Below are 64,274 nucleotides of genomic sequence, written 5' to 3'. Positions count from 1 at the left end.
AGTATTCCTACCATAGTATACATTATAGTATTATAGGCCCGAATCAAAAGTAGTTCACTATGTAGGGAATACGCCATTTGGGACACAACCATGTTTCCTCTCCCTCTCCCTTGCTCTACTCCCAGCACTATCACACAGCACACTGGCCTGACCTTATCACAAGACGGAGAGCCCTATTCAATCACCAGCGCTAACCAGCCCTGTGGAAAAGGTCACCATAACACTGTGCTTCTGCAGCTCCAGGGAGGGAAGACATGTTTTAACTGAGTTATGTGGAGGACATGGGTACAAACATTCTTGTAGTGCCCAGGAGAGTGATGTTTTAAGTCAGGCTGGGACGTGGTTAGAAATTCTGATGGAAAAGGGCACTGGGATTTAAATACCGTAGGTAAGTGATTCAACAACTATACGTCGTTCCTCTCTTCGTATCTCTGTAGACTAGAGCCTCCCCCACTCTCCCCTCTCTTTAGAACATAATTCTCTCTACTCCCTCTCTTTCTTTCTAGAGATGCCTGCCTTCCTTCTCTGTAGATCTTCCTACACATTTCTGTCTCTGCAGACACTCCCTCCCTCTCTCTCTCCTCTTCTCCCTCCCTCCCTCCCTCCCTCCCTCCCTCCCTCCCTCCCTCCCTCCCTCCCTCCCTCCCTCCCTCCCTCCCTCCCTCCCTCCCTCCTCTGTCTCTCTATCTCTTCTACCCCCCTCTGTGTGTGTACTAGTCTCAGTAGAGCTGTTCTGTTTAAGTGAATTGCAGCATATGGCTCATCCCTTATTTAAGCCCACAGCTCTACCTCCTACAGACACTGTCTTAATTCCTGTTGGATCACACTTCTGAGCTGCTAATGACGCCAAGGTGTTTTCCGTCACGAACAGCCAATTATACACACATATTCCATGAAGACTGTCTAAGACACGCTTGCTGACAGTGATTGGCACACACACACACACACACACACACACACACACACACACACACACACACACACACACACACACGGTAGAACACACATTTAAACTACAGAAACACACCAACATGGAGGATACACACCCATCTTAGTTCAATGACAGACTGGTGGGTGGCTGTACTCTATCATGCTGTGTCAAGCACTCAATAAGATGATAGGTGGCCATGACCTTGCCTGTCTTAGGCACGCTCGCTGACAGTGATTGACACACACACACACACGCACATCCACACACACACATGCAAACACTGTGTGTCTGTGATATTCTTGTGTAGAGCAGGGTTTGCGTTTGGCAGAACTGAGAAGGTTACTGGTTTAGGGACTAACACAGATAACACAGTCTCTCTGTGAGGGTGGACGATGCGCTAGCCAACAGATATGTTCCTAAACTATCCCTGCCTGCGTGCGTGTGCGTCTGTGTCCGGCCAGGTCACCCGTGATACAAGTCAGTATTCGACGTCTGAGGACGTCGGGAGATGATGTAGAGATGATGTAGAAACCGGCCTCTAGGGGCAACAGTGAGTGCTGTTACCTTCAAGTAGGTTTCTGTTTTGCTAGGACGCTGTGGATGGGCCTAAGGATCTGCCTCTGATTCCAAAGGTTGCAAGTTTGAATCCAGCGATATAAAGTTGTTTTTGAGATTTTCGTTTTAAGCCTATCCCAAAGTTAATGCCTAAACTTAACCTTAACACTTTGAAATTTGATGTTTGAGAAACATGGATGAATGTCTAATTCTGACGTGAGACTGTGAGAGCTAGCTGCTGTGTCTGTGTGTGTCTGTGTGTGTGAGTGTGTGTGTGTGTATGTGTGTGTGTGTGTGTGTGTGTGTGTGTGTGTGTGTGTGTGTGTGTGTGTGTTTGTGTGTGTGTGTGTGAGAGTGAGTAGTAGGTGTGTAGGAACAGCCAATGTGCTGCAGGCTATAGATGATATATAAAGCTGATAAACTATTAGTTCCCTATACGAGTTCCACTCTCGTCTCCCTAAGGACCACTACAGCTCAGAACAGAGAGAAAAGGCCACTACACTGCACACTCACACATTGCACACGCACAGACAAAATCGTATACAGAAATGCATAAACTACACACACATACACTAATATTAACAGGACACAGACACATCCATAGTGAACAGTAAACAACACATACAGCAAGACAAAATGTACATACACACAAACACACGCACACACGCACACACACACACACACACACACACACACACACACACACACACACACACACACACACACACACACACACACACACACACACACACACACACACACACACACACACACACACACACACACACAGCACACAGCACACAGCACACAGTACAAAGCCACATGTCTCCTATCCCAAAACCATATATAGATCTAGCGTTTCAGTGACAGTGTGTTTAGCTCTATTCAACCCTATTGCCTATAAAGTTGACCAGAGCCCTATGAGCCCTCGTCAAAAGTAATGTACTAAATAGGGAAAAGGGTGTGATTTGGAAAGCAGCCAGTGTGTTTAGAGCTAGTGTTTCTGTGACAGTGACTGTGTCCCAAATGGCACCCTATTCCCTATATGGAGTGCCCTTGAAAGCTGGTCAAAAGTAGTGTAATACATAGGGAATAGGGTGCCATTTCGGACTCAGCCAGTGTGTTTAAATATAGTATCTCTGCGAGTGTGTTTGTTCACCTCTCTGTCTCTACCCTTCTAATCCCTCCTGTGGGATAACTACCCAAAGATGAAATCTCACAAAACACCTCTGTTTACTCTAGACCCAGCTAGCCAAGTGTTTGATCACTTGATACGAAACACTTACCAAAAACACAAACAACCTGACATTTCACTCCTATCCTATCCTACTCATATCCCACTGTATTTAGTTATCAAACCCTTGTCAAAAGCCTATCAAAGGAAGACAAGTGTCTTCACTTTGACAAACAAACAACTTAAAGTGATGCTAGGGTTAGGTTTTGTATAATTTCAGCCAGTAGATTTGAAAGTAGCGCTCACTAGCCAAAATAGGTCCCCGAAAATTGCAAAAAATAATAATACTGTCATGAGCCTCTCACTCCACCGGGTTACCACCTTAATTTTCTTCCACTCTGCTCACCACTCTCTCTACTCAGCCTAACTAGCTCCACCTGTCCCTGCTCTGCTCTGCTCTAATTACTCTGCCAGCTGCGCTGCATTACCCACTACCTCTCCCAGTATTTAAGGCCCTGTCTTTCAGCTCTCCGGTGTCAGATCGTCTGCAAAGCTCACACCCGGAACCTGTTTGCTCGCGCTTCTGGCTCACCCTGGTTTTGTGACCCCGGACCTGCCTGATTTTTGGATACTCTTCTGCCCCAGGAGATCCAGACCTGCTTCTGCCATAACGACTCCTGACTACTCTTCAATCCCGGTAACTCTGACCAGCCTTCTGCCTTGCTACTACGTATTTTGGATTTCCCTTGAACTGTACTGCTGCCTTGTTTCATTCCGCCCTGTTGTGTCTGTGTCTCCCCCCCCCAGGACTTCTGGACCACCCACCACCGGCTTCATAGGACGCATCGCTGCCACTGGGGGGGGCACAGACCCAGCACATTGGACGGGATCCCTGTTACCCCTGGAGCCTTCATTCACTCCCTACTTCCCTTTTCCCTTAAGTTTTAATAAACTTTCTGGTGTGACGCAATTGTGGTCCTCTGGTCGTCTGTCTGAACCGTGACAGTACGATCTGACCATTATGGACTCAGCGCACACTTTCCCCGACATGGAAACCGATGAGCATGAGCAGCAGTTCCAGCAGCAGCAACAACAACTCGCCATGATCATTCAACTCCTCACCAACCTTACCCCAGCCAGTCTGCCCACCAGCCCTGCCCCCGAGTTACCTGCCCCGGTCATTGCAGCCGCTGCTCCGGAACCCAAGATTGGAAACCCCGAGCGGTTCAACGGCGACTCAACCCAGGTCCGGCCATTCCTGACTAGCTGCCGACTTCAGTTCTCCTTGCAGCCAAGGACCTTCGCCACGGAGGGGGCTAAAGTTGGGTATGCCATCACTCACCTGACGGGCCGAGCTCGACTCTGGGGAACAGCAGAGTTCGAACGTCAAACCCCCGCATGTGCAACCTTCGACCTGTTTGCTGAGGAGATGCTGAAGGTGTTTGACCTGGATTCACCAACCGCAGAGGCGTCTCGTGAACTGTTCAGTATTCGACAAGGCAGACGTACAGTCGCAGACCATTCCATCGACTTCCGAACCCTGGCTAGACGAAGTTCTTGGAACACACCATCGTTGGTGGACGCGTTCTTCCATAGTTTGGCTGACTATATCAAGGACGAGTTGGTCTCCCATGAACTGCCTTCCACTCTTGATGAAGCCATCGCACTGACTGTCAGGATCGACAGAAGGATACAGACCCGTCGTCGTGAGAGGGGGCGCCAAGGTCCACCTACTACCGGCATTCGGAGAGATCCGACTGGGCTCCTGTCATCTACTGCCACTCACCCAGGTCAGTTTGATCAGTCTGAGCCTATGGAGATTGGGCGAGCCTCTCTCACTCCTGCAGAGCGCCAGCGCCGCTTCACCTCAAACCTCTGCCTCTATTGTGGAGGTGATGGACATCGTGTGGTAACCTGCCCTTTAAAGGGCCGAAGCTCACCGGGCATAGGGGGAGTCCGGTTGAGTTCAATGACCATCCAGTCCTCCGACCGCAAACCCCTGCTGCAAGTTCACCTCCGCCTCTCTGACTCAACTCACACCCTGGCTGCTCTGGTGGATTCTGGCGCCGAAGCCAACATAATGGACATCAAGCTGGCACGCCAACTGGGACTGGAGAACCTCCGTTTGACACCTCCTATTCCTGCCCGGGCACTGGACGGACACTTACTCGGATCGGTCACTCATGTCACGGCCCCGGTCTCGATGGGTCTGTCCGGAAACCATCAAGAAACTATCCAGTTTCACCTGCTCCCCTCTCCAGGCCAACCCCTCATCCTGGGTTACCCATGGCTCCGCCGGCACAACCCTCAGCTCGACTGGGTGACCGGGGTGATCAGGGAGTGGGGAGAGGACTGCCACCGAACCTGCCTGCTTGCTGCCGCACTACCCCCTCGGCCAGTACCTACTAACTCCGCTCCTGACCTCTCCAATGTCCCAGAATGCTACCATGGTCTCAGAGAGGTGTTTAACAAAGCAAGAGCCACATCTCTGCCCCCTCACCGACCGTACGACTGTGCCATCGACCTCCTCCCTGGAACAGCCCCTCCAAAGGGTCGTCTTTATTCATTGTCTGCTCCTGAAAGAAAGTCCATGGAGGACTACATCAATGGCTCTCTGTCCGCAGGATTAATCCGTTCATCTTCATCTCCTGCTGGTGCTGGCTTCTTCTTTGTGGGGAAGAAGGACGGATCTCTTCGCCCCTGCATCGACTACAGGGGACTCAACGACATCACAGTGAAAAACCGTTACCCTCTGCCTCTGCTCACCTCTGCTTTTGAGTTGCTCCAGGGAGCCACTGTTTTTACCAAGTTGGATCTCAGAAACGCTTACCACCTAGTGCGGATCCGGGAGGGAGATGAATGGAAAACCGCATTCAATACACCAACAGGCCACTACGAGTATCTGGTTATGCCTTTTGGCCTCACCAATGCTCCTGCTGTGTTCCAGGCTCTAGTGAATGATGTACTGCGGGACATGTTAAACAAGTTTGTCTTCGTTTACCTGGATGACATCCTAATCTACTCCAGAAACCTGTCTGAACACACCCGCCATGTCCAGCAAGTCCTTCATCGTCTTCTGGAGAATTCCCTCTACGCCAAGGCAGAGAAATGTGAGTTTCACGTCAAGACAGTGGCCTTCCTGGGGTACATAGTGGCAGAGGGAAGTATCCAAATGGATCCTGCCAAAGTATCAGCAGTCACTTCATGGCCAGTTCCGGAGAACAGAAAGAAGCTGCAACAGTTTCTGGGGTTTGCTAACTTCTACAGAAAGTTTATCCGGAACTACAGTACCGTTGCTGCCCCTCTCACTGCTCTAACCAGCACCAAGCAACCCTTCACCTGGACCCCAGCAGCCGACAAAGCCTTCAGTACCCTCAAGGTGAGGTTCACCTCCGCTCCCATCCTCCAGATGCCTGATGTGGACCGGCAATTCATTGTGGAGGTGGACGCCTCGGATGTGGGAGTTGGTGCTGTGATTTCTCAGTGGGCTGCGGAGGATAGGAAGCTCCATCCCTGTGCCTTTTTCTCACGTCGGTTGTCCCCCTCTGAGTGCAATTACGACATAGGGAACCGTGAGCTGCTGGCTGTGAAGCTTGCCTTGGAGGAGTGGCGTCACTGGCTGGAGGGGTCCACCATTCCATTTCTCGTTTGGACCGATCATAAGAACTTGGAGTACATCCGCACGGCCAAACGGTTGAACTCCAGGCAGTCCCGCTGGGCCCTGTTCTTCACCAGGTTTAATTTCACTCTGTCATACCGGCCTGGATCACGCAACACCAAGCCAGACGCCCTCTCCCGTCAATTCCAGAAGGATGACACCCCCTCCAAGGACCCTGTGTCGATTCTGCCAAGTCCCTGCATCGTTGCAGCTCTGACCTGGGCTGTTGAGGAACAGGTGCTGGAGGCTCTCCGTAACCAGCCAGGTCCCAGCACTTGCCCAGCTGACCGCCTTTTTGTCCCCGAAGACCTGAGGTCCCAGGTCGTTCAGTGGGGACATGACTCCCGCCTAGCTTGTCACCCTGGCTCCACCCGCACTTACAACCTGCTCGCCCAGAGGTTCTGGTGGCCCTCTCTGAGAAGGGATGTACGGGAATTCGTCCAAGCCTGCCCCATCTGCAACCAACACAAGTCGTCCTGCCAGCCCCCAGCCGGATTTCTGCAGCCCCTGCCTGTGCCCAGACGTCCCTGGTCTCACATCGCCCTTGACTTTGTCACGGGGCTGCCCCCTTCAAGTGGCATGACCGTCATTCTCACCATTGTTGACCGTTTCAGCAAGATGGCACACTTCATTCCCCTCCCCAAGCTCCCAACCGCCAAGGAGACCGCCCAGGTGGTCCTGGAACACGTCTTCCGGATCCACGGACTGCCTAAGGATGTAGTTTCTGACCGTGGTCCACAATTCTCCTCCGCTTTTTGGAAGGAGTTCTGTCACCTGCTGGGAGCCACAGTCAGTCTGACTTCCGGATTCCATCCCCAATCCAATGGGCAGTCAGAGCGGGCTAATCAGGAGCTCGAGAAGGCACTGCGATGCATGACTTCACGCAACCCCCACTCCTGGTCGCAGCAATTGACATGGGTGGAGTACGCACACAATTCTCTGACCTGCTCTGCCATCGGTATGTCCCCTTTCCAATGTGTTTATGGATACCAGCCTCCTCTATTTGCCAGCCAGGAAGAGGAGGTTACTTGCCCATCTGCACTTGCTTTTGCCCGTCGATGTCGCCGCACCTGGTCACAAGCCCGAGCCACACTCCTCAGATCCGTTGCCAGCTACACTACCGGGGCCAACCGTCGGAGAATTCCTGCTCCCACCTACCATGTTGGTCAAAGGGTGTGGTTGTCATCGAAGAACCTGCCACTCAGGGTGGAGTCGCAGAAGCTGGCACCTCGGTTCATTGGCCCATTCCCTATCATAAGAGTGATTAGCCCAACTGCTGTCCGGCTCCAACTGCCTAATTCCCTGAGGGTGCACCCCACTTTCCATGTGTCTAAGATTAAGCCCATCCATGAGAGTCCGCTGGTCCCTGCTGCGCCTTGTCCTCCTCCTCCACGGCTCGTCGATGGTGGTCTGGTTTACACCGTCCGCCGCCTGCTTCGGTCCAGACGGAGGGGTAGGGGTCTCCAGTACCTCATTGACTGGGAGGGCTATGGACCTGAGGAAAGGACCTGGGTGCCAGCTAGTCGGATTGTGGATAGGACTCTCATCACCGCTTTCCACCAACGGCATCCTGATCAACCTGCAATCCGTAGGGGCCGCCCCAGAGGGGTCCCTAACCGTCCTGCCCGCTCGGCTTCCTGTCCTGTGCCTGATCCTGTCTCGGGACCTGTCCCATCTCCCGACCACGGCCCTCCGGCTTCCTCCGAGGATGAGGACGTTCACTCGGACCGTTCGGAGGAGTTCTAGCCCTCCTCCGGCTCCCCTCCTCCCGCCCGGCGTGGTGTTGCTCTTGGGACTTCTGGGGCCGTCCCTTGGGGGGGGGGTTCTGTCATGAGCCTCTCACTCCACCGGGTTACCACCTTAATTTTCTTCCACTCTGCTCACCACTCTCTCTACTCAGCCTAACTAGCTCCACCTGTCCCTGCTCTGCTCTGCTCTAATTACTCTGCCAGCTGCGCTGCATTACCCACTACCTCTCCCAGTATTTAAGGCCCTGTCTTTCAGCTCTCCGGTGTCAGATCGTCTGCAAAGCTCACACCCGGAACCTGTTTGCTCGCGCTTCTGGCTCACCCTGGTTTTGTGACCCCGGACCTGCCTGATTTTTGGATACTCTTCTGCCCCAGGAGATCCAGACCTGCTTCTGCCATAACGACTCCTGACTACTCTTCAATCCCGGTAACTCTGACCAGCCTTCTGCCTTGCTACTACGTATTTTGGATTTCCCTTGAACTGTACTGCTGCCTTGTTTCATTCCGCCCTGTTGTGTCTGTGTCTCCCCCCCCCAGGACTTCTGGACCACCCACCACCGGCTTCATAGGACGCATCGCTGCCACTGGGGGGGGCACAGACCCAGCACATTGGACGGGATCCCTGTTACCCCTGGAGCCTTCATTCACTCCCTACTTCCCTTTTCCCTTAAGTTTTAATAAACTTTCTGGTGTGACGCAATTGTGGTCCTCTGGTCGTCTGTCTGAACCGTGACAAATACAAATAAAATCCTGCAATTCGTATGATATGCTACAAATTCCATATAGTCCAATATTTTACGAATCCCGTTCAACCTTTTTAATATTAAATTCCATTCTATCCTCATCATATGCCATTGAATTTGGATATCAAATCCTTATCAAAAGCCTATTACAGGAAGACACGTCTTTTACATTATATAACAAACCTAACACTTCACTCCCCTCCTATCCTAATCATATCCCAATGTATTTGGATATTAAATCCTTATCAAAAGCCTATCAAAGGAAGAAAAGTGTCTTACCTCTGAAAATTAACAATTTAGCATTCTAGTATGGCTAACAGCAGAGCAACGTGTCTTTGACACTCTCACAGTGACAGATTGGTTTGTTCATTTAAATGTGCGGATGAGCATGTCTATAGTTTATGAACTACTGAGTGTAGTGCTGAGAGTTGTCTGTTAGATTTGCTTTGGGACAGATAAGTCTATGCTTACTGTGACACAGGGATCCACAACCTGGTAATCCGTCTGTATAACTATACAGTGAGGAAAAAAGTATTTGATCCCCTGCTGATTTTGTACGTTTGCCCACTGACAAAGAAATGATCAGTCTATAATTTTAATGGTAGGTTTATTTGAAAAAGTGAGAGACAGAATAACAACAAATAAAATCCAGAAAAACACATGTCAAAAAAGTTATACATTGATTTGCATTTTAATGAGGGAAATAAGTATTTGACCCCCTCTCAATCAGAAAGATTTCTGGCTCCCAGGTGTCTTTTATACAGGTAATGAGCTGAGATTAGGAGCACACTCTTAAAGGGAGTGCGTAATCTCAGCTTGTTACCTGTATAAAGGACACCTGTCCACAGAAGCAATCAATCAATCAGATTCCAAACTCTCCACCATGACCAAGACCAAAGAGCTCTCCAAGGATGTCAGGGACAAGATTGTAGACCTACACAAGGCTGGAATGGGCTACAGACCATCGCCAAGCAGGTTGGTGAGAAGGTGACAACAGTTGGTACGATTATTCACAAATGGAAGAAACACAAAATAATTGTCAATATCCCTCGGCCTGGGGCTCCATGTAAGATCTCACCTCGTGGAGTTGCAATGATCATGAGAACGGTGAGGAATCAGCCCAGAACTACACGGGAGGATCTTGTCAATGATCTCAAGGCAGATGGGACCATAGTCACCAAGAAAACAATTGGTAACACACTACGCCGTGAAGGACTGAAATCCTGCAGCGCCCTCAAGGTCCCCCTGCTCAAGAAAGCACATATACAGGCCCGTCTGTAGTTTGCCAATGAACATCTGAATGATTCAGAGGAGAACTGGGTGAAAGTGTTGTGGTCAGATGAGACCAAAATCAAGCTCTTTGGCATCAACTCAACTCGCCGTGTTTGGAGGAGGAGGAATGCTGCCTATGACCCCAAGAACACCATCACCACCGTCAAACATGGAGGTGGAAACATTATGCTTTGGGGGTGTTTTTCTGCTAAGGGGACAGGACAACTTCACCGCATCAAAGGGACGATGGACGGGGCCATGTACCGTCAAATCTTGGGTGAGAACCTCCTTCCCTCAGCGGGGCATTGAAAACGGGTTGTGGATGAGTATTCAAGCATTACAATGACCCAAAACACACGGCCAAGGCAATAAAGGAGTGGCTCAAGAAGAAGCACATTAAGGTCCTGGAGTGGCCTAGCCAGTCTCCAGACCTTAATCCCATAGAAAATATGTGGAGGGAGCTGAAGGTTCGAGTTGCCAAACGTCAGCCTCGAAACCTTAATGACTTGGAGAAGATCTGCAAAGAGGAGTGGAACAAAATCCCTCCTGAGATGTGTGCAAACCTGGTGGCCAACTACAAGAAATGTCTGACCTCTGTGATTGCCAACAAGGGTTTTGCCACCAAGTACTAAGTCATGTTTTGCAGAGGGGTCAAATACGTATTTCCCTCATTAAAATGCAAATCAATTTATAACATTTTTGACATGCGTTTTTCTGGATTATTTTGTTGTTATTCTGTCTCTCACTGTTAAAATAAACCTACCATTAAAATTATAGACTGATCATGTCTTGTCAGTGGGCAAACGTTCAAAATCAGCAGGGGATCAAATACTTTTTTCCCTCACTTTATATACCTCCTTATATATGTCCAAGACATGCTCTTATTCTCTCATTCTTCCCTCTTCAATTCTCTCTCTCAATCTCTCTCCTTATTTCTCCTTTTTTATTATGAACTTTTATTTAATCAGGGAAGCTCAATTGAGACCAGGGTCTCATCTTCAATGGTGCCCTGAGGACATAAAATAAAATATAAAACTACAAGATATAAGATAAAATAACAAGATACAATAACACGTACATTACATTAGAATGTCACAAACATCCCAGCCATCATAAACAAATTATTAAAGTCAATCAATGAACACAATTGCACACCTCGGTGAACTCATTTATCATCAGGGTTTTAAACTGCCCTAGTGGCACAAGGGAATGCAAATGTCATTCATTTTGTAAGGGATTCCAAAAATGTGGAGCGTGTGGGGGAAAATTAGAGAATTGTCTATTGTTATTTGTTAGTGTTTGTTTTACTGCGACCACAGCATGTGACACATTCCGTGTTTTTACTATCTGTAGGAACTCAGCAGATAGGTAAGTCGGAAGCTTGTATAGTAGAGCTTTGTAAACAAAAAGGAAGTAATGAAGTGATTTATGGGACTTTAATGTGGATAAGCCAACCTTTTGATACAGGATGCAGTGATGCGTATTAAAACTATCCCCTGTGATAGCGAAGGGCGCTATGGTAAAAGGCATCCAAAGGTTTAAGAGTAGTGGCTGCTCCATTCCAATAAAAGGTGTCACCATTGTCAAGAACTGGCAGGAAAGTTGACTGCACAATCTGCCTCCTGCTGTATTGGGAGAGTCATGATCTATTCCTATAAAATAAGCCTACTTTAAATCTCTGCTTCTTAACTAGCTCGTCCATATGTTTTTTAAACGTAAAATTATTATAAATCTAAAAGCCCAGATATTCATAGGCGGGAACCTGCTCGATGAAAGAACCATCCAATGCATAAATGTGTAAGCCATCTGAAATATTTCTATGGAAATTAGAAAACAGCGTACATTTAGTTTTTCATTTGTAATCAACAAGGACTTTCTGCAAGGTGAAAATCAGATTGCAGCTCCAACATAGCCTGGTCAGCCCTAGGGGCAATAGTGTATACATAACAGTGTCATCTGCATACAGATGAATGTTACAGGTTTTTGCAGATAGACCAATATTATTTATGTAAATATTAAAGAAGACAGGTCCCAAAATGACCCCTGCGGGCCACCTTTATTAATATCTGACAGATATGCAAGATTCCTGGACGAGGCCCATTTCAGACAACCTTTGAATGAGTAGGGGATGGTCGACAGTGTTTCAGGAGGGGGTCGCAGTTCCGGAGCGACCCACTAGATGTCATCCTCCGACAACCTTAGGCACCTCCTCACTCACAGTCTGGACTAATCATTATATTATTGGTGTCACCTGTGTCTACCTGTTCACCTGTGTATTTATGCCCTCACTTCCCTGTGTTCCCTTGCTCAGTTTTCTCTGCTAGTTTCTCTATGTCCAGCAATACTATGCAGTGTTTGATCGGAGACCTATGAACAGGTACTTGAGAAGTATTCTCCCCATTTCGTTATTTGTTTCAGTCTTAGGTAGTATTTCATATTTTGGCTGTCAGACGGTTTTTGGAGACTTATTTGCTCCGCCTTTCTTTTATCGTGATAAGTCCGTTATTTTGTATTCTGGCTTCAGGACCACCAGTAAAGATCCTTGTTTCACCATCTCTGCCTACTGCCTACTGTATACCCTGCACCACACCTGGGTCACACCTCACACCAACCCTTACACAACAGTATCAAAGACCTTGGATAGATCTATAAATATGGCATCACATTGATTCCTATGATCTAAGCAATTACATATATAATTTAAGACAAGCGTAGCTGCTGAAAGAGTGCTATGTCCAGGTGTAAAAACAGACTGGCGCCGTCATTCACATCGACGGGACTGTACTGGAGCAGGTCAAAAGCTTGAAGTTCCTCAGTGTCCACATCACTAAGGACCAATCATGGTCCAAACACACCAACACAGTCACGAAGAGGGCATGACAATGCCTATTCTCCCTCAGCAGGCTGAAAAGATTTGGCATGGGACCTCAGATCCTCAGAAGGTTCTGCAGCTGCACTATCGAGAGCATCCTGACTGGTTGCATCACCGCTTGGTATGGCAACTGCTCGGCATCTGACCACAATGTGCTGCAGAGGGTAGTGCGTACGGCCCAGCACATCACTGGGCCTGAGCTTCCTGCCATCCAGGACCTCTATACCAGGCGGTGTCAGAAGAAGCGGTACCGGAGCACTAAGTCTGGGACCAAAAGGCTCCTTAACAGCTTCTACCCCCAAGCCATAAGACTGCTGAACAGTTCATCAAATGGCTACCCAGACTATTTCTATTGACCCCCTTATTTTATTATTATTTATTTCAAATAATTGCACTGACTCTCTTGCACAGGCTCGATGTATACTCACTGGACTCTAACCACACATTCACACATATTATACTGACACTCCAACACACACACACACACACACACACACACACACAAAACACACACACACATGCATATTGCCGCCACACACACACACACAGTCAATTTAAATTAATTCATTAGGCCATAATCTATGGATTTCACGACTGGGAATACAGTAATGCATTTGTTGGTCACAGATACCTTTAAAAAATGGGCCTCACAATGGGCCTTAGGATCTCGTCACGGTATCTTTGTACATTCAAATTTCCATCGATAAAATGCAATTGTGTTTGTTGTCTGTAGCTTATACCTGTCCATTCCATAACCCCACCACCACCATGGGTTGCTCTGTTCACAACGTTGACATCAGCAAACCCCTCGCCCACATAACGCTATACACGTGGTCTGCAGTTGTGAGGCCAGTTGGACATACTTCCAAATTCTCTAAAACGACGTTGGAGGTGGCTTATGGTAGAGAAATGAACATTAAAAACAACCGCTCTGGTGGACATGCCAATTGCACACTTTGTGTTGTGTGACATTTTAGAGTGAGTGGCCTTTTTTTCACCACTCTCAGATACACAATTCATAAAGTATGTTAACTTTGCTTTTCTAACCAGAGTAAGACATCTATTTCTCAAATGTCCGAAGGACTGCCAGTCAGAGGTATAATCAGTCAATCTAGCCTTAGCCCAAGCTAAGTTTCTTACATTAAATATTTCAGACAATGAATGTGTGAACCATGGGTTAGATCTGTATTTTACCCTTAATCTCTTATATGGGGCATGCTTATCTGCAGCAGAGTTAAACAGAGAAGTTAAACATTTACGGGGCCTTATCCGAATCAGAGATAGAGGACACACCCTCCCAATCATGCAACCCCAGGTCATACAGGAAATGTTGCTCATTGAAAGTTCTGAATGTGTCTTTGTAATAATGCGTGGATACAATTTTGGTAGCTTAGTATCTGTAATGCAGGCAATTGGACAATGGTCACTGTGGTCACTGTGGTCCTCTGTAGCTCAGCTGGTAGAGCATGGCGCTTGTAACGCCAAGGTAGTGGGTTCGATCCCCGGGACCACCCATACACAAAAAAAATGTATGCACGCATGACTGTAAGTCGCTTTGGATAAAAGCGTCTGCTAAATGGCATATTATTACTGAGCTCGTTAGCAAAGATTCCATTGGCTGTATACTTATGAGGTGCATTTGTCAGAATGCTATCCAAAATAGTTGATTTTTCAGGGTGGTTTAGTTATCAGTAGAGTTACATTTTGTTCAGTACAAATATCTTTCAGTCTATCTCATACTGGAATCAACCAATCCAGCTTAAGTGCATCCAATATTAATAATTCAGATTTAGCATAGTTAGACATCAAGTCAGACAATTTTCTAAGAGCAATTGGGAGGGTCGAGGGAGTGTGATAAACTCCCACTAACATAACCCTGCCTTACACAGGAAGCGGCACAGGTCCTAATCCAGGCACTTGTCATCTCCCGTCTGGATTACTGCAACTCGCTGTTGGCTGGGCTCCCTGCCTGTGCCATTAAACCCCTACAACTCATCCAGAATGCCGCAGCCCGTCTGGTGTTCAACCTTCCCAAGTTCTCTCACGTCACCCCCCTCCTCCGCACACTCCACTGGCTTCCAGTTGAAGCTCGCATCCGTTACAAGACCATGGTGCTTGCCTATGGAGCAGTGAGGGGAACGGCACCTCCGTACCTTCAGGCTCTGATCAGTCCCTACACCCAAACGAGGGCATTGCGTTCATCCACCTCTGGCCTGCTGGCTCCCCTTCCTCTGCGGAAGCATAGTTCCCGCTCAGCCCAGTCAAAACTGTTCGCTGCTCTGGCACCCCAATGGTGGAACAAGCTCCCTCACGACGCCAGGACAGCGGAGGCACTCACCACCTTCCGGAGACATTTGAAACCCCACCTCTTTATGGAATACCTGGGATAGGATGAAGTAATCCTTCTGCCCCCCCCCCAAAAAAAAAAATAAAAAAAATAATAATGATTTTTTTTTTTTTTTTTTTTATTGTAAAGTGGTTAACCCACTGGCTATAGGGTGAATGCACCAATTTGTAAGTCGCTCTGGATAAGAGCGTCTGCTAAATGACTTAAATGTTAAATGTTATAAGTTTGGCATTATTACCAAGGCCCACATTTAAGACTATAAATTCAAATTGCTTGGGGACAGAGATGGTAATACACACAGCAACATTCAAGTTGTCCTTTATGATTATGGTGACACCCCAATCTGCCAGCTCTGTCATTATGTCCATTCAAAGACATTATGTCCATTCAAAGACACATCATAGTCTGGCACAGACTTTTTTAACCAAGTCTCAGTAATGATCAAAATGTATGCGTTAGTTTGAGGAGCCAGTTAAAATGTTGTCTGGACCTATGGCAGTCTCTATGGGGGTGCCACAGGGTTCAATTCTTGGGCCGACTCTTTTCTCCGTGTATATCAATGATGTTGCTCTTGCTGCTGGTGACTCTCAGATCCACCTCTACGCAGACGACACCATTTTGTATACATCTGGCCATTCATTGGACACTGTGTTAACAAACCTCCAAACGAGCTTCAATGCCATACAACACTCCTTCAGTAGCCTCCAACTGCTTTTAAACACTAGTAAAACTAAATGCATGCTCTTCAATCGAACGCTGCTGGCACCCGCCCACCCGACTAGAATCACTACTCTCGACGGGTCTGACCTAGAGTATGTGGACAACTACAAATACCTAGGTGTCTGGTTAGACTGTAAACTCTCCTTCCAGACTCACATTAAGCATATCCAATCCAAAGTTAAATCTAGAATCAGCTTCCTATTTCGCAACAAAGCCTCCTTCACTCATGCTGCCAAACATTCCCTCGTAAAACTGACTATCCTACCGATCCTTGACTTCAGCGATGTCATTTACAAAATAGCCTCCAACACTCTACTCAGCAAATTGGATGTAGTCTATCACAGTGCCATCCGTTTTGTCACCAAAGCCCCATATACTACCCACCACTGTGACCTGTACGCTCTTTTTGGCTGGTCCTCACTACATATTCGTCGCCAAACCCACTGGCTCCAGGCCATCTATAAATCACTGCTAGGCAAATCCCCGCCTTATCTTAGCTCATTGGTCACCATAGCAACACCCACCCATAGTATGTGTTCCAGCAGGTATATCTCACTGGTCATCCCCAAAGCCAACACCTCCTTCGGCCGCCATTCCTTCCAGTTCTCTGCTGCCAATGACTGGAACGAATTGCAAAAATGTCTGAAGCTGGAGACTCTTATCTCCCTCACTAACTTTAAGCATATGTTGTCAGAGCACCTTACCGATCACTGCACCTGTACACAGCCCATCTGAAATTAGCCCACCCAACTACCTCATCCCCATATTGTTATTTATTTTGCTCATTTGCACCCCAGTATCTCTATTTGCACATCATCTCTTGCACATCTATCATTCCAGTGTTAATACTAATTGTAATTATTTTGCACTATGGCCTATTTATTGCCTTACCTCCATAACTTGCAACATTTGCACACAGTGTATATATATATTTTTTTTCTGTTGTATTTTTGACTTTATGTTTTGTTTTACCTCATATGTAACTCTGTGTTGTTGTTTTTTATTGCACTGCTTTGCTTTATCTTGGCCAGGTTGCAGTTGTAAATGAGAACTTGTTCTCAACTGGCTCACCTGGTTAAATAAAGGTGAAATAAAATAAATAAAATAAAATAAGATACATTTTCTAAATCAAACTTCTGACATTTACATGAATCAGTCGAAGGCCACAGTTGCAGGATTTCAGATCAGACGGAGTCTCTAATACAAACATGCTATGTTCAGTAGGTAGCTCTCTATATGAAATAGCTATGGGGTTGGCTTGAAATGGAATAGATACAAGATTGCTTAGAACTGTGCCATTTGGTCTATGCCTCAAATGAGGATGTGGATTAATACAAGACTCGATGAGGGTTACCTGTTTCGGGCAAGGACTGATATCCCATCACTTTTTTAGTACCTTTTCAATGTTACCACTCTGCATCAAAGCTCCTCTCCTATTCGGGTGCAGGCCGTCCCATTTTACGAACTGCGGTCGCTCCCAAAACAGGCTCTGTGGTGAAGTGGAGTTGAAGAGATGTTCCGCGCCAAGACATTGGTGAACTCATTAACGAGGCTCTCCTTCCGCTTCAGCTCATCGGATAGCCGGCGAACGTCCTTCTGAAGCCGCCTGTTATCATCCATCATCCGGTCACACCAAATACACTTTTTACAGACATACCCATTTTCCATATGCGCTCGGTCTTCCACTCTGTCCCTCTGGTTAATTAGTGAATATTTCACAGCAGTAGCATTGGACACTCAATGGTTGGGCATTGAAATCCATTGGCTAGCCGTCGGTAGCCATTAAGGTTAATGCTAAAAAGCAGGCTAGCCACAGCTAGCAGCGCTAGGTTGAAGTTTAAAAAGTCCAGTAAGGTGGTGCGTTCTGTGAACAGCTAAAATAGGCAACAAAAACAAACAAAAAGAAGAGTGCTGGACCTGTACAGGCCGTCGGTCAATACACTCAAGTAAATCAAATATAAAATAGCCTATAATGAGGATAAAATAGCTCACAGACGAGTTTAACTACTCGCTCCATCACTCGCTCTAAACACAACTTGCTACACGTCATCCCAGAATGCACTCAGCAGTGCATCATAACAAGAGGCCGAATGAGTACATCATCGGCCTGTTGCAGCAGCGCAGCTGCAATGTGTATAATGTACACTCCGACAAGTTTGAGAAAGGGCTGAGAGGCATTAAGGTGACTCCACTAATGATATCAGCAGGTACAGGCCAGAGCAGCAGAGGCGTGAAGGAGAATGTTTCGGGTGAGAGGGAACATTTCCCATTCAATTATGTTGTGCTCCTTTGAATACTCTTTTCGCTCTCTCCCTCCCCCTCTATCTCTCTCTCTCTCTCTCTCTCTCTCTCTCTCTCTCTCTCTCTCTCTCTCTCGCTCTCTCTCTCTCTCTCTCTCTCTCTCTCTCTCTCTCTCTCCCTCTCTCTCTCTCCCTCTCTCTATGTAGTACGTAGATGGATACGTAGTCAAGTTTGTGTTTCATATCTCCTTCTCTCATCTGTATTATCACCTGCGTTCTCAGCCACCGTCATAGAAGCTTTTTCATTTCATGTTCCTTGTTTTTTTGCAGCTCAGATAATGTTATCTACAGTTAAGGTGTAAAGTTCAACATGCAATCTAATTGCCATTCATTTCTCCCACTTTGGTTTTTCAATACAAATCTGCTAGGGTATATGCAGTGCTGCATTTTAATCATGAGGAGTGGAGAAGAAAACAATGTTTGTTTTCCGGAGCTCTTGTTTCTCAGGAGATGGATGATCCAGAAGATTGGTGAAATTAAATGTATGTTGCATTCTGGGACACATTTTATTAATAGTGTTCCACACCGAATTATTCTTATTTTAGTGCGGCTTGGCAGATATACTTTGTAAGAGAGTAAAATCTATATAAAGCTAAGGTAGTCATAATAAAAAGCATTTCAAAACCTATTAGCTCTGGAGTTTTTTATTTTGATTACCAACCCAATAAAATTGTAGAGGAGGAAAGAGAGAGGGAGTGAGAGAGAATGGAGAGAGAGAAAGGAAATAACCTGTCTTTGTTGTGGATGAATAAGAACACTGTTGGAGTGCTTGAGGATATAAATGGCTGTGTTTCTTCTATTCTAATGCAGACACTTGAGAATATGGTCCCCGTCCCCTTCATGTTGAGTGTGTGTGTGTGCTTACAAGCTCGCTTGTCTGTGTGTTTGTGCCTCTGTCTGTGTGTGTGTGTGTTTGTGCCTCTGTCTGTGTGTGTGTGTATGTGTGTGTGTGTGTGTGTGTGTGTGTGTGTGTGTGTGTGTGTGTGTGTGTGTGTGTGTGCGTGCGTGTGCGTGTGTGTGTACGTGTGCGTGTGTATAGTATGACTCACCGTCCAGCCCCCTCCGTCTGTGGTCATGTCACAGTAGACCTGGAAGCCGGAGGGGTAGTGAGTGGGAAACACAGAGTAGATGCCATCCTCCCTCTGTCCATTAGCATACAGATCACCACAGTCACGAGGACGAGAGCCTAGAGAGAGATACATAGAGAGAGAGAGAGAGAGAGAGAGAGAGAGAGAGAGAGAGAGAGAGAGAGAGAGAGAGAGAGAGAGAGAGAGAGAGAGATACAGAGAGAGAGAGAGAGAGAGACAGAGCAAGAGAGAGGGAGAGATACAGAGAGAGAGGGAGATACAGAGAGAGAGAGGGAAGAGAGAGAGAGAGAGAGAGAGAGAGAGAGAGAGAGAGAGAGAGAGAGAGAGAGAGAGAGAGAGAGAGAGAGAGAGAGATGCAGAAGGGAAGAGAGAAAGAAAAAGAAGAGAAACAAAAGCTCTCAGTCTGAATTCCAGCTGGTAAGTAAAACAAGTGGCTAAAACATTATGTAAGCATAAACAAAGAAAAATGACAGAGATGAGGAGAACATTCCACTCATACTGTGGGCATATCTAACCCTCCCTTGACAGAGAGGAAAAGGGAGATAATGGGGACTCCTTGGGTGGTGAGAGAGAGAGAGAGAGAGAGGGAGAGGGAGAGAGAGGGGGAGGAGGTTTGAGTATAGTATTTGTGTGACAGAGACAGAGGAATCAGTAGGTTTGGGTATAGTATTTGTGTGACAGAGACAGAGGAATCAGTAGGTTTGGATATAGTATTTGTGTGACAGAGACAGAGGAATCAGTAGATTTGGGTATAGTATTTGTGTGACAGAGACAGAAGAATCAGTAGGTTTGGGTATAGTATTTGTGTGACAGAGACAGAGGAATCAGTAGGTTTGGGTATAGTATTTGTGTGACAGAGACAGAGGAATCAGTAGGTTTGGGTATAGTATTTGTGTGACAGAGACAGAGGAATCAGTAGGTTTGGGTATAGTATTTGTGTGACAGAGACAGAGGAATCAGTAGGTTTGGGTATAGTATTTGTGTGACAGAGACAGAGGAATCAGTTGGTTTGGGTATAGTATTTGTGTGACAAAGACATAGGAATCAGTAGGTTTGGGTATAGTATTTGTGTGACAGAGACAGAGGAATCAGTAGGTTTGGATATAGTATTTGTGTGACAGAGACAGAGGAATCAGTAGATTTGGGTATAGTATTTGTGTGACAGAGACAGAGGAATCAGTATGTTGGGGTATAGTATTTGTGTGACAGAGACAGAGGAATCAGTAGGTTTGGGTATAGTATTTGGGTGACAGAGACAGAGGAATCAGTAGGTTTGGGTATAGTATTTGTGTGACAGAGACAGAGGAATCAGTAGGTTTGGGTATAGTATTTGTGTGACAGAGACAGAGGAATCAGTAGGTTTGGGTATAGTATTTGTGTGACAGAGACAGAGGAATCAGTAGGTTTGGGTATATGTGCCACAGAGGGGTGTGGATATGTGTGGGTTCCTCTCTGCGCTCGTGGGAATTCTGTGATGATGAGCCCTGTATAGATTATGCATGCCAGCTTTCAGTGGGTCAAACCCCAGAATTTAAAGCAGCGAGAAAGCAGCCACAGGGCCCAAACACTACTTCTGGAGAGAAGACACTTTAGAGAGATCCCTCTTCTCTTAACAATCTCTCGCCCCTCGCCCCCCTCCACCCCCTCCTGTGTGTACAGACATTTGACAAATGTTTGCTCCCAAAATTGGGTTGTTTTTGGAGCTTGTTGTTTAGAGTTATGGCACAATTTGTCATGACGATCAACCTCAGATTCAGTAGCAGAATTGCTTTTCTACAGATAATCTATACTGAACAAAAATATAAACGGAACATGTAAAGTGTTGGTCCCATGTTTCATGAACTGAAATAAAAGATCCCCAAAATTTTCCATACGCACAAAAAGCTTATTTCTCACAAATTTGTTTACATCCCTGTTAGTTAGCATTTCTCCTTTGCCAAGTTAATCCATCCACATGACAGGTGTGGCATATGAAGAAGCTGATTACACAGCATGATCATTACACAGGTGCAACTTGTGCTGGGGACAATAAATAGCAATCACTGGCCACTTTAAGAAATGGAACACTAGTCACTTTAATAATGTTTACATATCTTGCATTACTCATCTCATATGTATATACTGTATTCTATAATATTCTACTGTATCTTAGTCCATGCCGCTCTGTCATTGGTCGTCCATATATGTAAATATTCTTAATTCCATTCCTTACTTAGATTTGTGTGTATTGGGTATATGTTGTGAAATTGTTAGATATTACTTGTTAGATATTACTGCACTGTCGGAGCTAGAAGCACAAGCATTTAGCTACACCCGCAATAACATCTGCTAAACACGTGTATGTGACAAATGACATTTGATTTGATTTGATAAAAGGCCACTCTAAAATGTGCAGTTTTGTCACACAACACAATGCAACAGATGTCTCATCTGTAACTCAGTAAAATGTTGCGTTTATATTTTAGTTCAGTGTATATATACAGTATGTGTGGCTCGGAAAGTATTCAGAAAGTATTCAGACCCCTTGACTTTTTCCACATTTTGTTACGTTACAGCCTTATTCTAAAATGGATTGAATTGTTTTTTACCCTCATCAATCTACACACAACACCCCATAATGACAAAGCAAAAACAGGATTTTAGAAATGTTTGCAAATTTAAAAAACTGAAATAATACATTTTCATAAGTATTCAGACCCTTTACTCAGTACATTGTTGAAGCACCTTTGGCAGCGATTACAGCCTCGAGTCTTCTTGGGTATGACGGAACAATCTTGGCACATCTGTATTTGGGGAGTTTCTCCCATTCATCTCTGCAGATCCTCTCATAGCAAAAGTTCTGAATACTTATGTAAATAAGGTATTTCTGTGGCTTTGTTATTATGGGGTATTGTGTATAGATTGATGAGGATTTTTTATTTATTTAATCCATTTTAGAATAAGGCTGTAACGTAACAAAATGTGGAAAATGAGGATGGTAGCACCTTAATTGGGGAGGATGGGCTCGTGGTAATGGCTGGAGCGGAATTAGTGGAATGGTATCCAATACATCAAACATATGGTTTCCATGTGTTTGATGCCATTCCATTCGCTCCGTTCTGGCCATTATTGTGAGCCGTCCTTCCCTCAGCAGCCTCCTGTGATTGAAATGGATACTGTATCATCCTAGTTCTATATATGCAGGTCCTCATCTGTGTGAAATATTTATGAAAACCTGGGGTCTGTGGCACACACGCACACACACACACACGTGTGTGTGATGCGTAAGTGTCAGCCGTTGTGTATTCCATGGCTGGCTGCAAAAGGAAGAATCTACTGGAAGGCTTCTGATGTAGGTTCGTCTAAAGCTTCTGGCAGGTCTGATATAGGTTTGTCTGAAGCTTCCCTCAGGTCTGATGTAGGTTCGCCTGAAGCTTCCCTCAGGGATCACACGTCAGGCTTTCTCAGGCTCTCACTCCGAGCAACACATCCCAATGGACACACCAATCACTACTCACATATTTACATACTGTACTGTATATTTTACACTCATAGATTCAACGCTAGCACCAAGGGTCATGAGGTAATATTAATCTCTGTTCCTGGCAGATAGAGATATAGTACACTATTGAATAACACAGAAAGAGAGATATACATTATGTATACAGGGACAGAAAAACACATATGACGACACAGAGACACACACACATAGACATATGCATGCATGGCAGACAGACAGCCAGGTAGGCAGCCAGCCAGCCAGCCAGCCAGACAGACAGACAGCCAGCCAGCCGGCCATATAGCCAGCCAGCCTGCTGGCCGGCCACATAGCCAGCCAGCCACCTAGCTAGCCAGCAAACCAGCCAGCCAGCCAGACACAGACAGACAGTTATCAGACTTACCATTGGCACAGCCTTTGAGACGAGCCCCTCTGACCGGTGCCCTCTGTAGGTCAGCCTTGACCCGAGCCTTCAGTCCCCCTGTCTCCTTCTGCATGGAGCTGAGAGCATCGCTCACAGTGTTCACCACCTTCACCATGTTGATCTGGCTCTCAGATAGCAGCTGCAATACACACAGTATTAACCATTAGTTAACCACTTTATCACAGTAGCTAAAACCAACAGAATCATCCACCTGGGCCTGTATTAAAAAGCATCTCAGAGTAGGATCAGGTTCCCCCTGTGAATATGTCCCTGTTCAGTCCAGTCTAAACCAACAACACTCCACCCTGCAGAACTACTGATAGGCCAAAGTCTGCAACTAAAGAAGGGCCCTGGAGTACCACAGTCCTGCTGGTTTTCAGTTTTTCCACTTGATGTTACTGATTGGCTGTAGATTGGCCCCCACCGTGGAGCAGCGGACCAGACCTGTGTACCTCTGATATAAGCCAATATCCCCAGCATGCTGCCTGCTGATTGGTTTAGAGAAAAGAGCTAGAGCCCATTGGAGTGATAAATGAGGTTTCAGGAGAGAATAGCACAACAAATCTCTCTAACTGTTTCTGTTGTTACCTTCTAGCTCTTTACCTCTTTACTTTCTGCTCTGTTCTTTACCGCTGTACACATTACCTAAGTCATCCTGTGCTATTTCCCTACTTGGCCAGCAGCTATATGGCTGGGTGTTGGGTACAGACACACACACACACACACACACACACGCACACACACACACACATCTCTGCCCCTGCAAAAAGCCACAGATAAGTGGCTTAGACTCCTGTGATCTTTCCATTATGTCAGCTATAGCCAGGTGCGTTAACAGCATTAGAGTAGAGAAACTGGCCTCAATAACCACAACACACACACACGCACACACACACATACACACACACACCGGGCACCGCTGCAATCACGTTACACGGGCACAGGGCCTCTACACACACACCAAGGAGATGACCCATTTTACACTGCGGAGAGAGGGAGCACCGGAAAATTGGGTTTTGTATGTGATTTTGTATACACCATGTGTGTGTGTGTTTGTGTGTGTGTGTGAGAGAGAGAGAGTGCGTATTTTGAGTGAATGATTGGATGAGTCATCAGTCCCTTGATTTCTATGAGTTCTGTGTGTAAGAGTAAAGAGGGAGAGAGAAGGGGGGAGAGGGGGAGAGAGAGATGGAGCGAGAGAGATGGAGGGATGTAGAGGCCGGGAGGGAGAGAAGAGGGAGTGAGAGAGAGAGAGAGAGAGAGAGAGAGAGAGAGAGAGAGAGAGAGAGAGAGAGAGAGAGAGAGAGAGAGAGAGAGAGAGAGAGAGAGAGAGAGAAGGGTATATAGAGTGAGGTAGAGGGGGAGAGAGCTGTCGGCAGCCCAGACTGACATATCAATTTGGATCACAATATAATTAGTTCTCATTACAACCTTCTAAAGCTGCTTCACAATGGGCTGAGACACTACACTTAAGAGTGTGTGTGTGTGTGTGTGTGTGTGTGTGTGTGTGTGTGTGTGTGTGTGTGTAACAGAGAGAGAGAGTATGTTTAACAGAGTGAGTACTGTTCTCTATGCAGAGATGATATGAGATCAGTAGTCAGTGTGTTTAAAAGGTCATACTATCTGGAGGCCATCAAATTAGTGATTGTTTGAGGTTGAACTGTATCTACACAAAGTGACTCACGCATCCTAACTCTGCGATGGTCCATATCCCTGTCCAATGTGATACTTACTCCTCCCTCAGGGGCATTCTGGGACAGTTCCTTTCTGTGTCGCGAGGTGGAACCATTCTCCTGGGCCTCTCTGTGATGCATGGCTATTACTAACCGTGGCACAAGCGGCTCTGTGTCACCATATATCTTGTCCCTGGCTACAGGCAGCCCATAGACCAGACAGTCAGACTGACGTGTCAGGGAGGAACAGCATCTGTATGCACATAAACCACTGACCGGCCAGCCAGCACCAGCGTTAGACTTGGCTCCGAGAGGAAATAAATCATGCAGGGCCGTGGCACTGCTCTGCTAAGCCGCCCCCGTCGCCACATTCACTTAGCCCCCACTACACGCTCGCCGCTACAATCTTGGTCTCGCTCTTTACGCTCTTTCTCTTGCTCTCTCTCTCTCTTTCCCTTTCTCTCTCTATACATTGTCTATGGTTTCTCTCCCACATGCCCCTTTGCCCTTCCACTCTCCAAAATGCCGTTTTTGGTGGTGGTATAATTTCCCCATATTTTTTATTTATTTCTTTGTATACATTTTTTGTCATTGTTGTTCTGAACCCACCGCAAACCTACTGCTTGCAAGTTGTTGCTAAATTCTCATCTACAGTGCATTAGGAAAGTATTAAATTAAATGTTTTCCTCATCAATCTACACACAATACCCCATAATGACAAAGCGAAAACAGGTTCTTAGAAATGTTTGGAAATTAATTTTAAAAAGAAAAATTACATAAGTATTCAGACCCTTTGCTATGACACTCGAAATTGAGCTCAGGTGCATCCTGTTTCCATTGATCATCATTGAGATGTTGCTACAACTTGATTGGAGTCCACCTGTGGTAAATTCAATTGATTGGACATGATTTGGAAAGGCACACACCTGTCTATATAAGGTCCCACAGTTGACAGTGCATGTTAGAACAAAGACCAAGCCATGAGGTCGAAGGAATTGTTCGTAGAGCTCCGAGACAGGATTGTGCCGAGGCACAGATCTGGGGAAGGGTACCAAAACATTTCTGCAGCATTGAAGGTCCCCAAAAACACAGTGGGCTCATTCTTAAATAGAAGACATTTGAAACCACCAAGACTCTTCCTAGAGCTGGCCACCTGGCCAAACTGAGCAATCGGGGGACAAGGGCCTTGGTCAGGGAGGTGACCAAGAACCCGATGGCCACTCTTACAAAGCTCCAGAGTTCCTCTGTGAAGATGGGAGAACCTTCCAGAAGGACAACCATCTCTGCAGCACTCCACCAATCAGGCCTTTATGGTAGAGTGGCCAGACGGAAGCCTATCCTCAGTAAAAGGCACATGACAGCCTGCTTGGAGTTTGCCGAAAGGCAACTAAAGGACTCTCAGACCATGAGAAACAAGATTCTCTGGTCTGATGAAACCAAGATTGAACTATTTGGCCTGAATGCCAAGCGTCACGCCTGAAGGAAACCTGGCACCATCCCTACGGTGAAGCATGGTGGTGGCAGCATCATGCTGTGGGGATGTTTTTCAGCGGCAGAGACTGGGAACTTGTCAGGATCGAAGGAAATATGAACAGAGAAAGTACAGAGAGATCCTTGATGAAAAGATGCTCCAGAGCGCTCAGGACCTCAGACTGGGGCGAAGGTTCACCTTCCAACAGGACAACGACCCTAAGCACACAGCCAAGACAATGCAGGAGTGGCTTCGGGACAAGTCTGTCAAATGTCCTTGAGTGGCCCAGCCAGAGCCCGGACTTGAACCCAATCGAACATCTCTGGAGAGACCTGAAAATAGCTGTGCAGCGACGCTCCCCATCCAACCTGACAAAGCTTGAGAGGATCTGCAGAGAAGAATGGGAGAAACTCCCCAAATACAGGTGTGCCAAGCTTGTAGCGTCATACCCAAGAAGACTTGCAGCACTAGAATAATATTTGTTCCGTTCCTGCAGATCTTTTCCCTTCCTGGGTTAGCTAGTGTAAATGAGAAAGGGCCTCGGGTCTCCTAGCTCTGCTAGCTTCTGCCTGGCACACAGATATACCGTTTTCCTTATACAGTACTATAATGACTACTCTCATATCCCCTCACATCCCCTCTTCCTGCTAAAATAAAAGTGCTAGCTGGGAGCAACACATTCACAACTCAAAGCCCTTCGCTCCTGTATGTCTATTTTTAATCGTGGCTTTGCTGTACCCCTCTCCCACCCAACCGCTCCTCCTCCATCCGTTGCCTGTGTTCAGTGTTCCTGGTCTGGTTTGAACCTGGGCTTTGATATACGAGAAAGCCTTTCCAGCTCTGAACAGCCACAGGAACAGAAGAACCCTAGAACACCAAAGGCTTCGGGATGATTCTCTTCTTTCCTCCTATCTTGGTTTTAGTTCCTAGATAGCAACTAGCACCGGCTTCTAGAGCAGCTGCTCAGGGAAGAATCCTATCTCTCTTATTTATTTCTCGCTTTATTATTTATTATTTTGTTTCTTTCTCGGTGTGTTTCACCAATGAGGCAGGGTGAGATAAGAAGTAATGAGAAGGAGAGGGGAACAGAAAAGAACGAGAGAAGTACAGGAGGGTAGGCTTAGTGCAAACGTCTAAAGGAAGCTCAGTCAAACAAATTCAGGCATTCATTAGGAGAATATGAGACATGTGTCAGGTATTTCCCACCAGTATTGGTTAATAGGTTTTTTAGCTAGACAAGAACACACTCACACAGTCTCTTGTGCATCTCAAATGGCATCCTATTCCATATGTAGTGTACTACTTTTGACCATGGCCCATATGGCTCTGGTCAAAAGTAGTACACTACATAGGGAATAGGGTGCCATTTGGGACACAGCCTCTGTCTCTATACACTTTGCTGAACCCGAGTGTTTCGGTCTGTTACTGTAGTGGCCAGAGGGAGGACTCCAATTAACTCCACTGTGTGTGTGTTTGTGTGTGTGTGTGTGTGTGTGTGTGTGTGTGTGTGTGTGTGTGTGCATGTGCATGCGTGTGTGTGTGCGTGTATGTTTGTGTGTGTGTGCTTGTGAGTGTGTTTGTGTGTGTGTGCGTGTGTCTCCCTCACAGGTTTAGGTGATGATAAGCAGGCTTCAATGTCCTTGGTGTGTTAGGTACATGGGAGAGACTGTCAGTCAACACTCACTCTGTCTCATCCACTGTCTGAGCCTTGTCAAGCAGCCTCAGACACACACAAACATCAACTACTGTAAACCCTGTCTGTACTGAACTGTATACTATCTTACTTGTATGAGGCGTCCCTGCTCTGTCTGCAGTGTGTTCAGGTCCTGCCCCAGACTCCCCTGGCCTCGTCTCAGAGACTCGTAGTCCATCTTCAGCTGACCAGCGTGGGCCGACAGTTTGGTCACCTCCTCAGCTAGGTTGACCAGCAGCGCCCGGTCCTGACCTTTGACCGACTTCAGGTCGGTGTCGTGGTCACTCAGCGAGTGAAGCAGCGATGTCTGCACCCCCTCCAGGCGAAGGAAGTTCCCGTTGTAGTCGGGACAGTTGGGGTCGATGAAGATGTTGATGCGCGAGCCGTCACCCCTCTCCACTGTCACCAGGGCGTTGGCCTCGTCCGGATTGGTTGAGATGTGGGGCGGGCCGTCGGACATGGGCGGGGCCTGGTAGTGATTCATGAAGAGGATGGTGCCGGTTACCGTGACGGCCAGGAGGACGGCGACGAAGAGGAGGATGGTGCACAGGAGGTAGCTGCAGCTCATCCTCTACAGGTAGTGAGGGAAGGTAGGATGGAGGGAAGGACAAAAGAAAAGTGGAATGTTAAAGCAACAGACAGACATTTTTTTACATTCTGTAACTTATAATTGAAGATTAGTGCTATTTACAGGATTTGAATATTTTGAGGTATCATATTTCACAACCCGTCCTTTATCAAATAATGTTTGTTAGGAGCGATTTCTCTCTCCCATAGCTCATTAACCACCATACACTACTACTGCATCAAAACCCAACCCACTGTGTGTCTCTCTGGGGTATACACCCTGTTTTCTAGGGAGCCACTTTTTCATCACTGTGTTTATTCAAAGCCTCCTGGCACAGATGTGGACGTCATGGCTATGTGTGTATGTGGGAGGTGGGTGGGGTGTGTGTGTCTGTGTCTGTGTCTGTGTCTGTGTGTGTGTTCACTCTCAGTGTCTTTCTGCTGTGTTGGGAGTAGAGACACTTCTATACAGTAATTCTCTGTTTCATGAACACACACTCAGTACACATAAAGAGATGGCATATGCACCCAAACTCATTGGAGAGGAACAAAGCCCAGAGGCACATAACACAAATAATAGAGTCTGGGAGTAAGGAAAGAAAATGGGTGGGGACAGAGAGGCGCCTGGAGAGAGAGCAATAAAGAGAGAGAGAGCAATAAAGAGAGAGAGAGGCAGAGAGAGAGCGAGACAGAGAGAGAGAGGCAGAGAGAGGCAGAGAGAGAGACAGAGAGAGAGAGGCAGAGAGAGAGAGAGAGAGAGAGAGAGCGAGAGAGAGAGAGAGAGAGACAGAGAGAGAAAGGCAGAGAGAGAGAGAGAGAGAGAGAGAGAGAGAGAGAGCGAGAGAGAGAGAGAGCAGCTCTCCAGCTGCTACAGGATGACAGGACTTCTCTGTCTACAGTGGGGAAAAAAAGTATTTAGTCAGCCACCAATTGTGCAAGTTCTCCCACTTAAAAAGATGAGGGAGGCCTGTAATTTTCATCATAGGTACACGTCAACTATGACAGACAGAGATTTTCTTTCTCCAGAAAATCACATTGTAGGATTTTTAATGAATTTATTTGCAAATTATGGTGGAAAATAAGTATTTGATCAATAACAAAAGTTTCTCAATACTTTGTTATATACCCTTTGTTGGCAATGACACAGGTCAAATGTTTTCTGTAAGTCTTCACAAGGTTTTCACACACTGTTGATGGTATTTTGGCCCATTCCTCCATGCAGATCACCTCTAGAGCAGTGATATTTTGGGGCTGTCGCTGGGCAACACAGACTTTCAACTCCCTCCAAAGATTGTCTATGGGGTTGAGATCTGGAGACTGGCTAGGCCACTCCAGGACCTTGAAATGCTTCTTACGAAGCCACTCCTTCGTTGCCCGGGCGGTGTGTTTGGGATCATTGTCATGCTGAAAGACCCAGCCACGTTTCATCTTCAATGCCCTTGCTGATGGAAGGAGGTTTTCACTCAAAATCTCACGATACATGGCCCCATTCATTCTTTCCTTTACACGGATCAGTCATCCTGGTCCCTTTGCAGAAAAACAGCCCCAAAGCATGATGTTTCCACCCCCATGCTTCACAGTAGGTATGGTGTTCTTTGGATGCAACTCAGCATTCTTTGTCCTCCAAACACGACGAGTTGAGTTTTTACCAAAAAGTTCTATTTTGGTTTCATCTGACAATATGACATGCTCACCGTTCTTGTGATCATTTTGACCCCACGGGGTGAGATCTTGCGTGGAGCCCCAGATCGAGGGAGATTATCAGTGGTCTTGTATGTCTTCCATTTCCTAATAATTGCTCCCACAGTTGATTTCTTGAAACCAAGCTGCTTACCTATTGCAGATTCAGTCTTCCCAGCCTGGTGCAGGTCTACAATTTTGTTTCTGGTGTCCTTTGACAGCTCTTTGGTCTTGGCCATAGTGGAGTTTGGAGTGTGACTGTTTGAGGTTGTGGACAGGTGTCTTATATACTGATAACAAGTTCAAACAGGTGCCATTAATACAGGTAACGAGTGGAGGACAGAGGAGCCTCTTAAAGAAGAAGTTACAGGTCTGTGAGAGCCAGAAATATTGCTTGTTTGTAGGTTACCAAATACTTATTTTCCACCATAATTTGCAAATAAATTCATTAAAAATCCTACAATGTGATTTTCTGGAGAAAAAAAAATCTCAATTTGTCTGTCATAATTGATGTGTACCTATGATGAAAATGACAGGCCTCTCTCATCTTTTTAAGTGGGAGAACTTGCACAATTGGTGGCTGACTAAATACTTTTTTTCTCCACTGTACATACGAACACACACACTGACGTCACACACACACACACACACACACAACACACACACACACACACACACACACACACACACACACACACACACACACAACACACACAGAGACACACACACACACAGACACACACACGTGCCCAAGCAGTGTTGCGTTATGTGGTTGCATCACTTATTTTTCCCAGACCAGATGCAGTCAGTCAGGATGCAGCTCCGGGCATCTTTTCATCTTTTCACGCATCACAATTAGTTGTCTATTTTCTCTCAGTCGACATGCAGGCAAAGAACAATCAAATCTCATTCTGCATGTCAAGCAGCGTTTGTGTCTGTGTTTTTTATAACAGTCTCTGTGCTTTCAACCATCTAAAATCACAACCAAATTCAAATGTAAAAACCATGTCTGATTTTTTGGTTTAGTTGTCATCTAAATGTGTTATCAATGTGCTTTTAACCATTTAAAATCACAACAAAATTCAAATGGGAATACAATGACAGATATTTTGTATGTATACAACAACTTAATGTGTTATCACTGTGATTCATCTAATAGCAGAACCAAATGACCTGGATTGAAGTTGATATTAGATAAAAAATGCATAGTGTAATGACCAATGCCATTCGAGATTCTGCACAGATTATTACAGTAATTGTGAAGATCTTCACAGACCTTCGACCCTTGCATGCTATCTTGAACATGCACACTTTCTATGATTACATAAGAAGACATTTATAGTTACACTAACCTCAAAATGTGGCCATGGATGTGATACTTATTTTAAGGTTGAATAAATACTGTTACAATAATTTGTAAGATAGCCTTAACTTTAAGCTATTTACTGTATCAAAAGTATTATTGAATTGTGTTTGGTCGACAACACAACCAAATATCATCATTTAAAGAATATGTAATGCTTGAATAGTTTCATCTGAGCCACTGGCTTAATCCTCCTCTTTAACTTTTATTGTTGGTTTAGTTGGAGGCGTGAATCCAACATATAATTTGTTAACTTGTCGAACTAGTTAATAGGCTATTTAATGTATTGCAAAGTGATATTTAATTGTTTTTGGTTGTCAATGCAACCAAATAGAAATATTTGAAGGAGATGTATCTTTTGTGCCACTGATTTAGTCTGCTTTATTTCCCGTTTGTCTACAAATTAATCATTTACAGTTCCTTGCAAAAGTATTTGTTCCCCTTGGCATTTTTCCTATTTTGTTGCATTACAACCTGTAATTTAAATGAATTTTTGGGGGGATTTCATGTAATGGACATACACAAAATAGTCCAAATTGGTGAAGTGAAATGAAAAAAATAACTTGTTTCAAAAAATTCTAAAAGAAAAGATAACTGAAAAGTGGAGCGTGCATATGTTTTCACCCCCTTTGCTATGAAGCCCCTAAATAAGATCTGGTGCAATCAATTACCTTCAGAAGTCACATAGTTAGTTAAATAAAGTCCACCTGTGTGCAATCAAAGTGTCACATGATCTGTCACATGATCTCAGTATATATACACCTGTTCTGAAAGGCCCCAGAGTCTGCAACACCACTAAGCAAGGGGCACCACCAAGCAAGTGGCACCATGAAGACCAAGGAGCTCTCCAAACAGGTCAGGGACAAAGTTGTGGAGAAGTACAGATCAGGGTTGGGTTATAAAAAAATATCTGAAACTTTGAACATCCCACGGAGCACCATTAAATCCATTATTAAAAAATTGAAAGAATATGGCACCACAACAAACCTGCCAAGAGAGGGCCACCCACCAAAACTCACGGACCAGGCAAGGAGGGCATTAATCAGAGAGGCAACAAATAGACCAAAGATAACCCTGAAGGAGCTGCAAAGCTCCACAGCGGAGATTGGAGTATCTGTCCATAGGACCACTTTAAGCCGTACACTCCACAGAGCTGGGCTTTACGGAACAGTGCCAGAAAAAAGCCATTGCCTAAAGAAAAAAATAAGCAAACATGTTTGGTGTTCGCCAAAAGCAATGTGGGAGACTCCCCAAACATATGGAAGAAGGTACTCTGGTCAGATGAGACTAACATTGAGCTTTTTGGCCATCAAGGAAAACGCTATGTCTGGCGCAAACCCAGCACCTCTCATCACCCCGAGAACACCATCCCCACAGTGAAGCATGGTGGTGGCAGCATTATGCTGTGGGGATGTTTTTCATTGGCAGGGACTGGGAAACTGGTCAGAATTGAAGGAATGATGGATGCCGCTAAATAAAGGGAAATTGTTGAGGGAAACCTGTTTCAGTCTTCCAGAAATTTGAGACTGGGACAGAGGTTCACCTTCCAGCAGGACAATGACCCTAAGCATACTACTAAAGCAACACTTGAGTGGTTTAAGGGGAAACATTAAAATGTATTGGAATGGCCTAGTCAAAGCCCAGACCTCAATCCAATTGAGAATCTGTGGTATGACTTAAAGATTGCTGTACACCAGCGGAAACCATCCAACTTGAAGGAGCTGGCGCAGAATGGGCAAAAATCCCAGCGGCTAGATGTGCCAAGCTTATAGAGACATACCCCAAGAGATTTGCAGCTGTAATTGCTGCAAAAGGTGTCTGTACAAAGTATTGACTTTGGGGTGGTGAATAGTTATGCACGCTCAAGTTTTTTTAATTTATTTATATTTTTTGTATAATATTTTGCATCATCGAAGTGATAGCCATGTTGTGTAAATCAAATGATACAAACCGCCAAAAAAACAATTTTAATTCCAGGTTGTTACGGATACAGGTATCCTGTGTCTTTTTGTGTTGTTCCTTTCCTTCTGCCCTAATCACAGGTGTCCTGTATGTTCCTGATTGGTGGTCGTTGGGGTGTCTGCTGATTGCTGAGGTGGACCAATCAGTGGACATTCCTCTGCATTGCACCACCTGTTTCTGTTTTTTCAATCACACATCCCATTGTTTAAAAGCCGGTCAGTTGTGTTTGTTGTTAGAGACTATTTCTGTATGTGAGTATGGATATTGTGGTGTCCTGTGTTTTGTGTACGCACTCATTTGCTGGTTACTCTGTTTGGTAACTTTGTTAGAGACTATTTTACGTATGTAAGTATGGATACTGTGGTGTCCTGTGTTTTGTGTACTCACTCATTCGCTGCTTACTCTGTATGGAAACTTTGTTGTGTGTTTCTGGGAAAAGGGGAATTTAAGCAAGTTGCCCTTGGGCATACATTACCCATAGGAAGAAAACTGTCTAAAAACACTAGTTAGACCTGAGCGGACCACCCACTATTTTTGTATGATTAGCAGTAGCTTAGCGGTTCTTGAGGCAGGCAAGATCAGTTTAGGTTTTTTTTACACTATTGTTTCATTTCTTGGGTCCTGCTCAGCCCTTTTTCCCAAACCTTTACCGTGTGTAAAAATTTTTATATTTTATGTTTGACGGTAGTTTATGGTTGTCGTGTAGTTTTTGTTCTCACTGTTTCATGTCACGATACTAATTTGCATGAATTATGTTACGGGTCTCTTGTCCATCCACCCTAGACGTTTAAAGCCACGGGGTTCGTAGCATAATGTGGGGGCTCGTCCGGGTTCATTCTCATTGATACCCATGCTACTCATGCAAATGAGTTAGTGTCTGGTTCAGTGTTGAGCTTGGCAGCTGTAACTAACTGGTTTTGTGTTCAGTATTTGTCGGCTCGTGTTAGTTTAGGATGGCTACTTTTGAGTTGGATGCATTTTTGGAAAACCCTACGTGGGAGGTTTTTGAGAATTGCCGTAGAGTGGATCTACAGGCTTTGGCTGACCACTTTTCTGTACCCATATCAAGGGTTTTAGTGAAAGCAGAAGTTAGGAAAGCAGTGTTAGAGATATTGTTGAACGAACAAGTGCTTGAGTTACCGCCGCCTGAGTCTGCTGCTCCTGTAGGGGATGTGGCTGCTGCTCCTGTAAGCCCGTCGGTGTCTGAGGACGAGGCTAAGGCTCCAGCCACATTGCCCCGTTTTGACCCACTGTCCGACAGTGATGTTAGGATGGATGTCCGCTCGACACGGCTCCAAATGGAGGCGGAAGAGCGGGCACAGATCAGGCAAGACAAGCTGGAAATGCGTAAGCTAGAGGCAGAACAGGAGACACGTAAGATGGAACTGGAGACGCGTAGGCTTGATCAAGAACAGGAGACGCGTAAGATGGAACTGGAGACGCGTAGGCTTGATCAAGAACTGGAGATGCGTAAAATGGAACTGGAGGCAGAAACAGCGAGGTTAGTCTCTGCTCATACTATGCCTGCTAGTGAGCCATCCTCACCAGCTGTGTCGTCTGCTACTTTTGATATTAGTAGACAGATCACCTTGGTACCTGTGTTTAGGGAGTCAGAGGTTGATTCCTATTTTAGTGTTTTTGAACGTATAGCAGTAGCATTGAAATGGCCCGAAGAGGTATGGTGTCTCTTACTTCAGTGTAAATTAACAGGTAAAGCCCAAGAGGTTCTGTCAGCGCTACCTCTTGAAGACAGCTTGAATTATGACGTGGTCAAAGCTACTGTTCTTCGTGCCTATGAGCTTGTTCCTGAGGCATATCGACAGAGATTTAGGTCTCATAAAAAGTATCCTACTCAGTTTTATGTGGAGTTTGCTAGAGACAAAGGAAATCTGTTTGACAAATGGCACAGTGCTAGTAAGGTAACTGATTTTAACTCTCTACGGGAGTTAATCTTGTTAGAAGAGTTTAAAAATTTCTTACCCGAACGCATTGTAGTTTATCTGAACGAACAGAAAGTATCCTCACTGTCGGAAGCGTCTGTATTGGCAGACGAGTTTGTGTTGACGCATAAGAGCGTGTTTTCGGCTCGTACGGAGAGCAGGGCCGCAGAGTTGCTAACTTTTAGTCCTAGTCGACCAGCAGTACATCCAGCACGCCCAAAAGATGTGCGTCACTGTTTCTATTGTCATAAGGTGGGACATATGGTTAATGATTGCTTTCTGCTTAAACGCAAACAGGGGATGCCTCAGCACGCCAGGCCGCCAACGGGTGTTGGGCTGATTCGTACGGTTGTAAGGCCGGAATCAAAGCAGATGCCTCATGGTGAATGTGGTTTGAAAGTCACAGTCCCAGATCACAGTTATGAACCATTCATTTTTGAGGGGTTTGTTTCCATATCAGATGACGAAGCGTCTCAGCGTCCAGTTAGAATCCTCAGAGATACTGGTGTGGCGCAGTCGTTCATACTATCTGATGTGTTGCCCTTGTCCAATAATACATATTGTGGTTCCAGTGTGTTAGTACAAGGAATTGAAATGGGATTCGTGCCATTGCACTTTGTGAACGTACACTCTGAGTTGGTCAGTGGATTGTTCAGAGTTGGCGTACGTCCTATGTTGCCAGTAAAAGGTGTGACATTTATAATGGGCAACGATATTGCTGGAGGAAAGGTGATACCCGTATTGGAGGTATTGGATAAAAGTGACCAGTCTCTCTCCGAGGAGCTGGCACAGGGTTATCCAGATGTGTTCCCCGCTTGTGCTGTCACACGTGCTCAAGCACGACAAGTGGGTGACGTGATAGATGTGTCGAACACGATTCTATTCAGAGAGTGTGACACAGAGGATAGCTCGGGTGCTACCTCTGGTAAGCTGGTGCAGTCTGACCAACAGCCCAGACAAAGGAAGAAGGATGTGGAACTTGTTGCTGAGGCAATACAGTTACCAGTCACTTGTGAGCAGCTGATTGCTAACCAGAAGGTTGACATTAGCCTGGCTAAATGTTTTTCTAGTGTTGTCTCAGAGGAGGAGCTAAAGAAGAAAAACATGGCATACTTCATTGATGGTAATCTCCTCATGCGTAAATGGACATCCCATGTTGACGCTGGCGGAGATTGGAATGCTGTTTACCAAATAGTGATTCCTACAGCCTTTCGACAAAATGTTTTATCCCTCGCTCATGATCACCAGTGGTCTGGACATCTGGGAGTCACCAAGACTTATGATCGAGTTTTGCGACATTTCTTTTGGCCTGGTTTAAAACAAGATGTGGCTCAGTTCTGTCGGACTTGCCACACCTGTCAAGTAACTGGGAAACCGAACCAGGTTATTCCTCCCGCGCCTCTTTGTCCCATACCGGCCATAGGTGAACCATTTGAACATGTGATGGTTGATTGTGTTGGACCATTACCAAAGACAAAATCTGGTAACCAGTTTCTGTTGACGATTATGTGTGTGGCCACCAGGTACCCAGAGGCCATTCCGCTGCGAAGGATTACTGCTCCGGTGGTGAGTAAAGCGTTGATCAAATTCTTCTAAACGTTTGGGTTACCTAAGGTAATACAAACTGATCAGGGTACGAATTTCCTTTCTAAACTTTTCAAACAAGTGTTAAAGTCCTTGTCAGTTACACACCGTGTGTCAAGCGCATATCACCCAGAGTCTCAGGGTGCGCTTGAACGTTGGCATCAGACACTGAAGTCTATGCTCCGTAAATATTGCTTGGAATCTGAGAAGGATTGGGATGAGGGAGTTCCTCTAGTTGTGTTTGCTGTCCGTGAGACAGTACAGGAATCCTTAGGGTTCAGCCCAGCTGAACTGGTGTTTGGACACACCATGAGAGGACCTATGAAAGTCCTTAAGGATCAGTTTTTATCACAAGAGTTGTGTGTGAAAGAAAATGTGTTGGACTACGTTAGTCGCTTTCGTGAGCGCCTACATGGTGCCTGTGCTCTAGCAAAGGAAGATGAACCACAGAGACTGATGAAACGACACTATGACACACAGGCTGTTTCTCGTTCACTGCAGCCAGGTGACCAAGTTATTGTATTGTTGCCTGTGCCAGGAGCGTCATTGTCAGCACGTTTCTCTGGTCCTTATGTAATTGAAAAGAAACTAAGTGAAACTGACTACGTGATACAGACTCCTGATATAAAAGGCCAATCTCGTGTGTGCCACGTTAACATGTTGAAGACATACCACACCAGACCTGTCATTCAGATAGACAGTCCAGAGAAACTGGCTGAGTCGGCTGTCTCTATTGCTGCTACGGCTGTAGTGGGAGGTCATGTTAAAGATGTGGACGGAGATGGTTTGGAGTTGCGCAATACTCAGCAGCAGTGTGCTAGATTGCCCAATTCAGAGATGCTGCTGTCTCTCCCGTCAAGCCTGATTCATTTAACGGACGGACAGTCAGATGATATTGTGAGACTATTACACAGCTTTCCATGTCTTTTTAATGATGTTCCTAAATGCACAAATGTGTTAGAACATGACATTAATGTTGGAAACGCTGCACCTATCAAGCAACATGCTTATCGTGTCAACGTCTCTAAAAGAAAGATAATGAGGGATGAGGTTGGTTATTTGCTGGAGAATAACCTGGCTATGCCAAGTTCAAGTCCTTGGAGTTCTCCGTGCATTCTGGTTCCTAAACCTGATGGGACATCCAGGTTATGTACGGACTATCGGAAGGTCAATGCTGTCACAGTGCCCGACTCGTTCCCGTTACCCAGATTGGATGACTGTATTGATACTGTTGGTGCTGCTACTTATGTAACCAAACTAGATCTTCTAAAAGGTTACTGGCAGGTGCCGTTAACCTCACGTGCCTCTGACATCTCTGCCTTTGTGACCCCCAATCACTTCCTACAATATGCTGTCATGGCATTTGGGATGCGGAACGCACCAGCCACTTTCCAACGCCTGGTTAACACAGTATTGGCTGGAGTTCCTAATTGTAGTGCTTACCTTGATGATCTGGTAATTTATTTGACTGAGTGGTCTGATCATGTTAACACTCTAAGGGTAGTGTGTGAACGTCTAGCAGCCGCTTCTCTAACCCTGAACTTAGCAAAGTGTGAGTTTGGGAAGGCCACTGTTACTTATCTCGGTAAACAGGTCGGCCATGGTCAGGTGCGCCCTCTAGATGCCAAGGTCTCCGCTATAAATGCATTTCCCGCACCTACCACCAGAAGAGAGCTATGCCGGTTTTTAGGGATGGTTGGCTACTACCGTAGTTTCTGTAAAAATGTATCTGCGGTAGTTGCTCCATTAATGGATTTGCTCAGTCCGGCGAGAGAATTTGTATGTCTGAAGATTGTCGTACTGCTTTCAACACTGCTAAAGTACTCTTATGTAGTACTCCTGTTCTTGCTGCGCCAGATTTTGAACGACCGTTTAAACTGGAGGTAGATGCAAGTGCCAGAGGTGCTGGTACTGTTCTACTGCAGCAGGACCAGAGTGGAGTGGACCATCCTGTCTGTTATTTTTCACGGAAATTTAACAAATGTCAGACAAACTATTCCACCATTGAACAAGAAGCTCTAGCTTTGTTGTTAGCTCTGCAGTACTTTGAAGTTTATGTTGGTTCCAGTGCATTACCAGTGATAGTGTATACTGACCATAACCCCTTAGTTTTTCTCCACCGGATGTACAACCAGAACCAACGCCTTATGCGTTGGGCACTTGTAGTGCAAAATTATAATTTGGAGATCCGCCACAAAAAGGGGTTGGATAATGTGTTGGCAGATCCTTTGTCTCGTGTTTAAAGATCTAGATTTTTTTTGTTATCCCGTCAGGATGCTGTTGATCTTTGAATTTTGGGTGTTGTGATGGTACGTGTGTCGCAAACCATTGTGGTTTGCTCTTATAAGGGTGGGAGTGTTACGGATACAGGTATCCTGTGTCTTTTTGTGTTTTTCCTTTCCTTCTGCCCTAATCACAGGTGTCCTGTATGTTCCTGATTGGTGGTCGTTGGGGTGTCTGCTGATTGCTGAGGTGAACCAATCAGTGGACATTCCTCTGCATTGCACCACCTGTTTCTGGTTTTTCAATCACACATCCCATTGTTTAAAAGCCGGTCAGTTGTGTTTGTTGTTAGAGACTATTTCCGTATGAGTATGGATACTGTGGTGTCCTGTGTACTCACTAATTTGCTGGTTACTCTGTATGGAAACTTTGTTGTGTGTTTCTGGGAAAAGGGGAATTTAAGCAAGTTGCCCTTGGGCATACATTACCCATAGGAAGAAAACTGTCTAAAAACACTAGTTAGACCTGAGCGGACCACCCACTGTATTTTTGTATGATTAGCTTAGCGGTTCTTGAGGCAGGCAAGATCAGTTTAGGTTTTTTTTACACTATTGTTTCATTTCTTGGGTCCTGCTCAGCCCTTTCTCCCAAACCTTTACCGTGTGTTCAAAAATAAACCTTTTATGTTTGACGGTAGTTTTTGTTCTCACTGTTTCATGTCACGATCCTAATTTGCATGAATTATGTTACGGGTCTCTTGTCCATCCACCCTAGACGTTTAAAGCCACGGGGTTCGTAACACGGGTTGTAAGGCAACAAAATAGGAAAAATGCCAAGGGGGGGGGAGAATACTTTCGCAAGCCACTGTATATATTGAATTCCCGTCTCCATCTCAACCAAGAATCAAAGTTAAAGAATAGGACTAATCTAATCAAACTTTAAATGCACTTTAAATACAGTTTTATTTGATTTAGTCATTTTCCTTAGATTTTTGGTGAATCCAACATATTAATTATTAACTTGAAGATAACATTTGAAATCAACCAAAGCTTCTTTACCGTAGGCCTACAGTACCTTCAGAAAGTATTCAAACCCCTTGACTTATTCCACACTTTTTTGTGTTACAACCTGAATTCAAAACAGATTAAATATATTTTTTCTCATCCATCTACACACATTACCCCATAATGACAAAGTGAAAACATGTTTTTAGAAATGTTTGTATGTAAAAATGTATTGAAAATTAAATACAGAAATATGTAATTTACATAGGTATTCACACCCTTAAACCAATACTTTGAAGAAGCACCTTTGGCAGTGATTACAGCTGTGAGTCTTTCTGGGTTCTCAGTAATGTGTTGTATTGGATTTGCCCCAAATATAACGCTTTGTATTCTGGACAAAAAGTGAATTGCTTTACCATATTTTTTGCAGTATTACTTTAGAGGCTTATTGCAAACAGGATGCATGTTTTGGAATATTTGTATTCTGTACAGGCTTCCTTCTTTCACTCTGTCAATTAGGTTAGTATTGTGGAGTAACTACAATGTTGTTGATCCATCCTCAGTTTTCTCCTATCACAGCCATTCAACTCTGTAACTGTTTTAAAGTCACCATTGGCCTCATGGTGAAATCCCTGAGCGATGTCCTTCCTCTACGGCAGTTTGTAGTGACTGTGTAGTGTAGTGACTGAGTGTATTGATCCAAAGTGTAATTAACAACTTCACCATGCTCAAATGGATATTCAATGTCTGCTTTTTTTTTACCCATCTACCAATAGGTGTCCTTCTTTGCGAGGCATTGGAAAACCTCCATGGTCTTTGTGGTTGAATCTGTGTTTAAAATTCACTGCTCCACTGAGGGACCTTACAGATAATTGTATGTGTGGGGTACAGAGATGAGGTAATCATTCAAAAATCATGTTAAACACTATTATTGCACACAGAGTGAGTCCATGCCACTTATTATGTGACTTGTTAAGCTAATTTCTACTCCTGAACTTATTTATAATTGCTATAACAAAGGGGTTGAATACTTATTGACGAGATTTTAGCATTTCATTTTTTATTCAAAAAACACTATTTCACTTTGACATTATCGGGTACTGTGTGTAGGCAGTGACAAGAATCTCAATTTGATCCATTTTAAATTCAGGCTGTAACACAACAAAATGTGGAAAAAGTCAAGGGGTGTGAATACTTTCTGAAGGCACTGTATATGTATTGTGTATTTTTTGTTGAACCCTGGGTTGAATTTGAAACAATAGATGTTGATGACTTTGCAAATGTTATCTAGGCATAAATACAGTGAGGGGAAAAAAATATTTGATCCCCTGCTGATTTTGTACGCTTGCCCACTGAAAAAGACATGATCAGTCTATAATTTTAATGGTAGGTTTATTTGAACAGTGAGAGACAGAATAACAACAAAAATATCCAAAAAAACGCATGTCAAAAATGTTATGAATTTATTTGCATTTTAATGATGGAAATAAGTATTTGACCCCCCAAAATATGACTTAGTACTTGGTGGCAAAACCCTTGTTGGCAACCACAGAGGTCAGATGTTTATTGTAGTTGGCCACCAGGTTTGCACACATTTCAGGAGGGATTTTGTCACACTCCTCTTTGCATATCTTCTCCAAGTCATTAAGGTTTCGAGGCTGACGTTTGGCAACTCAAACATTCAGCTCCCTCCACATATTTTCTATGGGATTAAGGTCTGGAGACTGGCTAGGCCACTCCAGGACCTTAATGTGCTTCTTCTTGAGCCACTCCTTTGTTGCCTTGGCCGTGTGTTTTGGGTCATTGCCATGCTGGAATACCCATCCATGACCTATTTTCAATGCCCTGGCTGAGGGAAGGAGGTTCGAACCCAATATTTGACGGTACATGGCATCGTCCCTTTGATGCGGTGAAGTTGTCCTGTCCCCTTAGCAGAAAAACACCCCCAAAGCATAATGTTTCCACCTCCATGTTTGACGGTGGGGATGGTGTTCTTGGGGTCATAGGCAGCATTCCTCCTCCAAACACGGCGAGTTGCGTTGATGCCAAAGAGCTCGATTTTGGTCTCATCTGACCACCACTTTCACCCAGTTCTCCTCTGAATCATTCAGATGTTCATTGGCAAACTTCAGACGGGCCTGTATATGTGCTATCTTGAGCAGGGGGACCTTGCGGGTGCTGCAGGATTTCAGTCCTTCACAGCGTAGTGTGTTACCAATAGTTTTCTTGGTGACTATGGTCCCAGCTGCCTTGAGATCATTGACAAGATCCTCCCGTGTAGTTCTGGGCTGATTCCTCACCGTTCTCATGATCATTGCAACTCCACGAGGTGAGATCTTACATGGAGCCCCAGGCCGAGGGATATTGACAATTATTTTGTGTTTCTTCCATTTGTGAATAATCGTACCAACTGTTGTCACCTTCTCACCAACCTGCTTGGCGATGGTCTGTAGCCCATTCCAGCCTTGTGTAGGTCTACAATCTTGTCCCTGACATCCTTGGAGAGCTCTTTGGTCTTGGCCATGGTTGAGAGTTTGGAATCTGATTGATTGCTTCTGTGGACAGGTGTCTTTTATACAGGTAACAAGCTGAGATTAGGAGCACACTCTTAAAGGGAGTGCTCCTAATCTCAGCTCGTTACCTGTATAAAAGACACCTGGGAGCCAGAAATCCCTCCGATTGAGAGGGGGTCAAATACTTATTTCCCTCATTAAAATGCAAATCAATTTATAACATTTTTGACATGCGTTTTTCTGGATTTTTTTGTTGATATTCTGTCTCACTGTTCAAATAAACCTACCGTTAAAATTATAGACTGATCATGTCTTTGTCAGTGGGCAAACGTACAAAATCAGCAGGGGATCAAATACTTGTTTTCCCTCACTGTAGTACCATTGATGATATATGCCATCTAAACTATGGTTACATTTGATTTGCTCCATCAAACCTAACCGTTGTAATGACTTCGATAACAACAGTGAGTGTACAAAACATTAAGGACACCTGCTCTTTCCATGTCATAGACTGGCCAGGTGAATCCAGGTGAAAGCTATGATCCCTTATTGATGTCACTTGTTCAATCCACTTCAATCAGTGTAGATGAAGGGAAGGAGACAGGTTAAAGAAGGATTTTTAAGCCTTGAGACAATCGAGACATGGATTGTGTATGTGTGCCATTCAGAGGGTGAATGGGCGGCAAAACAAATATTTAAGTGCCTTTTAACCTGGTATGGTAGTGTCAGGCGTACCGGTTTGTGTCAAGAACTGCAACATTGCTGGGTTTTTCACACTCAACAGTTTCCCGTGGAGTCAAAACGGGCCAGCATCCCTGTGGAACGCTTTCGACACCTTGTAGAGTCCATGCCCCAATAAATTGAGGCTGTTATGAGGGCAAAAGTGTGTGTGTGTGTGTCAAGGGAAGGAACAAATGTAACACTCTTCCTCCCCCCTCTAGCTCTCGCTCTCGCTCTCTCTCTCTCTTACATACAGTACTACATGCACTCAGAGAGACCCCCTAAACACACACAATACAATTTATGTCTGTATAATTACATTGAGCCAAGCTAAACCACTCACACCCTGTCTAAACAGTGATTTTGTTAATGAGTCTCTCCATCTCTCAGTAGGAAGCCACTCTGTAATTACTGACTGGATTCTGACACCCTCTCTCTCTCTCTCTCTCTCTCTCTCTATGTCCCCCCTTACGGGGACACTACTGTCCTACTACACCACAGCAGCAGACACGTCCTAGGCTGATTCCTGGATGACGGGCTTCATCTGGTCATTAGATAAGTAGAAAACCATTGGATAAGGTTAGTGGCACCTTAATTGGGGAGCATGGGCTCGTGGTAATAGTTGGAGCTATTATTATGAGCAGTTCTCCCCTCAGCAGCCTGCTGTGATGAACACATGCAGACACACACCCACATTCTATCTTATTACATACAGAACCCACCGACCTCCACACACATTCATATTCTGTACCATCCCACACACACTCAGATCCTGTTACAATAATTTCTGTCTTTAAGTGCAAAGCAGCACAAGCTAAATCCACAGTTAATGTGGGTATTTCTATAGTCAGGGTTTGCCACCTCTTCTGCTCTGCACTCAAATTTGACTTTTAATATCTGATAATCCCCTGAACGTGATCGCCATGGTGATGGAGACACTGACGGGGCAAGGAGGGCATTGTGAAGGAGTGCTACTCCTCCATGTAGATGAGCTCCTCAGTATTCATCCTGTTCTCCTCAGAGAGAAAGAGAGAGCGAGAGAGGGATTGGGAGAGGGGGAGGTGGAGTGGGGATGGATAGATCGGGGGGAGAGAGAGAGAAAGCGAGAGAGAGAGAGAGGGGGCGAGATATGAGAGGGAGGGTGAAAGAGAGAGGGGAAAAAGGGGGAATGAAACATGCAGAAAGAGGAAGCGAGACAGGCAGAGACAGAGAGAGTATAGACATGCCATGAGATCACTTGAGCCGCGCCGTGCTGTTCTCTAAAGCTAATGACCGGGACATGCTTTATTAGTCATCCTCTCCTCTCTTGTCCTCTCCTCTCTTCACTTCTTCTCTTCTTTTCTCCTCTCTTCTCCTCTCCTCTCCTTTCGAATCCTCTCTTCTTCTCTTCCCTTCTCCTTTCCTATCCTCTTCTCTCCTTTCTTATCCTCTCCTCTTCGTGAGGACACTTCAAATCTCCATCTGTGACAATGGCTGAAATAAGAACTTGGTGAACCTATGTGATGAGTAATTGTGCCTGAGACCTGAAGACTCACCTTAGCTTTAGTCACATGATGAGCTATATTAAACTAGATTATTTACATCCAACCATAAATGCATTTCACCACAAATGGAAAATACCAGATAATGAACCATTATTTTGGGAAGTAATAGCTAACCTGTTAGAAATTAACATTATAATGCATTATTTCATAGTGTGGATTTTATGGTAAAGGATTGCAGGTTGGGCGATTGTATATGTTTCAGTGTATGTGAGATATCAAGGTGTGTTCTTACCTTGGTGGGTGATGGGGTCTCTCTGACTGTGTCTGAGTCTGACCAGCGGTGTTTAAGCTGGGAGGAGCTGGGTACACACTCACAGAACGTCTGCATGGAACAAACAAGCAAACCGTTGTTGTTGTGTTCGCCGTTGTTTAATATTATCAGTCAATTGAAATAAATTAAATAGGCCCTAATCTATGGATTTCACATGACTGGGAATACAGATATGCATCTGTTCCTCACAGATTCACTACCTGACTAAAAGGACACCTGCTCGTCGAACATCTCATTCCAAAATGATGGGCATTATTATGGAGTTGGTCCCCCCTTTGCTGCTATAACAGCCGCCACTTCTATGGGAAGGCTTTCCACTAGATGTTGGAACATTGCTGCAGGGACTTGCTTCCATTCAGCCACGAGCATTGGTGAGGTTGGGCACTGATGTTGGGCGATTAGGCCTGGCTCGCAGTCGGCGTTCCAATTCATCCCAAAGGTGTTCGATGGGGTTGAGGTCAGGACTCTGTGCAGTCAAGTTCTTCCACAACAATCTCGACAAACCATTTCCTTATGGACCTCGCTTTGTGCATGGGGGCATTGTCATGCTGAAACAGAAAAGGGCCTTCCCCAAACTGTTGCCACAAAGTTGGAAGCACAGAATCGTCTAGAACGTCATTGTATGCTGTAGGGTTAAGATTTCCCTTCACTGGAACTAAGGGGCCTAGCCCAAGCCATGAAAAACAGCCCCACAGCATGCACTATGCATTGGGGCAGGTAGCGTTCTCCTGGCATCCGCCAAACCCAGATTTGTCGGTCGGACTGCCAGATGGTGAAGCGTGATTGATCACTCCAGAGAACGCGTTTCCACTGCTCCAGAGTCGAATGGCGGCGAGCTTAACCCCATTCCAGCCGGCGCATGGTGCATGGTGATCTTAGGCTTGTGTGTGGCTGCTCGGCCATGGAAACCCATTTCATGAAGCTCCCGACTAACAATTATTGTGCTGACGGTGCTTCCAGAGGCAGTTTGGAACTCGGTAGTGAGTGTTGCAACCGAGGACAGATGATTTTTACGCAATGCGTGTTTCAGCACTCGGCGGTCCCGTTCTGTGAGCTTGTTTGGCCTACTACTTTGCAGCTGAGCCGCTGTTGCTCCTAGACGTTTCCACTTCACAATAACAGCACGTTCCGCGGCAGCTCTAGCAGGGCAGACATTTTATGAACTGACTTGTTAGTTATCTTGGCAATGGATAAATGCTCACTAACAGCGATGTAAACAAATATGTGCACAACATTTGAGAGAAATAACCTTTTGGTACTTAGGGAACATTTCTGGGACCTTTTATTTCAGCTCATGAAACATGGGAACCACACTTTACATGTTGTGTTTATATTTTTGTTCAGTGTAGTATAATAGTATACTTTTGGCTCTAAGGTACTGCAGAAGGGTCAGCTATTGGACCGCAAATCAAATCAAAACTACTTCATCAATGATCCAAACCAAAAGCACTGTTGTTGTTATATATTATAGTAATACACACGTAAAAACTAGCACCAGTACACACACAGGACAACAGAAGACCAACATTTCAGTGCATATACAGAGTAACTGGAGGAGGAGCACGGGAATTACTCTGTCAAAGATTCCATGTAACTGCTGAATGTATTTATAATGGGTGCTGCTAAATATCTCTGCTAAAATGAAGGTTACTGGCCGTGTCCGAAATCTGGCTTACCTACTACTTACTTAAACTGCATACTGTGTACTAATCGTACTACATACTGTTTAGAAGGCACTGTTTTGCATAAAGTTTAAAAAATGCAGTATGCCCAAATGTCATGCAACATACTCAACTCATCCATACTGTGAAGGTGTCATCTAATGCGCAATTGCGTTGAATCCCACCATTCATTAATTTTGGTAGAGCACGTCCTCTTATCTGATTATCAGCTGTTGTCGAACACACGTAGGTCTCGAAAGAGGATTCTCTTCCTCAATAGTGTGCAGTGAATTCTACTGGATGAAAAGCCGAAATGAGTATGACATCCTGGCATTTAAAGCATACTACATTTCAGAAATGTCACATACTATAAAATGTTATATTTTCGCATACCCAAATTGCCTATTATTTAGATCACTAGTGTGGGTATTAGGTATGCTTTAAATGGTATTAGTGTGTGCGTGCATGTGTGTCCGTGCGTGCGTGTGTGTGTGTGTGGGCTGCAGAAAGTGAAATGAGGGTAATTATGCTAGGACTATGTCCTAGCTGGGGGTGTTGTATCTGCTTTAGGAGAGTACATGCTGTCCCTGACCTTCTACACACACCATTGAGCAGACCAGTTAATTTAGAACCATAGAAAACACTGTCAGGACAAAGCTCAGGCCAACCAACTCACACTGGTACAGACAGAGGATGGTACAACAGGAGTTCATCAGCTGGGATGTTTGCTTAGTGTGTAACTTGTTGGTGTAGTCAGTTTAGTCAGCGTAGTCAGTGTTTCTATGTGTGAATGTGTAGCCTGGGGAATGGGAACAAGACTAGACTATGTGCAGTGGTCGTATGTGTGTTGGCTGCTACTGTAGGTATGTTTGTCAATGCTATGATAGTACAGTATGCAGCTCACACAATGCTGTGATGGCTGACCAACTCTTCACCTCCCTACTCTGAGTACCCCTACCAGGGGTGAGGGAGAGAAAGAAATGGGGAGGGAAAGAGAGGGAGGGAGAGAGAGGCCCTGCTGAATCCTGATGAGTTTAGCATGAAAATCCAGAAACCTGTTCCGCACACAGGGGCTACACAACAAATATTAGCCAACACATGGATGGTACACACTGAGGCTGGACAACTCTGTTACACACTGAGGCTGGACAACTCTGTTACACACTGAGGCTGGACAACTCTGTTACACACTGAGGCTGGACAACTCTGTTACACACTGAGGCTGCATAATGAGTTTTCATATAGACACTATGAATTAAACCCACTACACATTATGCTTAAAGTTATATTCAAATCCCCCTTGCACACAAACAACTTGATGCACACACACACAAACCTCAACACAGCATAGACAAAAAGGTAGGTAACATCCCCATACTGCACACCCAGGCCTGGCTGATCCAGAACACATCCTCTCCTCATCATTACAATGGACAGCACGTCTCACGGCTTTCCCCGCTCCTCCCTATAGCCTGCTAATGCTAACACAGGCATCCAGCTGCATCATACACACACACGCATACACACACGGGCCGATGTGATGTGATGTGGGTGTGTTTGCTCTGTGTTTACCTAGTCCTAATCTGCTCCACCACAGGAAAGGGTTTACATCTAATAGAATATCTGGGGCTTTTATTGGTTGGACCTGGCAGAGAGGATTCAATCTGATGAGCTGAGATTTAGGCTGACAGTGAGCAGTGGCAGAGTGTGTATAGTCTGGGGGTTTGTGGGTAGAGATGTACAGTATGAGTAACTTGTGTTTGGGTGAACAAATGTGTTGTGGGCCTGTTGGCTTATCTAAGATTACTTTGTTTGTGTGTGTTTGAGCGTGTGTGTGTGTGTGTTCGTGGGGCAGTGACTGAGGTGTGTTTAAGCTTACTGCTCGCTAAGCCGATCTGAAGGAAGAGGCTTTGAACACATTCATTCCTGGGCTTACTAATCATTTACCAGGATGGGCACAATAGGGAGGGAGAGAATGAGGGAGGGATGGAGAGAGATAGAAGGAGAGTGGTGCGGAGACAAAGACAGAAGTCAAAGACCAGAGAAACTAGTTTTCCTAAGACATTAGGGAAAACTTTTGTTGCATCAGAAAGAATGCATTCTTATATTCATGAGTGACTTTTGTGACATTGTCTGTCTGCCTGTCTGTCTGACTGTCTGCCTGTCTGTCCACATGGTTGCTCTGTTTCGTGTGTATTTCAGGGATTACTGGTCAGATAATACCTCATATTCCTTCAAATGCTCTCAGACAGTCCATACTAAGTGGATGGAAAGACATTCAAGGTAACACTGTATACTGAACTTGGTCAAATTAAAATATATATCCACGGTCGCACATACCTGATAGCTTTATCTCCAACCTAAACTCGTGGTCGCCTCTAAATTGAGAATGGCTTAGACCTTGCAGTGTTGGTTGTGACATTACTGTCCCTGCAAACTGAACTATTCCACTACATTCTGAGGCATACTCTATTTCAGACATGTTTTATATGACATTCTACATGATGTTCATCATGTATTTGGGGCTTATTTTCTGAAATGTTACATTTGTTTTTTAATCCGCCTGCCTGGTCCTTTGATAACCTGCATCAGCTCTGCAGTTGATGATGCATCCTCCCCTAATAGTAAACAAACTCTGTGTGAGCCCACTAGCTACACCGTCCTCAAGCTCACACATAGAGGGATAAACAACATAGGCCTATGTGAATAAGTTGATAGCATGGCTGTGGTGTAAGTGACTTATTAGCGATATCTGTGTTGTTTGGTGTTGTGTTGTTGCAGTGAGAGTGGCAGCTGAATGTGAATAGGTTTAAATGAATCGGAGGCCCCTCTGTGTAACTATTTGTTGTCACTGTAAAAGTAGTAGCTCAGAGGCACCACTATTACCCTCTACTGTGTTTCTACTGTGTTTTTTTTATTAAATTAAATTAAAACAGAGGGGCAGTTTCAATGCTTTTATTCTTCTGACTACACCAGGGACAACTCACACACCACACACATGACCACCTGTATACTATGTGCAAAGAAACATGCAGAGAATCTGAATCTCCAAAAAACATACATGAATACACAAATAGATGGGAAAAATGGGAATACTTGTTTTTCGTTTAAACATACGCACACGCACGCATGCGCACACACACACACACACACACATTCAAATACACACACAAACAGGCCCCAGTGGGAGCGGAAGGAGATGAAATGAATCCACAGAGACACACTTCAGTGAGTGTCCTTGGAGCTCACAGAGCAGCCACAGCACAGTGAGAGTGTCTGTCACTGACAGTCACTGTGACTCACACATGCACACACAAACACACACATGCAAGTAAGGAAGGCACACACACACACACGTTGGTTTTACTATCCAAGTGGGACCAAACAATGCATTCCCATTCAAAATCCTATTTTCCTAATCCTTAACCTTAACCCTAACCTTGACCCCAAACCCCTAACTTTAACCTTAACCCTAAAACTAAACATAATCCTAACCGTAATCTTAACCCTAACCCCAACCCTAATTCTAAGCCTAACCCTAATTGTAACCCTAACCCCAAGCCTAAAATAGATTTTTTCCTTTTGGGGACTGGTGAAATGTCCCCACTTTTCCCTGTTTTACTATACTTGTGAGGACTTTTGGAACCCAAAAGGATAGTAAAGTTAGACCACATGCACACACACAGAAGCACACACATACTTGGATGGAAAATTACTGAGGACAATATTGCCACTCCTATTTGCCATATCTTCAATTTAAGTCTACTAGAAAGTGTGTGCCCTCAGGCCTGGAGGGAAGCAAAAGTCATTCCACTACCTAAGAATAGTAAAGCCCCCTTTACTGGCTCAAATAGTAGACCAATCACCCTGTTACCAACCCTAAGTAAACCTTTGGAAAAAATTGTGTTTGACCAGATACAATGCTATTTTACAGTAAACAAATTGACAACATACTTTCAGCACGCTTATGGGGAAGGACATTCAACAAGCACAGCATTTACACAAATAACTGATGACTGGCTGAGAAAAATTGATAATAAAAATATTTTGGGGGCTGTTTTGTTAGACTTCAGTGCGGCTTTTGACATTATGGAAAAACGTACATGTTATTTACACCCCCTGCTATATTGTGTATAAAGACTTACCTGTCTAACAGACCACAGAGGGTGTTCTTTCATGGAAGCCTCTCCAACATAATCCAGGTAGAATCAGGAATTCCCCAGGGCAGTTGTCTAGGCCCCTTACTTTTTTCAATCTTTACTAACGACATCCCACTAGCTTTTAGTAAAGCCAGTGTGTCTATGTATGCGGATGACTCAATGCTATACACGTCAGCTACTACAGCGACTGAATTGACTGCAACACTTAACAAAGAGCTGTAGTTAGTTTCAGAATGTGTGGCAAGGAATAAAAATACACCTTATGGAACAGCGGGGACTGTGAAGCAACACAAACATAGGCACAGACACACGCATACACACACACACGATAACATATGCACTATACACACACGTCCACATGGATTTTGTGTCGTAGATATGTGGTAGTAGAGTAGGGGCCTGAGGGCACACTCTTAATGTGTGGTGAAATCTGTTGTGAATGTATTGTAATGTTTTTAAAATTGTATAACTGCCTTCATTTTTCTGGACCCAAGGAAGAGTAGCTGCTTCAAAATCCCTGTTAAAACAAAGGTACACACACCATCACCTCTCCACCTTTCCTAGGATGAAAGGACAGACATAGGGCAGCGCTGAGAAAGGGAGAATTACAGAGTAAAAGCTGTTCTATTCCACACGGATGTCAGAGCTTAGGACCATAACCCCAACCCTCTCCCCTCCAAACACTACACACGCACACACACACCCCTGATCCCCTGCGCCAAATTGCGTGATTGCAGACCTGTTGGGCTTTAGAATAATGCTTTAGCCAGCTCCTCTCTCAGGTTTGTTTTTTATACCTCTGAGAGACAGGGGAGAGAATTTACATATGGCGACAACAAGGCTATACTTAATCAGACAAATAAACGCACACATGCCGCATGTACACACATAAACACTTAAGAAGGGATACACAAACACACACACACACACACAAACACACACACACACACACACACACACACACATACACGCCTAGGCCTATTCACAATACAGGTGGATGCATATTCAATAGTGTGTGCATGCATTGAGTTATTGAGCTTGTATTGGCTGATTTCATGGGGCTACAGATTTAATGTTTAAACATCCCTTCCATTTGGAACTTATTTAATTATACTGATCAACAACATTTGCATAGAAGAAGCACTCTTTTAAGTGTGCACTGTCTCTTTAGGACCAATGACGTCATTCACACACACAGTCGGTTCGAGACTCGAGCAAAGATGATCTTGACTGGGAGAGACATGAGGAGGACGAGAAGAAGTGAATTAATAATGTTTTTAGTGACAATTAGATTTGAAAAAAGCATTATTTTGTGTTATGGTTTGCATATTATCACAAACAAGGTAGTAAATTGATGTTAGCTTCAACTGTAAGCTAGCAAGGAAAGTTAGCCTGCAAAGCTGAAAGCTACCACTATCTTCTTGCATTGTAAAGTGTTCTAGTCAGGGCCGGCATTATGGGTGGGTCTTAGGGGGCCTGGCCCACCCTACCATACCTCTTTGCCCTCCAAATAAAATATTGAAATATTGATTACTTATTTGACCGAGACGAGCCCCGTCAGAAAGACACATCAATCTCAGTTAAAGCATCCGAGTGAGCGAAAACAGCGCCCCTCTCATTATGTCTAGACCATTTGTCTGATGCTGTCTGGACCAAAAGAGTATGGCATGTCATACTATTGCTGGCCGGACAGCATCAAATACATGGGCTACATATAGAGGGGCACTGTTTCGCTCGCTTGGATGCTTTCTCCTGTGATATAGTTTCGGCAGAGAGGAAGAGGCGAAGCAGTATAAACCCAATGTGTTTCTATGAGAATAATATGCAGACCTAAGTTTATCACCTGCCTTCCCGCCTTTGGGACAAAGACTCCCATTGTTAGGGCGGAGACATGAGCATCTCGTCATTTTATACAGATCTCTGGTTTCAGCCTCTTGCAAATTGGAAAGGAAATTTGGCAGGTGCACATTGCACTGTTAGGATGCAGGATTGCCCTAAAGTAAATTGATGTTTCACCAAAATTATATAATTACTCCTGTCTAAATAAAATCATTCAAAATACTTCACCAGGGAGCATGACTTAGCCACAGAGGATCATTAGCTTATAAATGTATTTTTTTAAACAGTGGACACAATTTGGATAGTGCGAGTGGCAATAGGTATCGCTGATTGAGCTACAGCTGTCAGTGAGTCAGTGTCAATCTGTGTGAAGATAATGTGTCTATAATTTAAATGATTGTATCAAGAAGAAGGGGATGGGGGTGTGTTGAAGATATGGTGCGTCTCCAGAACACATTGCATATGTAGGAAAGTGCCCATTTGGCAATGTCTTATTTCTGATTGTCTTAACTCACCACATACACCACTCATTTTTCTTCACCTCACACAAGTCAACAAATCTGTTTTTTTTAACATCCATTGCAAAGGATAGTTCCTCAGTATTTGAAAAATATTTCCAACACTCCCGACCTCGAGCGTGTGAAAGAGCAAAATATGATGATCTGATGATCTCATATATCCAGTGGAAACATCATAAAAAACTGCTTTCTGTTCTGAGCTCACTGGCACAGGAAACTTTGGGGGCCCGGAATAGCCTAGTTGATGCAATGTTGCAAGTTTGTTCACGACAATTTGATTCAATGTTGAACTTCATTAGCAATAGCTCAAGTCAAGACAGATAGAAAGGGAGGCAGACAGGCAGAGAAGAGAGATGAATGTGATTGAAAGAATCGGAATTGTCATCAGGATATTTCTGCTGTTTTTATTTGTTGACTATGTATTTTACATAGTTGATGATGGAAGTTATAGGCCTACTGCTGCATTGGCCTATAGGCTATCTCTGAGTTCTATGCTCTCAATTCTTTAGCCACCAATGGATCATAGTATTTGAATGTGTCCATATGCCAGAGGCCTGTGCTTTTGCCATAGTTGAATTTGAACTTGGTCGTGGTCCTCTGTAGCTCAATTGGTAGAGCATGGCGCTTGTAACGCCAGGGTAGTGGGTTCGATCCCCGGGACCACCCATACGTAAAAATGTATGCACACATGACTGTAAGTCGCTTTGGATAAAAGCGTCTGCTAAATGGCATATTATATTATTATATTATCATTTTACTCCATATTTGTATGATTAACTACGTTATTATTGAAATGAAACTTCCACGAAAATGTGCATATATAAATATTCATAACTGGCACACAGATCGGTAGAAATGGCAGGATAAATTGTAAGCTTCCCCAAACTTGAAACTCATGAGCTGCATATGGTCTTTACTAGTACACCCATTAAAACAATGCGTGCAAGCGCATGCACACATATGATGTCCCGTGCAAAAATGGGCCTGCCTATAGAAATCAAATGCCCATCCAACTGATTTGTTCTGGCGCCGGGTCTGGTTCTAGTCTGTAATGGACATTGCTTTGCAAATAATAATTAAGAGTTTCAACATTTCTAAATGCTGTGTTGCATTATTCAAGTGTGTTAAGTTCTGTGCAGCATGAATGGTGATGCAGCCCCGACTCCCAGTGAGTGCTGTGTTTCCTCAGGACAGGCTGAGTAAGTGGAGGAGGAACGGAGCAGGCACGGTGCACTATCGCTCTGAGGGAACATCGGCTGCGCTGATAGACAGACTTGATCCTCTCTCAATCAGTAGACGACGTGAGACACATTTCACAGAGGTACCGAAAGTAACAACAATTCTAGTACCGAACCGTTTTTCATGTTCTAGTATCGAAAAAGTACAGAAGTTTTGGTATACCGTGCAACATTAACACACACACGTCTATGACAGCCCTTCAGAAGGAACTTTTAGAATTCCTTCCCTCTACACTGAGGCTGGTAAAGAGCACACATAAACAAGGAAGAGATTACCATGGCAGTTCCTTTGTCTCTGTCCTCCTCAGATGATTCCTGTCAACGAGGCCATACATACACATGTAAACAGTAAACTTCACAGGCTCCCGCTCTCCTTTCTGTCGTCACTTCAGCCTACACTTCAATTTCTGTTCTGAAAGAGCCTGACTGGTGCTGCCTGGCTGATTGCAGTGAGGGGCCATAAATACACACAAATGCTTGATGCACACACATACCGGTACACGCACAGAAGCACATGCACACACACAAACACACACACATACACACAAACACACACACGTACACAAGAACACACACACATACACACGAACACACACACATACACACACACATACACATGAACATACACATACACACGAACACACACATACACACAAACACACACACATACACACGAACACACACACATACACACACACACGAACACACACACATACACACAAACACACACAGATACACATGAACACACACATGTACACACGAACACACACACATACACACGAACACACACACACATACACACGAACACACACACGTACACACGAACACACACACGTACATATGAACACACACACGTACACAGGAACACACACACATACACATGAACACACACACGTGCAATTTAAACGGCTAGAAGGATCCCCGCCCCTCAGCCTTGAGATTTTAAAAGAAGTCTGATTAGAGAAAGAGTGCAGCCAGTTCCACACACATACATAAATAAAGAGCCCTTTCCTCCTTAATGGATACATTTGCATACATCTATCTCAATGCAGGTGCCATATAAACACTCATAAATTATACATACACCTCAGTTATTGGTGCTGCTTCTCTGCAGACTGATTTATGGCTTTATGGGTGTGTATGAGGGAGAGAGACAGTACATGACGTGTGGGTGGTGGGAAGTAGTGTGTGTGTGTATATTTGGGAGGCAGCATGTGTGTGTGTGTATTTGGGAGGCAGGATGTGTATGTGTATTTCGGAGGCAGTATGTGTGTTTGTGTGTGCATTTAGTTGTATCTGTTTGTGGCGGTCTGAACAGTATCGGGCCTTAAGTGCTGTGCAGTCAGTCTCTCCTGGGGGACAGAGGCAGCTGAAGTGGTCAGGGGCCATGTGGGGGCTAAGGGCTTCATGTGCCCTCACTCCCCCCTCAACCACAATGGAATGATATCAGGCTTTAAGAGGCAGGTGTCCCCACTTAACCCATCAGATAGGGAGGTGTGATGTCTCAGCTCTTTTAAATCAAATTCCCTTTCCTTTAGAGAGATAAAGAACATAACAGAGAGAGTGGATGAATGGGGGAAACAAGAGAATGCTCTGTCTTTTTAAGTCATGTTGTCACTCAATACACTATGGGAGAGCACTGAGGAGAAAAGGCTGTATTCAGCCAAGTCTATAAAGACTTAATTTGATGAGTCCTGGAGACACTCAACAGACATTCTCTATTTTCTGCAAATTTGATGGTTGCTCTCCATTGAGGCTTTTCTTAGTAAAGGACAGTGAAATGGGTACAGAACATTTCCAAAAGTGCCCATGAAATGTTTACATTTCAACAGACACACTTATCCAGAGCAACTTACAGTAGTGAAGACATACATTTTCATTCATGCTGGTCCCCCGTGGAAATCGAACACACAATCCTGCCGTTGCAAGTGCCATGCTCTACCAACTGAGCCACACAGGACCATGTCCGCGAGAACAGTAAAAAGAGGACACGTTGAATGAAGGAGGAGATTGATTCTTCTCAATCTGCACGGAGAACATTGTAGTGAAACCTTGGTTTTGTGTTCAAAAGAACCCCACCATAGGAAAAAAGTATTTAGTCAGCCACCAATTGTGCAAGTTCTCCCACTTAAAAAGATGAGAGAGGCCTGTAATTTTCATCATAGGTACACGTCAACTATGACAGACAAATTGAGAAAAAATTTCCAGAAAATCACATTGTAGGATTTTTTATGAATTTATTTGCAAATTATGGTGGAAAATAAGTATTTGGTCACCTACAAACAAGCAAGATTTCTGGCTCTCACAGACCTGTAACTTCTTCTTTAAGAGGCTCCTCTGTCCTCCACTCGTTAACTGTATTAATGGCACCTGTTTGAACTTGTTATCAGTATAAAAGACACCTGTCCACAACCTCAAACAGTCACACTCCAAACTCCACTATGGCCAAGACCAAAGAGCTGTCAAAGGACACCAGAAACAAAATTGTAGACCTGCACCAGGCTGGATAGACTGAATCTGCAATAGGTAAGCAGCTTTGAAGAAATCAACTGTGGGAGCAATTATTAGGAAATGGAAGACATACAAGACCACTGACAATCTCCCTCGATCTGGGGCTCCACGCAAGATCTCACCCCGTGGGGTCAAAATGATCACAAGAACGGTGAGCAAAAATCCCAGAACCACACGGGGGGACCTAGTGAATGACCTGCAGAGAGCTGGGACCAAAGTAACAAAGCCTACCATCAGTAACACACTACGCCGCCAGGGACTCAAATCCTGCAGTGCCAGACGTGTCCCCCTGCTTAAGCCAGTACATGTCCAGGCCCGTCTGAAGTTTGCTAGAGTGCATTTGGATGATCCAGAAGAGGATTGGGAGAATGTCATATGGTCAGATGAAACCAAAATATAACTTTTTGGTAAAAACTCAACTCGTCGTGTTTGGAGGACAAAGAATGCTGAGTTGCATCCAAAGAACACCATACCTACTGTGAAGCATGGGGGTGTAAACATCATGCTTTGGGGCTGTTTTTCTGCAAAGGGACCAGGACGACTGATCCGTGTAAAGGAAAGAATGAATGGGGCCAGGTATCGTGAGATTTTGAGTGAAAACCTCCTTCCATCAGCAAGGGCATTGAAGATGAAACGTGGCTGGGTCTTTCAGCATGACAATGATCCCAAACACACCGCCCAGGCAACGAAGGAGTGGCTTCGTAAGAAGCATTTCAAGGTCCTGGAGTGGCCTAGCCAGTCTCCAGATCTCAACCCCATAGAAAATCTTTGGAGGGAGTTGAAAGTCTGTGTTGCCCAGCGACAGCCCCAAAACATCACTGCTCTAGAGGAGATCTGCATGGAGGAATGGGCCAAAATACCAGCAACAGTGTGTGAAAACCTTGTGAAGACTTACAGAAAACATTTGACCTGTGTCATTGCCAACAAAGGGTATATAACAAAGTAATGAGAAACTTTTGTTATTGACCAAATACTTATTTTCCACCATAATTTGCTAATAAATTCATTAAAAATCCTACAATGTGATTTTCTGGATTTCTTTTTCTCATTTTGTCTGTCATAGTTGACGTGTACCTATGATGAAAATTACAGGCCTCTCTCATCTTTTTAAGTGGGAGAACTTGCACAATTGGTGGCTGACTAAATACTTTTTTTCCCCACTGTACAGTATGTAGAATGTGAGGTGTAGATAAAGAGCTATTAGCTTCGCATCATGTGTGCTCCATTGAGAGGCCTCTTTCTCTCAGAGTGGGTAGAGAGAGTGTGGTTTTATTTAAGTGCCAGGCTCTGGAGAATGACTGTATGCGTTACAGTAAATCAACAGTGAATAAGAGTTTATGAAAGCCGACTTCATGCCCTGCCCACCAGGTGAAAGGAGGACCATTTCTGCCTAAGCGCCAAAAAATAAGTGGTTTCCGTGGCAATTATGGATAAAAAGGCCCACGCAACAGGAGAGATCAAACACATTTCAGAATCCCCACGACGATCATTTCACTCTGAATAGCCCACACAACCTCAAATAATAGCGTTTTTGAAATAGCATATTCTTTCACCTAACAAAGGACAAAAAGACAGTTCTTGTCTATAGAGGAATAAAAAAGAGAGAGTAACAGAGAAAGACAAAAAGAACGAAAGACAGAGAGAGACATTTATTTGAAAGAGAGAGAGTCAGGAGACAGATGCAGGAGGAAGCTGGAACACTTTGTTCAATAAAGCTAACAGCATATTATGTCAATAGCAGGAATCCTTGGGAGCTAGGAACACATCAGAGAAGCCTACTAGCCTCAAAACGTAGCTAATTTCCCCCCAACATCGGACACCCCCTAACTTCGGACACTCTAGCGGTTGGAGGACTAAATCACCTCGTGTTCAATATTTAAATGGACTGGAAAATAACGGTAAGTTTTGCGACTAAAGACACTCTTCTAGCTAGCTGACCACCGATTTTCATTGCAATTTTTGTAAGTTAAGTTAGGTTTTGAGAGTTTTTCAAAAAGTTATATACATACACATTTTGTGGGACATGCTGTATATTGTAAAATTTGACTGCGCAACAGACCACACCTCATTTAATATTCAACTTTTTACCTCTGAAATATAGCTAACGGACTTTCTAATGTTGCTAGCTTAGTTGCTAAATTTTGATAGAACTGCTAAGTAAGAAAAAAGGAAAGAAATTATAAGCATTAGATTATACATATCACGAAAACAGCTGAATGTTGTCAAGCTTGACCTTTTCAGAATTGGAGTCCTTTGACGGGGGCGTTTTACACAATCTGCAAAAATGTATTTTGAACTTTGAACCATTAACTTTTTGACACCTATCACTGTTGGCTATGTTTAATCTTACAACAGCTACACAGAGGCAGTATTTAGTCTAATGTTACAATGTATGCATCAATATTAAACTAATTGGGACACTAATTTTCATTACAGATAACATCAAACAAAAAATGTGGGTACACTTTCAGTTATTGTGAAGACTTTCATCACTTTTCAATGCATTAGCTTTGAAATGTAAATGTTTATACATATTCAGATTGAGTTATCTTTCTAAAATGTATATAGTATGCCAAGTTATTTAACTACATGTATTTATTTTAAGTCAAGAGGAAGCAGTGGAGGGAGGTGGACATGTTCCATGCCATGGAGGACTGCGGGGCAGGGATGGCTATCCGCCAGGCTGCCAAGGTTAGGCATCTTTTGATTTTAGGAGATTACCACGTGTATGTGAATTTTATCTGCTAGTAACAGTTTTCTTTTCTTATCTACCAAGGTGCATGGTGTACCTCGGCAGACCCTGGCGGACAAGCTGAGCGGCCGGGTGACCCATGGTTGTCGCAGTGGACCACCCACATTGCTTGAAAATTATCTGGTGCAGTACTGTATCTACTGCGCCAGCCATGGGTTCCCCTTTACCAGACAGAGGCTGATGACATACGTCAACAAAATAAGCAGGTATTTGGTGTTCTATGTGTTTATGTATGTAGAATGCTGGACTGACTGTTCTCAATGTGTGTGATGTAAATGTGGATGTGTAAGGTGATGCCAAAACAAACATTTTTATCCTGGATGGACAATTCCATATTCTCTTCTATTGTAGGTTTCGGCACCCAGGGGAAACAAATGTTCAGGAGGAGGCACAAGAACCTGAGCATGAGGAGGCCGGACAACCTAGACAGGGGGAGAGCTGAGTGTGCCACACGTCCGATGATGGACACCTTCTTCACTTCTTATGAGAAGCACTTGGAGGAGAGTGGGTTGAGGGAGAAACCCAGACAAATCTATAACTGCGATGAGTCTGGGGACCAAGGAGCACATCACAGTGCTGGCCTGCTTCAACGCAGCTGGGGAGGATGTCCCCCCATTTATCATCTACCCCAAGTGTTTCCCTAGTGGCCACTACACACTATACACTACCCCCCCCCCCCCCAAGCCTTGTATGGACGGTCAAACAGTGGCTACATTGACGGGGACTTGTTCAGGAAGTGGCCCTCTCTTTCTCCTCTTCGATGGCCACAAGAGCCACATGGACCCAGAGGTGCTCGCGGTGGCACTAAGGGAAGGGGTTATACTTATTTGTCTTCCACCACACTGCACCCATGTCCTGCAGCCGCTGAACGTGGCATACTTTGGCCCTTTAAAGAATTTGTCAGAGTATTCCGCTACCCGTACCAGCGCTATGTGGTGGAAGGGTTTAAGAAGTGTGGCCTCTTCCCTTTTGACCTTTCAGCCATTGAAGAGTCCCCTGCTCCAGTCCCAGCCCCTGCTCCAGTCCCTAGCTCTAGAAGAGCACCCCCTAATAGAGGGGGGCTGATAGCGAAGGACCTGGGGCACATCCTTACTGTCCTGAAGTATCAGCTAGACCGATACAGAAGACTCCCTGTGGTCGCCACATGCCTCACCGGGGAGAAATACACGCGCCAGTGGCAGGAGAGGGGTGAGAAGGAGAGGGCCGAGGCAGAGGAGAAAGAGCGTTGGGCAGCCCTCAGAACACAGAGGGCACAGAAGAGGGCTGCCATGGATGTGATCATTGACGCCATTGCCTCTGCTGGACCCCCTGCTGGAACCACTCCTGACAGCTGCATCACCACTGTCAGTGCCTCCCAGTGTGCAACACCTGTAGGAGCCACCGGAGTCCCCAGCTGCAGAAGAAGGCTACGTGCCTACTCTCCCGGACACACCATCGTCGGCCCCTCAACCCCACCATTACAAACACCAGCTCCTCCGAGCCATCGGCGGCGGTTTTGTCCACCACCACCACGATGCACACCACCCCCCCCCCCCCCCGTCCCCCCCCGTCCCCCCGTCTGTCACCACCAACACGGCCTCCTCTGGACCAACTGCCTCCTCCGTCTCCACTGGTCACACCACCATAGAAGCATCGTCTGGTGTCTCTACCCCCTGCAATTTGAATACAGCCACCTCCACAGGTAAACACATGTTAAATTACAACAAAATGACTGTTATCTGTTTTATAAAACAGCAATGTAAAAAAAAAAATCTCTCCTTACATATCTACAGTCCATAGCACCAGCCCTCAGTCATCTCCACCTCCTCCAAAACCTCTGCAGCTTCCTCCAGAGGTATTGATGTAAAAAAGTTGAAAAGGGTTTTGATGAAACATGCTAACACTACTTTTTTTCAAAATGCAGCACAGAAAAGGAAGAGAAAAGCTCCACCGGTCTCGTCTGTCACGCCACCCGTTGGCACTACTCTCAGGTACTTCATAATCTGTTTTTCTCTCTCTCAGTTGTATCAATTACTATTGTTGTTGAAGAACTTCTACATTTTGCAAAACCATATTAATCAATTTATATTATTATTTTATTTTTTACAAAAGAAGACACCACCTGCTGTGCTTGCTGCGGGGAGCATGATCCGCCTGCAAGCTCCCCTCAGGAGTGTAGATCCGAGGTGCCATGTGTGTGCTGTGACTTCTGCCAGCACTGGTTCCACTGCAGGTGTGTGCAGTGGGATCAAGAGGTAGCGGTGGAGCTGGATTTTTATTGTGATTTTTGTGACAATATAGGGATGGAGGTCGAGATTTAATTGTTTGTTTTGTTTGTGTTCATATGAAATTATTTATTTGTACAAAAAAATAAATGTCTAAAATATAATATATATATTTATTGAACCCATCTTGTGTATTTCTTCCTTTACTTTCCAAGTGCACCTCTGCAACACAAACTCCAACTGTGTTTTCATTGTTTATGTCAATGCACATTACTGAAATTAAAGTTTTATTTGATGTAAATTATTAATACTCATATTTTAGTATTCAACTGTTATCTACTTTCTCAAAACATAAGATTAATCTGTAAAACAAATGATGAGACATTATTTGGTTACAACACTGAATATGTTGGTGAATAACCATTTTTTAAGAGTCCACAGGAGGGCGCACCGGGCTACGCAAAAGTTGACAGGCAAGTCATTATTTTTTACCGGAAGGCTAGCCAACTAGTCAACTATCTAGTAAACACTTCGGGTACATGGTTGGTGTCTCTTTTTTGAACAAAAAACGGGGTTCCACGCTACCTACGCAGGTCTGCATTTAGTCCCACTCTCTGACAACTGCCATTTATGCCATTCCTTTGAGGCAAATCGGTAGTGGAACCGACAAGTGAGCACCTGAATTGACGCACTGTTTGTGCATTTAGCCGTTGCTAAACAACATCAGACAACCACCAAGAATGACAGTAACAGACAGGTGTTCACTCTGTTTACACAATTAGAAACGATTTACACTCTTCAAGGTCTTTGTTCAAACATGCCATAATATTTTCTAATCAAGTCCATGTCAAGGGAGATAAATAAAAACCTGCATATTTATTTATTGTGATGCTAGTTTATCATTAATACATCACAAGAGCATGAGCAAATAGATCAAAAGGAATTGAGGAGTGAGCTCCCGTGCTGAAGAGCTGCATTAGCCTTCTGGAGTAAAGATGCTAGGTGATTAGCTAGATTAGAGAATACTAGAGTTTAATTTACTCTGTTATGGTAATGGCAGTTGAGTTAACTGATCTGGAATTAGCCAAAATAAAGAAATGTTTAATGTGTTCTGAATTAATGTGTTCTGTTATTGTGAATCAGTTAATCAAACAAAAGACACTGAGTAAGAGAAAAATGATGGAGGGAGGGAGGGAGGGAGGAGAGAGAGAGAGAGAGAGAGAGAGAGAGAGAGAGAGAGAGAGAGAGAGAGAGAGAGAGAGAGAGAGAGAGAGAGAGAGAGAGAGAGAGAGAGAGAGAGAGAGAGAAGAGAGAGAGAGAGAGAGAGAGAGAGAGAGAGAGAGAGAGAGAGAGAGAGAGAGAGAGAGAGGAGAGAGAGAGAGAGAGAGAGAGGAGAGAGAGAGAGAGAGAGAGAGAGAGAGAGAGAGAGAGAGAGAGAGAGAGAGAGAGAGAGAGAGAGAGAGAGAGGAGAGAGAGAGAGAGAGAGAGAGAGAGAGAAGGCTAGCTTGGTCACTGGCGTGGGCAAAATAAACCACTTAAAAGCAGTAATTATAAAACTGGCAGTAGAATGTCATTATTTCACCAGTAGATTGCCAGAGGGCTCTAGAGTGTCTTCTGAGTTCCGACAGCCACGAGTCAGTCGGGTGAGAATCTAATAGATTGGAGGTATTGATACGGCATCGCCACCTTAATCTCACACTATCTGACGGCTCGGATTAACAGGTGTGGGATTTATCATGTTGGAAAACTGGTTTGTATTATCACTAGTATAACAAAAGACACTGGGAGAGAGAGAAGGATGGAGAGAGCCGTGATGTAAAAATGATACACTAGTTGTCAAGCGTCACAATAAATTAAATATCTCTCCCTTGAC

General features: G+C 44.7%; 1 protein-coding gene across 1 annotated transcript; it reads right to left on the bottom strand.

Annotated features, from left to right (window-relative positions):
- Positions 1 to 19,369: 19,369 nt before the first annotated feature.
- Positions 19,370 to 45,555, bottom strand: LOC311116105 (fibrinogen C domain-containing protein 1-like; the record flags this gene model as incomplete). Its single annotated transcript, XM_084191233.1, has 4 exons — positions 45,480 to 45,555; positions 28,239 to 28,718; positions 23,290 to 23,449; positions 19,370 to 19,506 (listed from the first exon to the last, which is right to left on the bottom strand). Coding segments are annotated over exons 2-4 (774 nt in total), but the record flags the coding sequence as incomplete, so codon positions are not given.
- Between the last annotated feature and the right edge of the window lie 18,719 nt (positions 45,556 to 64,274).

Source organism: Coregonus lavaretus (genome assembly GCF_964263955.1).
Source record: "Coregonus lavaretus genome assembly, contig: HAP1_SCAFFOLD_3362, whole genome shotgun sequence".
Taxonomy (NCBI): domain Eukaryota; kingdom Metazoa; phylum Chordata; class Actinopteri; order Salmoniformes; family Salmonidae; genus Coregonus; species Coregonus lavaretus.
This window is presented reverse-complemented; position numbering and strand designations above follow the sequence as displayed.